Here is a 72,089-nt window from a genome sequence, read left to right on the forward strand (position 1 = left end):
TATAGCCCAAGACAAGGATTCCAGGAGGTGAGGAAGGTGGCTTTATTTGGGAAATGGAAGATAGAGTGGGGAGAACAGGAGAGGGAAGATGTTAGGAAAGGGCAGGCTATCATGCTGACCCACACCACAGGCTACTGAAGCCCCAACTCTGGAAAACAGTAAGATACAAACAATTCAGACTCATCTAATCTTGAGATGTAGGACTTTGGATGAAAAGCTATTCGAGGAGAATGAGTAATTCTTTAGTTCTTCCTGTAGACACAGCAGTCCTTACTGTCTTCTGAGTCAGGAAAAACCTGCAGGCACAGGTAACTGGGAATGGGTAGGCACACACTGAAGTGCTATGACACAAAGGACATGGGCAAGGTGCCTGCAGTACACACTAGATGGATTCACCCAAAATTCAACTCCAAGGAATTCCATTCACTTATGACACAGGTAGATAAAACCCTGTGGAGATATGTCCCAAGCTTTCTCTGTAGACCACACCATGACACAGGGAGAAGCTGTAAATATAGCACTAGGTTAAGATTCTGGTCCTCACTGTATAAATACAAGACATGTGATCCTATGAAGACTCCTAGTGGCTGAGTTTACTTTTCTGAAGACTTCCAATTTCTCATTTATAAATTAAGAAATTGAATGCCTATCTTGTGTCCCTTAGAATATTCTCTTACAGTGGAGAAAATAAGGATATGTAAGTACAAAAGCACATTAAAGTTGAAATTTCCCTTTGAAATGAAAAGAGGCTGTGTGATACCTAGCACAGGGACTTGTTCAACAAATAATGATTTGTGGAATCAGCAAAAGTGAAAGCATTTCTCAAAAATTTAAAATTGGAAATCTAAAATAGAGTGACTGATGGTGACAAATGAAAATTGGAAACTCTTAAAAGTCTTCTATAAGCTTTCACTGTAAATATACTTAAAACTATTTGTCAATTACAAAATTTAATAGCTTTCCTGTATACCAATAAAGAAATTATGAAAACCATGTCATTCACATTAACATAGGGAGAAAACAGAAAGAAGAAAAAGAAAACCCTAGGAATAAATCTAACCAAGGAGTTGAAAGAACTCTACAATGAAAAAAAAATGAATATTGAAAAAGATAGAAGATGAAAAGACCTCACATGTTCATGGATAACCAGAATTAACATGGATAAAATTGCCATACTATTAAAAGTAATTACAAATTCAATACAATCCCCATCAAAATACCAATGACATTGTTTAAAGAATTGGAAGGAACAGTCCTAACATTCATTTGAGAGAATTAAAGATTGAGAATAGCCAAAAAAATTCTAAGTCAAAAAAGCCATGCTGGAAGCTTCAGGATACCTGACTTCAAATTACACAACAGAGCTGCAGTAATAACTTCATGGTACCAGCACAAAAACAGACACATAGACCAAAGGTACAGAATAGAATACACAGAGACAAATCTACTTAAATGTAGTCATTTGACTTCTGACAGGTGCCAAACACAAACATTAGAGAAAAGACAGCCTTTTTCATTTACATGGTGTTGGAAAACTTCTTATCCATATGTAGAAGAATGATACTAGACTCTATATTCTCTTACACTAAATAAAAAAGAACTCAAAATGGATCAAATACCTAGGAATTAGACTAGACACTATGCAACTTCTAGAAGAAAACGTAAGGTCAACACTTCAAAATACATGCACAGGAAATGAATTTCTCAATAGGACTCTTTATTTTTAATTGATTTTATTTTTTAAATACATGGCAGCAGAATGCATTACAATTCTTATTATACATACAGAGCACAATTTTTCATATCTTTGTATAAAAGTATATTCATGCCAATTCATGTCTTTATACATGTACTTTGCTTTTTTGCATTACAATTCTTATTACACATATATACAACAATTTTTCATATCTCTGTTTGTATATAAAGTATGTTGACACCCAATTGGAATCTTCATACATGTACTTTGGATAATGATGTCCAACACATTCCACCATCCTTGCTAATCCCCTGTCCCCACCTTTACCCTCCCACCCCTCTTCCCTATCTAGAATTCATCTATTCCTCCCATGCTCCCCCTCCCTACCACACTATGAGTCAGCCTCCTTATATCAGAGAAAACATTTGGCATTTGTTTTGGGGTGGGATTGGCTAACTTCAATTAGCATTATCTTCTCCAATGCCATCCATTTACCTGCAAATGCCATGACTCTTGAAGCTCAGGAAATAATGCCAAGAGTTAATAAATAGGATGAGATAGAATTAAAAGCATCTGCACAGCAAAAGAAACAAGAATTTGAAGAGAGAAACTAGAGAAAAGAAGAAAAATCTTTGCTAGCTGCTCTTCTGATAGAGTATTAATGTCCATGATATTTAAAGCACTCAAAATCAACACCAGAAAAACAAATAACCTAATTAATAAATGGAGTAATGAACTGAATAGATCTCAAAAGAAGAAATAAAAATGTTAAGCAAATATATGGGAAAAAATGTCCAACATCATTAGCAATTAGAGAAATGAAAATAAAAAAGTTATACTGAGATGTCATCTGCAGTTAGAATGTCAATCATCAAAATTACAAACCATTGTAACTGTTTAGGAGAATATGGAGAAAAGGAACACTTTTACACTGCTTGTAGGATTGTCAACTAGTACAATCACTGTGGAAATAAGTGTGAAGGTTCCTCAAAAATCTAAGCACGGAATTGCCATCTAAGCCAGCTCTACCACACCCTTAATATTTATTCTAAAGGATTAAAGTCATCATATTATAGTGATACCTGCATACCCATGTTTATGGCAGAACAATTCACAATAGCCAGACTGAGGAACAAGCCTAGGTGTCCATTCACAGATGAATGGAATAAGAAAATGTGACATATATACACAATGGAGTTTTATTCAGCCATAAAGAAAAAATAAACTATGTCATTTACAGGAAAATGGTTGGAACTTGAGACCATTATTTTTAGTAAAATAAGCCAAACTCAGAAGATCAAGGGTTATATATTTTCTCTCACCTGTGGAAGCTAGAAAGGGCAAAGGAAAAGTAAGGTGGGAAGAATCTCAAAAAAATAAATGGGAGATCTGTAAAGGAAAGTGACTAGGGGGAGAGGGAAGGGTAAAAAGGGGACATACTGGGGAATGATATTAATCAAGCTATATTGTTATTTATGCATGCCCAAATATGTAACAACAGATCCCACCCTATTTACATTTAAAATGTACATAAAAATAGTGATGGAAAAAGTACTATTTCTACATTTTACTGCCTTTTCACCTCATATTAAACATGTCCTGAAATCCTGATTTTGTTATGGTGATAGAGTATATTACTATAAATTATTTTACATATTACATGGATATATATGTATATCTCTATATAAAATAATGTTATGAATTTATAATTTATACCAAATAACCAAAACATATTAACCCTATTCCTGCTATTGATGAACATTTATATTTTTTCCATTTTTTAATGATTTTCTATGAGACTATAACTAATATAACCTCTTTTTTATTATTTCTTTATAGAATTTTCACAAAAATTATGAGAATATAGTCTTGATGCAATTTTCCAAGCAATTCTTTAAGATGTTTGTACCAATTTATACAAAAGCCAAAATAATATGAGCCCATTTGCCTAACTGCAAACACATTTTTTTTAACAAATTATTTATTTTTAGTTGAATTGAAACAAAAATTTATTCATGAAATGGAATAAATTATTGAACCTCAAAGGTTGCCTCCAAAAGACAGGATTTCCTGAAACTTCCTCCAGAGATTAAAAGTAACACATTCAAAACGTTAAGATAAAGATTTCTCAGCAGGTGTAGGTTTGTTTCAAGAAAGTAAAACACACCCAAGATTTTTAATTGAAATCACAAGCCATCACTGATCTTGAAAAGAAAAAAAAAAACCTTTGACTGAAAAAAATATTAATTTTTGCTAACTGAATAAGTCAAAATGGCACCAATTTTACAATTTCTTAAGGTTTTATTTTTTCATTTTAATCATTTATGTTTTCATTGTATGATTCTTTTATTAGCTACAGGAAATATTTACTACTGTGGAGAAAAGGGTATGCCCAAGACATAATTAAAATGACTAATGGGCTCTTCCTATTTGACAAACTTCAGGCTGCATTACAAAGGCAAAGGCATCTCATTGAAAGGGTGGGATGAAGAAGAGGGGTGGAGAAATTGAATATTCAGCATATTTCAAAATGAACCTGTCAAACGGAAGAAATATTGGGTATATACAATCTCCCAAGAAAACAGAAGGATCATGGTAAGAGCTGTGTTGAAAAAATGAACTTTTTTATTTACCAGTGAAGGTTAAAGACTATCAAGTAGCCTGGAAAACAAAATGGCTTTGAAAAATGCAACATATATTAAACACTGGAGGCAGCCAGTGTTCCCTCAAATCCAAATGCACATGAACTTTACCTCTGGAAAGATTATAGGATGATTATGAAATAAATGCTATTAACACAAATTTTATTATTTATCCAGATCAATCTCTTAGTTTATCAAACAAATCTGAGCATATCATGAAATCCAATGTGCAGTTGCAAATATAGAAAAATTCTTAGGCTGTCTGTTTATCTGTGAGTCCAGACTTTGAACTCAAAATAAATAAATAAATGGCAGTAGAAGAGGAGACAGGAAAGGGGGAAAGGCCAATACACAATTATTTTAAAGTTGCCTCAGTAGGCAAAAGGCTGGATTCCTCCTCTGATAGCACAAAGGAATGCATCCCAAAATTTCCTGTCTGAAAAGCATCATGCTGGGACATTTCTCTTTGGCCCTGTCCCTGTTTGTTACAGGTGCTCATGGGATATTAGCCTTGGTCTTACCCACCACACTTGCACACAATCTAACTTTCTTGTAACTTAGAAACAGGCCTAAGAGCAGTCCTAAGTGAAGAGAGGTGTGGTGCAGGCTGGAGGAGGGACATTGTTGGAATGAGCTCAGCTCACAAGGAATTGTCCACCACAGCAGCAACCAAAAGTGGAGGTGCACAGAGGAGGTGTGATAGCACCAACAGCACCCAATTCAACCCACCCCTCCCACCATACAGATCCACTCATAAACATCTCAAGTTCACTCTGGACAGCTTGAGGGAGAGGCTAGTAGCAATATCTAGAAAACACAATACTGGAGGGTCAATGGAACTAGCTGGTCCCCATTGCTGCTATTTCCCACAGGCCACAAGCACCATTTTTTATTTCTCTCTTCTAGCGTCCTTTCTAGAACTTCCTTATTCTTGGCCATTACTTCAGCTGTACTATGCTGCTTGCCAGGTGACAGCCCAGCTCTTATGAGATCCATTGACAGCCTCCATCTCTGTCCCCTTGACAATTCTTTTCTAAAGCCCATTGGATATGCACTGGAGTAGGAAAAAGACATCTTACAAGTCAGTATTGTTACTGTTCAAATATGTATACGTGCAATAGATGTTAATGAAATTCAAATCCAAGGTTCAAGAGGATGGCTTCAAAGCCAGAGTAGAGATATGTACACTTCCTCTTTAATCTTTCTCTCCAAATTACCTGCTTTTTCTCCCCTTTCTTATTCCATCCCCAACATATCAGCCTTCTGTAGCACCATTCTTGCAGTTTTTGCCATCCAAAGAAGAGCAACTGGAGTATAATTATCAGATGATGCTTCATTTGCTCTTTGCTTTCTTTTATTTTAAACCAAATCAACCAGTCCCCTCCGTTATAGATTAGTTATGACATCCAAGGAAATAACAACAAATTACATGAGAGTACATACATGTTCTTAAATAAATTTATGCAAACAAATATTTTTCCAACTTAAAATGTTCCTCAAAAGGGGATTGTTGAAAGCCATCTCTGGGCTGTGTGTAGACTATATCATACATCACAGCCAGTGAATAGAAGAATCTGGTGTCTGGGAACTTCCAGTAGACATTTCCTCTGACAGACTTCCCATACACGCTGTGAGCCCTATTCAACATCTGCCAAAGGTCCCACACAGTACTGGAGTTGGGGTGACCTGCTGTAGCTGCACAGCCGCCCTGAGATGGGTGTGACCTGCCAAGACATGAATCAACCTGCTGACTGCAAGACATCAGGAAGAAAGACTCCTCCCCTCAAAGCTTATCCCTGCCTTTGATGTACCCCCTGAAATAAACCACAGGAGTTATTTTATAATTCTCTAGTTCCAGCTCCTGTGTAGACTAGACCTGTCAGGGGCTCCATATTTTGAAAATATCTTTCTGACTTTGTCTTTTGTTCTTCATTAATTATTGTAGACTTTAATTTCATAGGTGGCTTAAACCTTTCTGAGCAGGAAAAAGAACCCCCCTAACAAGGCACAGTATTTACCAGTACTGGCATACTTCCCTATTAGAGGTAAAGTTAGAATAAAGAGAGTATATAAAAATAAATGAGGTATACAAATGATGAGGCATCCTGTGAGGGGAAAGATAGAACAGCTATTAGACCATAAGTCTAAAATTTTTAGAGCTGAAAGGACCTTAGAAATGATGAAATCCAGCCCTGGAAAATTTCTTCTTGGAGGTGGCTCTATAGGTACTGCTGTGGTGGGACAGGAGGGCCAGACAATTATGTCTCCCCATAGTGGATAAGTTGATAAATTTTATTATGTGTTTCTTACCACAATAAAATATATAAAAAAGTGATTATAATACAAAAAGATAAACAAACTAGTGTTTATTTAAATTAGGAATAATCTAAAAAGAAGATATTTATAATTTTAGCTTTTTAAAAATATTTTTGGTCTATATTGTACATAAAGTATGGATAAATATTTTCATATGTGTAATGAAATGTACATGTAGGGAACTGTAAAGCACAGTTACAGAAAAAGCAGAATACTTCCAAAAATGAGAAAAACTCTTTGACTTTGATATTTACATAATAACCAGGTAAAGCAGATGTTAGGATATGATGTATTAATGAAATGTTGTAAAAAGAAATAAATGTTAAAGTTTAAAGATAAAAATTTAAAGTCATGTCTCTACTCTGATATTGCAGGAATATGGCAGGGCACCCACTGGTGGGTAAATGACATTCCAAGATGACCACATCAGGTCTACATCTGGTCATCCCCTGGACCCTTTAATTCCTGTAAGTATTTCTGTCTAAACAAGAGGAGCTATATGTGATGTCTTGAAACAGACCCCAAAACAATAAAAGAACTAGTCAAAAAGTGGTGGGATCAGAACTGGAGCTTGGTATGTAAAATGTAAATATTAAGGAAAGCTGGGCACAGGGAACATGGGAAATTTCCACACTACCTTTGCAGCTTTTTTTGTAAATATAAATTGTTTAAGTACTAAAAGCTTATTAAAAGTGGAAGAGGTACTTAAGCATGTACTTGTACACATAACCCCACAAACCTGAGCTGCAGTGATGATCTGATAAACAGGAACTGAGAGAAATATACATGTATCATTTCAAAAGCAACCCATGGAGAGAGGAAGAAGCAGTGATTGCAGAGGGCCTATGGGGCACCTGTGTGCTGGTCACATTCTACCTCTTGACCTGGAATGGTGGATGCAATATGTCTTAAATATATGATACTTCGCTTTACTGTGCTTTTTGTTACATTGCCAAAAGAGAAGTTTTGAAACACAGCACAGTACTGGTAAATACTTCCCTATTAGAGGTAAAGTTAGAATGAAGAGAGTATATAGAAATGAATGAGGTATACAAATGATGGGCATCCTGTGAGAGGAAAGATAGAACAGCTATTAGACCATGAGTCTGAATTTTTTAGAGCTGAAAGGACCTTAGAAATGATGAAATCCAGCCCTGGCAAATTTCTTCTTGGAGGTGGCTCTATAGGTACTGCTGTGGTGGGACAGGAGGGGTAGACAACTATGTCTTAGCAAAGCTCTCAGGAGAATCTGTTGCAACCAGATTATATACTACTGAGGCATCTGAGGAAGTGAAGTTACTTTGCAGAGCCAGAGTGTCCCAGATATTTCATTCCTAGAACCCAGGCCCTCAACTCTACATATAGCTCAAAGCTCCCAGCCAAGAATCTTGAGATATTACAAATCCTTTAAAGAACTATCAGTAAGTTCCACCAACCTCAATTAGCTTATCAAAGACATGAATTTCTATCTGAATTTTTTTTTTACTGTAGAAATGGCACTATGTTTCCAATATATTTTAGGTTTATTACTTCTAGTAGAACATTAACACATTTGTTATTTATTGAAGAATGGCAGATCAAGGATACAAAGGCTGTTAAAACTGTCCAGCTACTAATCTGCTTACTCATTTTGAGCATGAGAAATCTGATAGCACAAATATTAGCAACTTGTCAAGAGTGTCTATAGTTAAATTCTCCTTTGTTATATCAAGAAATTAGCTGGAATTTCTTCCTAATTCTGACTGTCCAATGAGATAAGTTAACATGCAATATGTAATAGAATTAGGTTTTGATGTGGATTATTTGATGAATAATTCAGTTATTTCTGTAATTTTTTATTAAAAATAATTATGGCTTACCTATGGTATAATGAAACTTAACAGAAGACAACAAATAATTTTCATTAGATATTTTTTAATGTGAGGGTAATTCATAGAAAATTAAAGCAGAATTTAAGAATGTTTTTGAAGAAATAAAATTCTTAGGTAGGCAATTATGAGTAAGATAATCATCAAAATAGCCAAAGTCACATGATTCTTCCACAAACCCCAAAGTGAGAGATCAATGTTCTGCAGTTCCAAGAATTCTTCACCAGAACATCTGAAATTAAACACAGAAAGAATGTAACTTCATTCCTAGAATCTATGAAATTTTAGTCAATACAGTTGCTGTTCCTTAAAGACATCTCTATGCATACAAAATCTTCAATAATTATCCCTTTATATATAATACCTATGAATCATTAAATAAATCAAAGGGGTATACATATCCTACATATTTAAAAGAAGAAGTGAAGTAGGCTTAATGAACTTGGCCAAGTTTATAGTCACATTAAGAACCAAATTTCTAGCTTGATCAAATTCATATGTTTTTAAGTCTCTAATGCTGCCCTCTTTAAAGGGCCAAAATAATTATCAAGTGACCTTTCACTTACTCCTGATGGGGAAAACTGTGGCCTAAGTTATGACACCTATGCCCCTTCCTAAGATGATCAAAGTTGTTTGTAGTTCTGCTTATCCTTAAGACAACCTTCCTAAAAACATAGGCTAAGAATTCTAAAATCAGGACCAGAGAAGAGCAAGGGCTTCCAACCAGAGTTGTTTGTCAGCTGTCATTCCAATATTATGAAGAGCATCACAGATGCTAGGGTACAGGATATTACCTGCAGGCCCAGAAAACAGACTCAGACCTGAAGTACCAGCTGGAACAGAGCAGAATGGAGCATTCCTGCCGCAGGTAGAAAAGCACCTAATACTAAGACAGTATCAACTGTGCAGCCACAGTTATGGCCTGTTGTCTTGCGCATCTTGGCATTTAGAAGTTCCTAAAATAGCCATGACCTCCCTCTGCTAAGAGGAGCTTCTTCCTTCCTCTTGTGAATATGAGCCCTATGTAAGTGTGAAGCCTGTGGTGGCTCCTCCTTATCTGGTCCCACATTTCCAACCACTGCATTCTCCCTTGAAGCCTGGTGGTGACTCTATGTTACAAAGACGTCACACCCAAATCAAACCAAGGAGAGTGGACAAAAATAGAAAATCTCTTTTCCTAGAGGCTTTTCCCATTAGTAATTCAAAATACAAAACTGTCTTTTTACTAAGAATTATTTCTAAGTTATTTGAACATCCAAAAGGGATTTAAAATACCAGTATTCTCTTTTCTTTCATTAATTTTATATTGATATCAAATGATTAAAAACAGTAATAGAAAAGTAAAATATAAAAAGTACAAAACAAGATCTTCTCATTTCACTAAAACCAGCATTTCTATTTTAAGAACTTGATGCAAAAATGAGAATTCCTTCTTGACTTGTTGAAATATGTGTTTATTCACTAAAGGACATAACCATTGATAGGGAGAATTCCAAGTCAGTCAGTGTCAGTCTCTCTCTCTCTCTCTCTCTCTCTCTCTCTCTCTCTCTCTCTCTCTTTCTCCCTCTCTTTCTCTCTCTCTGTCACACACAAACACAAACACACCGCCCCCCCACACACACACACTCACACACACACATAATGTGAGCAGAGGAAAGGACTAGATCCAGATCTTAATGTTACCCCCTTTATGTTACTGCAGCCCTTTTAGTGCCTACTGTGGTCCATGGGCTGGGCTGACAGCACAGAATCCATACATCCAGAGACTATAAGCTTTGCTAAACTATCAAACAGCCTGTTTCAAACTCAAATGCTCTAAAAACTAAAAATTACTCAAAAACTGAAACATTAATTTTTCCAACATGCCCCCAGTGAACATTTCTATACAAAGACAATTTGGACTGTAGCATAATACAAGTACAACATGTTCACATGCATTAGTGCACAATGACTCACTTTATGAGCGGGAAAATGTAGGCTCAGAAAGGTTTGTTGACCCTGAAAATTCTTGTTCCAGCTCTAATCCCAGGGGACTCTCTATATCTCATCATAGTAATAATAAAGCCTCTTAAGACATTGGACACAAACTTACATTACGTAGTTTAGACAGTTATTGCCATGTGTTATATTGAGAGCTTGACAGAAGTATCATCCCAAAAATTCATTATGCTGCAAAGCCTATGTGACACAAAGGACAATGCAAGGTGGTTTTAAATTTCAAAACATTTTCAAAGAATCATAACGATTAAATCTTCAAGTTCAATCTTTATTGTTATTTCCAAATATATACAAAGTTGCATATTCACAATATGTCACAAATTAACTAATTTCCCTGGAAATTAAGAGGCCTAAGGTTGGGATATTCCTTCCAATTGGCCAAGAAGGGAGATATCTTGGTAGATCACCCCAAAGCCCCTTCTTTCTTCTCTCTTTAACTGTATAACTCTATAATCTTTATAAGTAAAATGATATAGTATTGCTCAATGAATATTGCTGACTTATGGTAATGATCTTTTCTTGTTTTCATCAAAATCACTTGTAGGAGTTAAAATCTTGGTTACAATGTATTAAGACATGGTTTTCTTTGGAGTTGATTCCTTTGCTAGAGCCATAAGGCTAGGAGTGTTATTTAGCCTCTTTGTTTCTCATAATTTCTCTTTAATCATATGCTAAGTATCCCAGTCTCCCATCCTCTCATTTATTTCCTTATTGAATATAAACACAATGTTTTTCATCTGCCATTCTTTCCACTTTACTATAAGATTTATTCTCCTCACCTTTCCTCATCTGAAACAACAGGGTGACTGAGGAAAACCCCAGATGACTCCCTGACCTTGTGCTCCTGGAAGGTGTCCACAGGTCATGGCAGGGGAAGTGAGACTTATAGTCTTTATTTTCACTGTTCCCACCTTGGGCACCTATTCACAATGAAAGTCAAGGACAACTTACTGTAAAGCCATAATAAGGAATGCTGAAGTACTGAATCCACAAGATCTGAGGAGCTATGCTTCTAAGATATAATGGCAGAACCAAAATCATCTACAAAAAGCAAAAATCATGAATTAGAACTGGTCCAGGAATTTCATGAGGAATTCTAGAGAAGAGCATTTTCAAGAATGCTATAACCTTCTAAACATTTCTGGTAGGAACAACTCTTGAAATTCTTTGACCTTGCTCTAAATATTAATCTTCCTTTGTATGTGTAAACCTCACATGGCCAAGACTGTTTAGGGTTTTAATTAATGAAAATATACTCTAGTCTATATCATAGATTTCATTTATTTGGAAGATCCTTAATTGTTAATACTATATTTTCATGTTTTTCTGTACTTGCAAACAATGGAAGATTAAGAAATATATTCATCTCTTGGTATCCAAGGGAGACCAGCTCTAATACTCACATATATAGATACTCAAATCTGCAGATCTCAAATTCTATTATTTTAAAAGAGCATAGTATTTGCATGTAATCCCAAGCAAATGCTTTATACTTTAAATATACGTATCCTTTGCATTTCAAATCATCTTCATATTTTTTTACCTACTATAATATAAATGTTGTATATGTAGTTTATACTATATACATATAACCATATAAACTATATAGTTTAGGCAATAATAACTAAAAAAGAAAATGTACATATTCAGTACATACCTAATTTTTGTTCTGTATGTTTTCCATCTGTGGTTGTTTGAATTTTCTAATGCAGAACTCACTGACACAAAGAGCTGCCTACTGACTATCCTAAGTATAACACCAAGGTGTGTTGCTCCTAATGATTCTGAAAATCTAGGAACATATACAAGAATGTTCCTGAGCTTCACATACACCTCTCCATTTCCATACAATTGTAAGATTTGTTATTTACAACGATTTGCTTTTTGCATCAATGACATTAATAATAATTTGGGGTTCAGAATTGTAGGCTTCAGGTTTCCCAATGCTTAGAACTTATAAACTGTATAGCGTGGTGTAGTACAGCAGAAAACATGGATAATCCCTCTGTTTAAAGCTATGAAAAAGTGATATTGCAATGCAGATTCAGGAAGGAGCTCTGGAGATGAATGAGAGGCCCACATAACACTGGCCCCAACTGGGTTGAGGTGAGCTGGGATTTGCACAATGGTGGCAGTGCTGTGGTGAGCCTGTGTATATCAGACTTGACCTACCAGAAGTGCCTGGTGTATAACATGACATCTCCGAGTGAAATAAAATTTTACAACTGGCTTTTAAAATTCTACATGAAAACTTCCAAATCACAATCAATGTATCAAATAAATCAAACAAAACATCTTTATTTACTGAAGGACTTTTTTTATAGTAGATGAAATACAAATTACACATCACATTGTTTATGGTATATATTGGCAGTTGACAAATTCAGAAATTGACAAGAGTATGTGTAAGCCATGCTTTTATGTTTGCCTCAAAACGAATCCCCAAATTATGGATAACTATACCACATTAATAAAAAGAACTTTTTAAAGTGTTGTATATGTGTCATTCAAGGGCATCTCTTTCTACTGTACCAGAAAGGATGTCCATACCAATTGGCTGAGCATCCCTGTTTAGCTGATATTGTGTAGGAATATGTGGTAATAGGCTCTATTTATCTGTTGATTCATCTATGTGAGTGCAAATTTTAGGACCATGAAAGATTAAGACTTTGTAATCATTTTCTTAAAAGATGAAACAGAAACATATTGATATTGGCGATTCTCAGGAATCCAGACAACAAGTGACCTAATACTATGGACTTTAGAAATTTCCAGTAATTTTAAAACATTTTCAAAATGCAAAAGGCATCCAAGCTAGACCCCCTGTTACACTTCTCATGGAGTGTAACATGAGAAAGTGAAAGCTTTCACTTTCACCTTGGGGAATAGTGAATCCAACCAAACCAGCTCTGCTGCTTACACAGCTGGCAGTTCTCTAACACCAGCATGAAAGGCAGGTGGACAGTCTGGTTTTTTTTGCGAGGGAATCAATCATTATTCTTGTTTTTGAAGTCCTAATTTATAAACATTAATAATCACTAAAAAGTCTTTTTTTAAAAGATCATTAATAAGGACATGGCTAAGATAAGTAAGTACATGAGAACACTAGCAGAAAAGCCTATATAAGAGCAAGGAAGAAAGTGGTACATTCTTTAATATAAACTACAGTTCAGTCTATGGCTTCCTGAAACCATCAGATTCCCACATCCAGAATCCTCAAAACAGACTTTTTATGACAGGAAAGTGTCAGAGAAACAAGGGGAAAAAATTCTGTCCCCAGAGAAGCCCAATTCACACTCACCAACATAAAATAGATGTCCATGACCCATCTTGTTATAGTTACATCACTATGACTTATTCCTATGGCCAGTGACATGGAAATGGATGAAAAAGCCACCATCATGAGAGTAAAGATCATGATGAAGAAAGCCTCCACTGCTGGATTTGATCCTTAAAGAAAACAAGGGATTGGTTTAGCTGTGTAGCTCCCTGTGTATCTGGAACAGTTTATAGTGCCAATAAGATTACAATATCCTGAGAAAGTAAGATCAGAACAACAAAAAACACATGCAACTACCCTGTGTCACTAATTTCATTATTTCTCTTCATGCAACTGAAGGGTAGCCATCTTCATAAAGTAAATCCCCTTAGTATAATCACCATGTGGCTCTGTGATTGGGAATAGGGCTGCCAAGCTTCTTAAATTACTTTATAATTATCATGAGCTAATGCTCTGTATTAGTATGGTCTGAAGATTTTGGAACATCTGTAAGAACACTGATAAGAAGTCTACAGCTCTAAGATTCCATGCCTAATTCTCATAGCACACTTCTTATTTATAAAATTGAAGTTTCCAGCTCTATTAGTGGTTATAATCCTGTGGTGAGTTATCATAGAAAATTCTAGAGTGTGAGTGTGTGTGTGTGTATGTGTGTGTGCACGTGCGCACATACACACACATATTAGTGAAACTTATAGAAATGATAATTCAGTGAGCCTGGTGTGAAGCCAGAGCATAATGCACAACTGATTCTGTTCTACATAAACATAAAATAGATGTAATCTAACAAACAAGTAATTTTATCAAATCAGTAAATCCCAAAGTCACCGTCTTCCTCTCATTAGAGTAGGAGACAGGGACAAAAGATATTCATACATTGTTTTTTTCAATCTCTCTCTACATATCTCTGCAAACAGAGATATTATCTGCCTGTGTATATTTTTTTTCTACATAGAGATGCATGTAGTAAGATATAGAGAAAAAAAATACAGATAGGCAATAAATATCCCAGCTTCTCTAGCACAATCTAGTGTTTTAGTATGATTCATGGCATCCCTCAGAAAAATATAGTTCCATAAATACATTTTAAAGTTCAGTTGAGAAAAAGTCTAGAAAAAGTGTCCACATTAACCAGCTAATTTAGAGAATATACCATCAATGCATGATTCCTTATAGCTTGTTTTATGGTTTTGGGAACCAAAAGCATGTTTGCAATGAGAAGTTAACATCTCCACATATTCAAGGCTAGAGACACATCCCCTTTGTCTTGTTACTTACCCACCATGAAGTATACTATAAAAGCAAATGTAAAACTTGGCAAGAACCTCCTGGCTAGTAAGTCAGATAAATATTTCCAAAGAAATAAGACGACACTTTGTAGTATCCACTGATGTGCTCGTGTCTGCAGAACAAAAACACACACAACACACCCCAGATTAGTCCAAGAAGGCACAGCCCAGATGAGATGCTGCTGTGCATACTCCTGCTGCCACCAGGTCTGACACTGCAGCTGCCCACACGTTCCAGGCTGACCCTCCCCCCATCCTTCTATTTCTCAGATGCAGCCTCCCTGGGGCATTAGCCCCATGAGGCTCTTGCTGTGACCCCCTCATGACAGCACTCCTCCTGCTGCCACCCACTCTGGCCCATATCACCCCTCCAGGGGCAGATTCTGCATCTCCTCACTCTCCTCAGAGTCTCTGCTTCTGCTGTCAGGCTGGCTCTGCCTGAGGAGCAGCACTTCAGGGCTAACTTCAGTGGTAATGGAGGCTTTTCTTCTCTCCACTTCTGAGTGTGAAAGTAACATGGTTAATTTCCAAGGCCCTCTAGCAGATTCAGATCACTAAATTTGTTTACTTCTCTCTCTTTTGTTAAAAAAAAGAAAAAGACTTCTTCCTCCCATGATCCTGCCTCCAAGTGCAGCACTATCAGCAATCAAATTCTCATCTCCCCTCTTCCTGACACCTTTCTTCCCTAAATTCCAAACTCTTTCACCAGTGTCTTCATTCCTTTCCTCTCTGGTAATTCCTGTCCTGGGCATGAAGGCCTGAGTAAATTTCCTCCATCCTTGAAAAATACAGGGAAAAACCATCTTGCTCTTGCTCTTTCCTGTAAGGCTGCCCTCTGGGTCTCTTCACTTTTTCTTTGATCCACTCAGAGCTATGCTTGGCCACATACTTTGTCAACTTCATATCCCATTTCTAATTTGCTGCTTACACCTCTACTTAATCTCTACCGAAGACTCTGAAAAATTTCCTTGGGAGGGTCATTATGACCTATTTTTTTCCTAAAAACTAAAGATACTTATTAACCCCTTTATTCCTTGTTTTCTCAGCAGAATTGGGATTTGATGACCATACCCTAACCTTAAAATTTCTTTTTTCTTTGTAGCAGGTCCCACACACTCTTGACTTTCTATCTCAATTGGGACTGCTTTTGCTCACTTAATATTGGTAGTCCTTATATAGACTTTGTGTTTTACATGGTAAATATGTATAATTTAAATGTCAATTTGAAAACATAAAGAACACAAGGGAAAAGAAAAGAAAAATAAATACCAGTAATCCCCAGAATCACATTTTTGGTCTAATTCTGCATTTAACCATTTTCCCCCAGCCAGCAATGTCCCTTAACAGAATAGAGACCAACTCACAGAAATAGCTGCTTCTGGACCACAAAGAGTTTCACAGCTGACACGCTATTGAAACACTGGTGAGCCATCAAGAAGAAGAACACTGCTGCTCTGTCAGGACAGAGTGGGAACAAAAGCACCTCAGGTAACTCAGCACCCTTAGGTTGGTTTCTTCCCATAAAACTCCTTCCAGAAATAATGTAATATCAAATACATCTTAAAAAGAAAAGTAGAACTCTTTAAGTTTAAACAGATAGGAAAGCCTGGCCCCTTCTAGTGGCTCTCCCAACTCTGTGTCTCCTCATTGGTACCCCTGTCACTCCACACTATAGCAAAAATTGAAATTCTTGTTTTGGGTTGTTGTGCACTGACTTGTTTTCCCTAAAATTCATCTATTGAAGAGATAACCCCCAATGTGATAGTACCAGGAGGTAGGCTTAAGGAAGTAATAAGGTTTACATGAGGTCATGAGAGTGGAGCCCCATGATGGGATTAGTGAATTGGTGGAGAGGAAGAAACACCAGCTGTTCTCTGCCATGAGAGGATGTCCAGTGAATGTCCCATTTACAAGCCAGGGAGGGACCCTTATAGGAGCCTGACCTGCTGGAAGGGAATTCTAACCCCAGACTTCCAGACTCCATTTTTGAGAGAAAATAACATTCTGTTGTTTCAGCCACCAAGTACATGGGATTTTCCTATGACAGCCTGAGCTAACGTAAAAATACTCCCTCATCTTCAAATTAACTCACAAAAATGCTGTATGTCATTCCTAATGTACGAAAAGAGAAACATTAAACTAAATGAACCTAAATAAATCTCCCAAGAGTTAAAATATTTAATCATCCAGTTTGGTTTTAAAGTGAAGTAATAAGAAAGTAAGACATGTGGAAAGTAATGAGATAGGGGAGGAAACCCCTGCCCAGCTCCTTGCTGTAGTCACCCAGGACAGGGCCATCATTAGCCTTGACAGTTATCCTTGATGTGGGACAGCCACTTTCCTACAGGATTTTCTAGGATGCTCAAAATAAAAATCAATTTGATGCTTATTTATAATATAAAAAGTAATTTGATCATGTGTATGAAGCTTTGATACTTATTTCTTGGTTAAAATAATTGAGGTTCAGAAAGAAAATCCTTATACTCCAGTAGAAATAAGAATTTCATGAAAGCATGCCACCATCCCTGAAACAAAGAAAAGCTTCCCTTCCAAACCAAACAACTGAACTGAAAGTAAAAACCAGAAAGTGAGATAATGTGTGTATCATTTCAATGACTTAAAAAGAAGAGAACATTTTTATGCATATAAATCCAAGTAAATAATTCCAACTACTTAGAAAAATAAAAAGAAAAAGAAGAGCCCATAGGCAATTTTTTTTCACCTAAAGAATGAAGAACTAAGGGGTATAAGCTGTTTTTAGTATGAAAGTTCACATAATAATCAAAGTGAATGGAAAATAGCCAGGCCCAAGAGAAAAACTACTATATAACTTTTGCTATTGGAATAAACATAATATCAAGTTGAAAGGCAATTTTAGAAACATGGGACATGGCAAAAATTCACTTTAATTTGTTGTCTTGCATTTAATAATACAAATACATTTAATAATGTAAGTCAAAAATACAAATTAAAATGAGGTTAGTGTTCATTTTTTTCCAGAAAAAATCTGAAGAAACTGCTAAAGTTCTTCTTTATTTCTTTGGCTTTTTCTATTAAAATATTCATGATTCTAAGAAAAAAACAGCATAATTCCTTCTAATACATAAGATGATTTATTTTACATTAAACAGTTTTATTATTAAAAAATTTTAATGTTAAAATATTTAATGCTTTTCAAGAGGTAACCTTCATATAGATCTGATTTATTTTTATTCATAAATTGACAAATTGTAATAGTATATTTCTGGGGCAAAAAGTAATGTTATGCTTCAAGAATATAATGTGTGAAAGAATAGCAAAATGAAAATAATTATGGTGGTACCCATCAATTCAAGTATTCATCATTTTTTATGATGAGAATATTTGAAATTTATTCCTAGAAATTATGAATTGTACATTATTCTTTTATGGATTCACCATCCTGTGCAGTGTATCTCAAAAGAGAAGAAGAGGAGGAGGAGGAGGAGGAGGAGGAGGAGGAGGAGGAGGAGGAGGAGGAGGAGGAGGAGGAGGAGAAGTTGTTCAAAAGAAAAAACCTATACTTTCTGCCTTACTGAGATTAGTACTTTCAACCTTCATCACCTCATTTCCCCATATGTTAGCCTTTAGCAACCCCCATTCTACTCTCTGTTTTTTAGAGTCCAATAGTGTCAGAATTTACATATGAGAACATGTGACTTTTGTCTTTCTCTGTCTGGATTATTTTACTTAGCATAATGTTCTCCATTTCTATCCATGTTGTCACAAATGGTAAGATTTCTTTTCTTGAGGCTGAACAGCATTCCCTTGTGTATACACACACTTTCCTTATCCATTCATCAGCTGATGGACACTTAGACTGATTTCTGAATCAACTATTGTGCACAGTGCTGCAATGAACATGGGAGTGAGACTCCTCTTAACAAACTGACTTCAAATATTTTGTATAAATACACAGAAGTGGGGTTACTGGATCCAAATATTTTTAAACACCTTTTTTTTTTCAATTTGTTTAGTAATCATCACAACTCTTAAGGCTATTCAAATAAGCTCACACTCTACACAGGATTCTAACCCAGTTCCTTGGTTACACAGGGTAAGAGAGAGTGCAAAGACATTGCTTGGTCTCCCCAAAGAACTAAACTGTTAGCCTCTTCAAATGATGAGGCACTGATACTAAGCCCTGAAGAAAGGTCTAACAATCTGGTTTCAGAGATAAGGCTGAATTTTTTTTCATAAACAGAAGAATCAATTACATGAAGATGGATTTGATGAGCCACACACATTGGCCACTTTTACAATGCCCAAACTTATAAAAAGTTGTAGCAATTGTAAGTAAAAAGTACAAATTATAATGAGGTTAGTGTTCATTTTTTTCCAGAAAATATCTGAAGAAACTGCTAAAGTTCCTCTTTATTTCTTTGGCTTTTTCTATTAAACATTTAATAGTTAGCATTTCACTACTTTAAAATTGCAGCTGATGACAGATTTCTTAATATTTTTCCAAATGCTTCCTGCTACATGATATACACAGTACACAACTTTGAGAACCTGTGATTATGTTGAGCTTGGTTAAGAAATAGTATCTACACAGGGCATAAACCAAGTATTGGCAGAGTTGTAAAAAATTCCAGAGATCTCTGCCTTTAGAAGCTAAAAAGGAGACTTAACTCTGGAAAACAACTGTAATAATTGTCTCTTCATAGAGAAAAACAACCTAATTCAATAAAGAGGAAAATTCACTGTACTTGAATAAAGAATTAACTTTTATGGTTATTCTTCCATTCAAAGCAACCAGCCTATAACAGGGATCCATTTCAGGCATTTAGTATGAACTTTCCTACTCAAACACAGGAGGCTTATTTTAAAACTGATGTGTTTTATTCTCTTTTCTTCCTATTTTCCTTCTTCCCCTCCCTGTGTGTGTAGAAGTAAGATTCACATTTTTTTGTGTGTCCTAGTCTGGGCTATCATATGCAGGTCATTAACATGTTCAGATCATTAACAAGAATAAGGAAATTGGTATTAGTAAGATGTGAAAAGATAGAAACTGGTACCAACAGATCTGACCAATGGCTTCTTCAGGGCACCATGTGGACATTATATATACCTTTTAAAAAGTATACTTGGAGTCTAGTTCCGGAATTTCCCTTTAATAACACTTTGTTCCCCTTGTAGAGAGGAAAATAACTCTGGAAATGTTAGTCTGCTCTTTCTTTTTTGTATACTAGAGGAAATCAATAAAATTTATTTTTGTGTGTTTTGCAAAACCCTGTTCTCATGATTTGCACTGGCATCTGGGACAAGGACTGAGCTTTTGGAATCAAGTCTTTTCTACATATCAAAATAGATTCAACATCAAATTCCTTAAAGGTTATCAATATTAAAATGGGGATGAGACCATCCACTTCTCTGGCTATTGGTAGGTAACATGAGCCACAGCTGTCAATAATGGAGCTCAATGCCTAGCAAGGAGTGGTTCTCCTTATATGAATTGTGATGAGAGCCCTGTGGACTCTGATGTTGAGAATCTAGGTTCAGACTATGAAGCAACTGTTTAAAATGACATCCTGGTATGCAAGTTTTTGGGATACATTTTAACTGAAACTAGAAAGGATCATAACACTGACAAGTGCTTTCCAAATGAGAGGATAAATGCCATTCCATCCACGTGTCCTATACTCCCAAATAAAAAAACATTAGGAAAATTGGCTCACAAACCTCCAAAGAAAAATGATCACTAGGGCTATATCAAAATTAAAAATTCTGTGCAAAAATGGTACTATCAACAGAAATAAATAAATCCACAGAATAGGATAAAATATGCATAAATAATGTATCTGAAGAGGGATTAATAACTCATAAATATAAAGGACTGTACATTAGCAGCAACAATTACAAAAAATCCTGAGCAAAAAAATCTTATTTTAAAAATCGCAAAGGACTTAAAACAGACATATCTTCAAAGATCTAATGGAACTCTGTTATTTCAAAAAAGAAAAAATAATCAATTTTGATGAGAATATGGAGAGATTGGAACTCTATGTTCTGCTGCTAAGAAGGTAAAATGAAGTAGAAGAGAGTATGGCATTAGTTAAAAAATCAACAGAATTTCCAAATAATACAGAAGTTCTACTTCCGGTATCTTCTCCAAAGCTCTATTGAAAACAGAATTCAAATAGCTATGTGTATACCCATAGCAGCATCACACAAATAACCAAGATGTGTAAGCAATCCCTATTTTTAGCAATGGATGAATGGACAAATAAAATGTAGTATATACATATGATAGAATATTTTTCAACCTTAAAACAGAAAAAATTAGGATACCTTAATTTAGAAGAACCTTGAGGACATTATGCTGAGGTAAATAAGGCAGTCATAAAAAGATGAGTATAGTATGCCTGCACATTCATGAGCTTCCTAGAATAACCAAATGCAGAAACAGAAAATTGCAGATTGTTGCAGAGGTGGCAGAGGTCGCTGTGGGTGGTTTCTCTTAGGTGGATTGAAGATTTCCCCTGGGAAGATGAAGAAACGCTCTGGAGTTGGATGGTGGTGATAGCTGACAACTGACAACGTGAATATATTTGATGTCCCGGAACTGTGCACTTAGAAATGGTTAAGATGTGTATGACAATTCACAATAGTAAGACTGTGGAACCAACCTAGATGCCCTTCAAAAGACAAATGGATAAAAAAAAAATGTGGCCTTTATACACAATGGAGTATTACTCTGCATTAAAAAATGACAAAATCATAGAATTTGCAGGGAAATGGATGGCATTAGAGCAGATTATGCTAAGTGAAGCTAGCCAATCCCTAAAAAACAAATGCCAAATGTCTTCTTTGATATAAAGAGAGTAGCTAAGAACAGAGTAGGGAGGAAGAGCATGAGAAGAAGATTAACATTAAACAGGGATGAGAGGTGGGACAGAAAGGGAGAGAGAAGGGAAATTGCATGGAAATGGAAGGAGACCCTCAGGGTTATACAAAATTACATACAAGAGGAAGTGAGGGGAAAAGAAAATTTAAAAAAAAAGGGGAGAAATGAATTACAGTAGAGGGGGTAGAGAGAGAAGAGGGGAGGGAGGGGAGGGGAGGGGGGATAGTAGAGGATAGGAAAGGCAGCAGAATACAACAGACACTAGTATGGCAATATGTAAATCAGTGGATGTGTAACCGATGTGATTCTGCAAGCCGTATATGGGGTAAAAATGGGAGACCATAACCCACTTGAATCAAAGTGTGAAATATGATATATCAAGAAATATGTAATGTTTTGAACAACCAACAATAAAAATTTAAAAAAAGAGATGTGTATGAGATGTGTGTAACTTACCACCACACAAGTATATATATATGTGTGAAAAAATTAACTCTTCTATTCAGTTTTCAATACATTTACTGTCCCTACCCCATAATAAAACACCAACGTTTACCCTCTATTGTCATAAATTCAAATTATTTTTTAATTTTTATATATGGCAGTAGAATCTATTTTGATACAATAAGTTCAAATTCTTAATAGATGCCCCTGAGCTTGAACAAAGTGACAGGATTTTCTCAAAATCAAGAGCTAATTATACTTACCTATTTTGTATTTCAGTACAATCATTTTTTAGCGAAAGGAAAGTAGCACCTACAACAATTCCCAGAATGAATGTGGAAATTATCTTTTCAAAAAGAAAAAAAATGAAAACAGAAAGAAAAGAGTTTCAATTGCATGTAAAAATTTTATTATTAAAAAATATATATTTTAGCAATGGATGAGTGGACAAATAAAATGTAGTACATTTTATTTATATCATACTACCTAATCAAATTTCTCCACTAAAATACACACTTTAAATGACTTGGCCAGAGTCCTACCGCTTTCTAAATCAGTCATTAACTGGAACTGAACTCTCAACTATCATGCCAGTAAACATGCAGCTTTATACTTCAAGAAGATCAAGTAAAAACAGGATGTCTTTACTCTGATCATTGGAAATTAATGAAATTTCAAGGCTGAGGAGGTAGCTTACCAATAGAATGCTGTCATGGCATATGCCACATCCTAGGTTTTGATCCTCACTACTTCCAAATAAAGAGATAAACAAGAATATAATAACATATATACACACACTCATACAAATTCTAACAATGGGATTTTGAATGATAATGCAGTAGTAATAGATACCTTTCCAACTTGTGGGATATCCCCACCTGCACTGGAAAGTACATTGTCACTGTCACCAAAGCACTCAGCCAGTTGAGGACACCCAAAGGTTCCATGACCATCTCCAATGACATTGCTTATCTTCCAATCCCAGCCAGTGAGGTCTACATTTACTTGGCACACCTGAGCCTCAAATTCTTTCTTTGCCATTCTCATTCATCTTTACTTACACAGTCTGTATGAATGGCTCCCATAGAGAATGGACCAATGTAAAACTTGTTTGTAGAATAAAAAGTGGCTTAAGAGTGATTTAATTGTCAAAAAGTTAAGGGTTACATTGTGATATAGTCTATGTAAGGAATTCCTCTTATAATTATTCTTGCTTTAAATATAATAATAGAGAAAATTGTAATGCAAAGAAAACAAAATATGCTACCATATATCTTGGAAACATCAAAATAAAAAGAAACCTCAACATTATCGTGATATCAAGCCATGAGCTAATTTGTAAAGGACACTTATGGCAAGAAGTCAAACAAAAGGCAAAAACAGAATCATAGTCTGTAAACACTAGTTTGTAAAGACCAGATGCTGGAAACAATATTATTTAAATGTTTCGCCTATGAGATGTTCTTAAAATTCATTTCCTAATAAGAGAAATTTAGGAAGGAAAATCCTTTGCCCTGACATTTTTCAAATACCTTCAGGATATGCTCTATTTCATTACAACAGCTCAAACTTTCAAAACAAATGCAATTGGTTCTATTGACATGCAGCACACATATGTATACATGTATACTTTTATGCAGTATGACTTTTAAGACATTAAGACTTCATAATATACGCTCTGCATTCTTTGCTTCTTTTGCGTCCAAACTTGACATCTTACACTGACTGAATATTACCATTAGGATGTTTCCTAGATATTTTCAATTTTCAAACATATTGACAAAATGATGAATCCTGGATCATATCATGCTTTCACAAGGTTTATATGTGGTATTTCTTCTTCCATAAAGAAAAAGAAAGCCTTTGAGCAAACTGAAACGCTCACAACACAGCAAATGACACTATCTACAAGCTTTGTGCATCTGTCCACTAGTCTCTTTCAAAAGAGATTAAAAAAAAATTTCCAACCATCTTACTCTGCCTTTGTTCAGATGTATTTAAACAACATTTCATTTCTCAAGGTGTGTTTTGAGTGGTGTTTGTAGCTTTCTCTTAAAAAAGAAGTAGAAGGAGGAGGAGGAGGATCCATAGTCAAATGTTTGTTTTTTATGTGAATATAAACAATGAACTTCCAGGTGATTAGTGATAATGTTGTCCAAGTTGATTTGTTCAGAAAACTCGGCACATTAAAAGAACATTAAATCTTCTTTCTCCAATAATCTATTCATTCCTAGATCTTCTCAGTATTTTATCTGGTTAGATGTCAAATCTGAATCATGTAAAAAAATAACTAGTCCAGAACAAAGTACAACAATAAGACAATAAATACAAGATTATCAGCAGGAGTCATAAAACTTTTTAACAACTTCATTTTTACAAAATTAGAGAAATAAAAATAATATGAGAATAAGAACCCTATACAAGGGTCAGTAAACTACAACACACAGATCAAACAGGGCTAGTCTCCTATTTTTCTTAAGCATATAAGCTAAAAATGGTTAAATTTTTTTCCATTAATTGGGAGAAACAAATCAAGAATAATATTTCCTGCAATAGGGAACATCTAAAGAATTCAAAATTCAGTGTCCATGAATAGCATATGTATTAGTTGTGGCTACTTTGATGCTGAAGCGCCAGGGTTGACTACTCCAGACAAAGGCCATCTATAGCTCTCAAAGTCCAAAATATTTACTATCTGGGCCTTTATCAAAGAGTATTTGTCTGCTCCTGAGCTAATTTTCCAGCATTTACAAACAGGAACAATAGTTGTTCTGCTAAACTCAGGGAGCTACAAGATTCTACCCTTATTTTAGAGACTGAATCTTTTCTGAACACTGTTGGAATTCCTTCTGTGGAACTGAGTTTTCTGATGAGGCAAGTAGGCTGAATGTGCATCCTGGAGGCTTTGGGCTTGTTGTCTGCACCTTAAAGAAGCCTAGACCCAAAACATGCACAATCCTGGTATTTTATAGATAGGTATGTTCTAATAATGCCTGCCCATAACTACCACATATGTATTGGACAAGACATACTAGAGAGTCAAAAAAGAAAAACTTAATGCATAAATTACTCTAAAGAATCAAATCACTACATCATCTCACTACTGAACAAGGTTCGATGATGTAACTCACCTGACAATTTTCCAAATGAATTAACATCTATTATGAAGAATAAAATGTAACTTTTAGTTGACAAGACTCTAAAATGACTGTGTTCTGAGAGATATGCCAAAGCACAAGGATCAAAAATGTTTGCAGGATGGAAAGCATGATTGAGAAGGAGATGCTGGTTCTCAGGCACACTTACAAATCAATAATACTTAAAAATGAAAAGTACGGTGCTTGTGCAGGGAAGTCAGTTATTTGGAGCCAAAACCAGCCACATCTAAATATTCCACAGAAACTCAATGATTGATAATAAAAATAATGCCCCCCCAAAAAAACAAGCTAAATTGATTTTCTTATAAACTACCTGAGAGGAACTAGTTTTTTGTGTGACATAGGGCCATGAATAAATAAAAAAATGGGCTGGCTTTGTAGCTCAGGGATACAGCAATTGTTTAGTATGTATGAGGCTCTAAATTCAGTCCTAGCACTGCAGTGGGGGAAAAAAAAAAACTTAGAAGTGATCGTCAACAACTACTACAGAGCCAGTAAAAGGAAAAAAAGAACACCATCACATCTTATATAAAGGAGTTAAGCAGACGTGAATAGCCTTGTTTTGTCTGGTTATTTCCTGTGCATAAACTGCACAGTCTTTGAGACATCTATGGCTTTACCAGGATTAGAATCTCTTAACGAGGAGGGTCAATTACAAGAAACAGCATTCTGCCTACAGTCTCTTCCCTCACACAGTGCACAGAACAAACTACTGTCAGAAATAGTCAATAAGACTAGGTTCCTTAAACATCTAATATCAAGAGCAAACCAACCATAGTCCATCTATCTTCTTCCCTCTTCCTTCCCCTTTTGTATTTTCTTTCTCTTTAAAATCTCTTCATTGTCTCTTCTACCATATGGCACACCATGAATTTTCTGTTTTCAGATATCATGTCTCTGTCCTCATAAGAAAATAAAATCTATGCCAGTAGAGGTTTTAATTTTTACCCATTTCATTCACCAGTAGAGTATCAAAATGGAACACATACTCTTGAGTTGAACTTTTCAAATGAATCAATAAATGATTGTGGACAGCTACTAGAAAATACTATATTTAGTTGATATTTTCTTTTCTTGACACTTTTTAAAAAATAAAATTTTGTTGAAGATTTTCCATTAAAATTTGTCTACATCATCAAAATTTTGAGTTATATAGTCCAGGAAAACACTTTAAAAAGCATTGCAAAGGTAGAAATGTAATTGTGTCATACCTGATGTGTTATTCAGCTTTTTTATCATCGTGAAAAAAATATCTAAGAAAATCAACTTAAAGGAGATATTATAACTTTCATATGAGGTGTCCCCTGAAAACTTATTTGATAATGCAGCAATATTCAGAGGTGAAATGATTGAATTGTGAGAGCTGTAATCTGACCCGTCCATCCATTACTATGGAATGTCTGAGTAGTAACTGCAGACACATGGGGTGTGGTGGGAGAAGGTGGGTCACTAGGGAGCATGCCCAGAAAGTATTGTTCTTCCTGAAGCCCCTTCTCACTCTCACTCCTCTCTGCTTCTGAGCATTTAAACTTATTTGTATAAGTGCTACCTCCCCTTGGGCCCAGAACAATGGAGTCAGTCCTCTATGAACTGAGACTTTCTGAAACCATGAGACTCAAATTACCTTTTCCTCCGGAAGTTGTTTTCTGCTATTTTGGTCACAGAAAAAAGGACACTGACAGGAAATAAGATTTATTTTGGTTCACAGTTTCAGAGGTTTCAGTCCATGGTCTATTAGCTAAATTGTTTGGGGCCTGAGGTGAGGCAGAACATCATGGCAGGAGGGCATGATGAAGAAATGCTGCTTCCCTCACGGCAGCCAGGAAGCAGAGAGAGCAAAGGAGGAACCAGAGACAAGATAATCCCTTCCAGGGCAACCCCCCACCACCCCAGAGACCACTTATTCCAATTAGGCCTCACCTCCTACTTTCCCAACCTCCCAATACTGCCACCAAACTATGAATCCCTCCATCCTTTGATGAGGTCAGATGATCCAACCACTTTCCAAGAGCCTCACCTCTGAATACTGCTCTATGGGGACTATGCCTTCAACACATGAGTCCTTGGGGGAAGACTTACATCATTTCCAAACTATTACACTGGTTCAATTGACTCTTTCTATATCTCAAATAGAATAGGAATGACAAATAAATGGGAGGATGGGTAGAAGATAAAACAATCCTGGAGCAGTCCATATCAGAACAAATAGCTCTCAAATGATTATTTCAGAGCATAATTAGAAGAATCTGTCAGTTACCTGTGCTATCCAGGGCTGGGGACGACCCACCAAGTTTTGGAATGAACGCCAGGTGATGCCTATGAGCTGATGACCAAAAGAGGTAACATAGGAGATCTCCTCCCTGAATAAGCTCTTCTTGTTCTGATCATTTGAGAGTCGTTCTAGTTCAGATTTTGTTTCTCCACAGATGGGGGATTTTTCATAAAAATCAGCTAATGCTTCTATGATTGACTCTTCATTATCTAAAGGCATTTCAGTGTTGTTGGCTGGAATAAAAGTGGATAACAGGCCTCAGATTACTACCTCATTAGTAACAGATTACTACCAGTTTTACCAGGTTTTCTGTGAACTCTTATTTGTATAACTCCTAAATTCTGAAACTTGAGTACAAAAAACCAACATAATCACTTGTAAATTAGATAAAAATACTCACAGTATTCACTGACAACTAAATTTATTTGGTTACCACATAAATATGTAAATTCACTAGGTTATTTTTTAATGAGCTACTGCATTGCAAAACCTTAACTAACTTAATTTGGCAAAAATATGGAAATGTTAGATTCACATACCTTCTGACTTTTGCTTTATTATACCATTAATGACATCAAAGAAGACTTCAGCAGGATTGGCGTAGTGCTCACAGCTGTAACCTAGAAAAGATACCAGCAAGAACTCCACATAGGTTTTGGAAAATAGAGCAGACTCAGTAAGTCTGATGGAGGTAAGGCTAGGGAAGATTGACTCAATAACTTCTTTCTCCTTGCTCTCTTTTCATCTCACTATTTTATCCTTTCCTCTTATACATTTAGTCCTACAATATTTCATATTCTCTGTCCCCAACTTAAAAAGAAATATTCCAAAACATTTTCGAAATCTATAGACCATCTTATATTAATCCTTACTTCTCATAAATCTTTGAACCCCAAGTAGCTTTCAATATGTCTTGGTGTTTATTAGTACTTCTTCAAAAATCTAAATATAGGTCCAAGAAAAAATATTAAGTTTCTTGTGAACTTTCAGTTAATGTAAAGAATGCTGAAACATCAATATGCATATCAGCAAGGACTGCGTGGCTACCTATTAAATCCAGAGACCCAAAAAATCACCTCTCAAGCTGCCATAATCCCAGATAGATAAGAAATTCCCATAAGAAGCACTATCAACAGAATGTGACCAGCACAGCACATATGAGCTCTCACCTCAACTTCCTGTGGCACAATCATCTAAACTTGGCCTGAGCTCTGACTTTTCAGTTCATTTTCCCTGGATTCCCCAGATTCACATGTGTTTGATTATTTTTAAACAACAAAGATTTAATAAAAACAAATTGAGAAAGATAATATTAACAATTTTATTTCGGGTCATGGAGAAATATCTATAATAATACCCAAAAACTTCTAAAAAGAAGAAGATGGATAAGCCATTAAAGAAATCATAATATTTAATCTGAAATAGAACCAAGCAGCCTGGAATGCTGGTCCATTAATGTCAGATTCAGGGCCAGCCATTCCACTCAAGACCACATCACTCAAGACCTTCAAACTAAAGTTACTAGAAAATGCAGCAGCATCTCATGAACCCTCAGGAAGGCAGAGCAAGATCATGTGTCAGGGGAAATATTGGACAACAACAATCTGTTACATGGTCCAAAAGGCAATGATTTGGGACTTTTAAAAAATGTTCAACCAACAAAATAACTAACTGTAAATTCAACATGTTAATTACTTAACTGTAAGGGAAAGGTCACCACAACTGGGAATAGAACAGGCAATGAATTGCCCATGAGAAATACACGTGTATTCCCCCCCACCACCACAGTATGCACACTCACATAGGAGAACAGAAAGAGCCCTGAACAATAAGCAAGTGCTGCAAAATGAGGGAAAACTCTGGCACCAAACTGATCAAAAATGTTTTAGGGTGGTGAAAATCCAGTTAGGTCTATGCAAAGATCAAGCAGCACTGTTGCTACCCCCTCTGCTCTCCCCAGGAGTCTATGAATGAAGGATCATGCATGAGAAGGTCAACTACACCTCCTGATTTGAAGTACTCCAAAGCCATCTTGGCAGGACCATGGTACACTAGTTTTCCTGAGGCCAATATGGTGAGGCTGTCAAATAGCTGGACGATGGAATACTGAGGCTGATAAATAGAGAAGATGATTGTTCGTCCTTGCTCTGAAAGCCTAAGTGAAAAAGGGAAAATAATGAATTATTAAACTTCCAAACCTTGCACTTCTTGGTAAAATACTTTATTCCTGTCAGTAGAGCATTTTCTCTCAGTTCAACTTGATCTCGTCCCACAAACTTCTCATTTCAATTCATATTATATACTTGGTGTTAGCACAAAAGGACAGGGCTGGGTGCAAACTTCATGGATCATTTCAGCCTTTTATTCCAGAAGGGGACTACATTCAGAGGAATGGACCCACTCTTCTAGTGGAATTTGAGCCCTGGACAAAGGAGGCTTCTGGGCTTATATAAGCTATACTGAGAGGTGACTTAATTAATGATCTTATTAGTTTGGGGCACTTAGGAATTTAGGGTATAACATACTGGGTGAAATGGGAGAGATCTAGGGTCAGTGATCAGTTTGGGCACTCAGGAAATAGGTTTGTGAGAATTTGAAAATTTGTTTTTACTGGGAAATATTTTTACTTGGGGAAGAGTGGAGGGTCTGGGTCAGCGTACAGTGCTTGTCTCTTTCCCTTCAGGGTCCTACTATACTGTCACTGGGAAAGGGTTTATTTGGGGAAAGATTAATGCTTTGGCTTCCTTTCTAGGGATTGTTCTGTCACTGGGAAGAATGAACTGGGAAAGGATCAATGCCGTTAATGTGCTAATTTTCTTTTTACATCCTCTGTCCAAGCCATACTATTTTAGGGTGTGTCATATTCCATATCTCATACTTAGAAACTGGGGAACCTAAATTTAATGCTTTTTTAAAAAAGATAAAGATTCTTAAAATTTGATGCATCAACAGTCTAGAATTGGCTAGAATTTTAGTGAAAATGCAGGTTCCTATATAGTCTTCCCAGTGAATTACAATATCTGGATTTATGTATAGGGAATCTGTATTATTAATAAGCATCACAGATAATCTCTAAGTACACTCATTTTGAGGAGTAGTTATGGACCAATGATTAAAAGAATATCATATAACTAATTCTCTTTGATCATTTAACCATTCTGGCTCATTAGGAATTGGTTTTCACTTCTATCCTCATGATCTATTATTACTAAGCACTCAGAATATCTTCACTAAATGCTTTAGAGTTAAACTCATCTCCATTTACAAAATGTTGTTATAAGGCAGTTCTAATATTTTCATTTCCCTCCATTTTACAGATAAGGCTTAAAGGTCAAGCAACTGAACAGGGACTCACAGTTACTAAGGGGCAAGTTTGGGATCTGAGCTCTGAACTAATGCTAAGCTAGGAACACTGCTAAACTATCTTTTATAGAAGTTATTACTTATGGGAAGAAGAAACAAAGGCCACAATCACTATTCAAAGCAGTTATTTAAATTATTTTAAGAGAAGAATCATTTTAATTTAAAAATTTGATAAGCACCTTGTGCATCTAGCAATGTATCCAAGAATGTTCTGATTCAATGAGAAACACAAGATAGGAATCTGTAATTTCAATATGATGATTAGAAGTAGCTAATGGTTCTTTATAAACAAACAGAGGTTTGCAACCCAGTCTTAAAATAATATAAGTAGAATATTGAAAGCACTAACAGGAGTGAGTTAAGAAAAGAGATACTCACAGTTAAAGAACAAGGTGAACAAAGAGTAAACTGAACAGGTCTATTTTGAAAGTACCAGAAGCTGTTCTGTGTCACACAATAAGCAGTGCTTATGTGTGTGCTTGTCTTGGTGTTGTGTTGGGTGAAAAAAATAACTAAAGTGAGGAGCAAAACAAACTCATGATGAACCCTTCACTTAGAAACTGGAACTTTAAAGGACATAATGAGTTGGGAAATGTCTGGAAGATGGAAATGGGATTGCCTGGGAGCCATGTCATTCAATGAGTGCTTACTGTAAATAGACGGTATGAAGAAGCGGTGAAATCTGAATAGCCCTGGATTAAATCCTGGCAAGCCATGCTTATTGACTGGGGAGTGCAGGCAGTGGTGTGGCCTCCCTCATTGGAGTCTGGAGTAGGTAGTATTTGGAGTGGAAGGGCATGATGGCAGAAAAAAAAAAAACTATGTAGGGAGCACCAGAGAGAGCAGGAGGGGCTATAGACGCAGTGAAGTATGACAGTGAGGAATCCAGGTGAGAAGAGTAGGATTTCATCTGTATTATATTTGCATCCTTTCTGTCAGTATGAAATATTTTTCTATATTTTTAAAGATGATGTTTAAATCTCAGCTATTGAAAATTTTCTTATACGTGATCCCTAATATTTTACTTTCTTGTAAAAGGAAAGTCATTTCTTTCATTTCATTCTTCCACATCTTCAAGTCCCAAATCTCAGCAGTTTGTCTCCATCCTCCAATCCCAAGTCTAATCCTGAGCTGATTCTGTTGAGTCCCTTGAAAACAGACCCAGAAACTGCCCAATTCTCACCACGATTAGCATAGTCAAAGCTCCATCATCCCTCAGCAACTCCTTCAAGAGGTCCTCCCTCACCCTTGCCCAACTGCACAGTATTCTCCACAGTCATTGCTCTGCTTTAAACTCTCAAACCATCCCCATGTCCCCTAGTGACAGGAAAAGCACACATCTGATATGGCCTATGAGATCTATGCAATCTGCCAAGAGCCCAGCTCCACCTCATATCCTAATCCACCTGTGATGGTCTAAACTGGGTCCTCCCCAAACTCAGGTGTTGAAGCCATATCCCCTAGTGCCACAAAATGTGGCCACATTGGACACAGCACCTTTGAAGATGTTATTAAAGTTAAATGTGGTCTTTGAAAGTTGTCATCTGCCTTTCTAATTAGGAGCAAATTAGGACAAAGACACACAATGAAGTTGATGGCCATCTACAAGCCAAGGAGAGAGGCTAAGGAAGAAACAACCCCGAGGATGCATCAATGTCAAATTTCTACCTCCAGAGCCATAAGAAAAATATTTTTGTTGTTAAGCCTCCAGCCAACCTCCACTATCTTTAGTCCATGGGTCTGTCCCTCTGGCCTCTCTAATATCCACATACCAGATATGACCTGCCTCAGGGCCACTGTTTCTTACAACCAGAACTCTCTTCTGAATTTACAGCACCTCTCTCTCTCTCTCTCTCTCTCTCTCTCTCTCTCCTCATGTGTCACATGCTTGTGGTCTTACCTGACCTTTCTGCTATTTTAAAAGCTTCCCAACTTCACATGAACTTCCTTCCCTATGCTCGTTTCATCTTTCTTGAACTGCTTCTTGTTTATTGACTGTATTCCACTAACCAAGAGGAGCACTTTTTTAGATTCTGAATCCTCTGCACCAAAAATACCAGGTGAACAGATAGTAAATAAATTAAAAAACAATGTTGCCATAGCATTTACCTTTTCAGGAGTTTAATGACCTTATATGCTGTGTTCCAGTCTAAACAAGTTGTGGGCTCATCCAGGAACAAGATGGAAGGATCAAGGATCAGCTCCATTCCTGTACTAATCATTTTTCTTTCTCCTTTAGATTTCACCTAAAACACAAATTATTATCATCATCCACATGAATGAATATAGTCACTGTCATTTGATGAGTTAAACTGTACCATTCTTGATAGAGACATGTTATCTCATTATGTTAATTATTCTGTATGTTAAGTAAATGACACCTGGGAGAAGGAGAGGTTTCTCTTATCATATGCATAAGGTGAGGCCCAGGGCAAAGTTATCAAGTGACTATACCTGATATGATATAAAATTAACTAGAGTGATAGTAGTGGTAAAATCATGTATTATTAAAGCTCAGTCTCTAATAGTCCTGTGTGTTCCTCACCAAGTCAAGTATTTAGTTTTAAGAGAGTAAGTTACAACACTAAAAAAATATGACTCTGACGTAAAAAAAAAAAAATCCCTACTAAGATAGGAGAGGAAACTATCCATAGCGATCTTTCAGTGTTTTCTAACCACCTCCCACTGACACACTGCCTCCACAAAACAATCCCAAGGGGATTAATAAAGAGAGTCAAGTTGGAGCCAGGAATGTACACTTTTACCATACCATTTCAGCCTCTTTTCAATTTCATAATTTTTCCCCAAAATGTTGTTTTCTATACCTTAACTTACCTTGGAATTCCTGATTCATCTTTTCAGAAAAATCCAGAAAAGGGAACATTCCACAGGGCAACTGGCCCAGTCTTTGCAATGAGTAAATATATATGCAGGAGAGAAAGAAGGTTTTGGGGAGGAAGGAAGTAGAAAACACATCTGGAATTTGGAGTCTCCAAACAGATGATATCCAAATGCTACTCATGGCCCTTGATTGGGTATTATTAACAAATGAACTATAAAAGACATTTGGGTACCTTTATCAAAATGTCATATGCTTGTTTAAATATGCCACAATGGAATCTATTATTCTGTATAATTATTATAAACTAATAAAAACACTTGAATATAAATCTAGAGTTGATGCTTAATATTAAAAGTGCTACACATGATATTACCACTACTATCACTCTAGTTAATTTTATATATCTCCCTAAATAGATAAAAACATTTAAAAGAAAAGTATACTAAAATGTAATTGCTTGGAGTTTTAGGAAACCTTTCCCTACAGGAGATTTTTCTTAAATTTTTTCTCTACTTTAAGTAACAAATTACGACCAATGTCGTGGAGTGGAATCTTATGGAATTCAACTTTTGACAAGCTAATCAGTATTGAAGAGGGGAATACAATGAATAATTTACAAAGGAAAAAGTCAACAAGATACTGAATGTCAAATGTCTGTCCTATTTTTTCATCCTCCCTTTATATCCATGTTGATCTACTTACCGGTAAAACAAAACAAAGCAAAAAGGATTTTTAAAATTAAGAAAATCTTAAAAATTGGAAACTTAAAAAAATGATTTGTATTAAATCTTCATCAATCACGAGTCTAAAGCAATTGTATATTGTATACCATGATTGTGACAAAAACATATGAACTTAAAACAGCTGATTATACAGAGACATTTTTTAGAGACATTTTGTTGATTGATAATGTGTTGATACGGTAAGTAAATGTACTTATTTCCTTTTGCAATTATGTGAGAAGAGGTAAACAAACGAGAAATCAAAGAGAAAGATGTAAGAGTCTGGAAATAAAAACAACAACAACAAAGACTGGAGAGAATGAGAAAAGAAAACTGTGAAAGAAAGAAGAAAGGCTTTACAAAATAACTTTATCACTCCACAAATTAGAAGTAACTCCAGAGGTAAACAAATATCATTTGGAAGCCCAATTACAACAAAGTGAATCACAGCATAAGAATTAGTGAGTCCCAATCAGCTCACACAGAAGGAGGTAGTGAAGGAAAAGCAGAATTAAGAATTGGGTGACAAAACAAATGCTTTAAGATGCAATATTACAAAGTTTGAGACCTGGAGAGACTTGATGATTGGTTACTGAAGTAGAAAAAGAGCACAGAGTCCCCTAACCCTAAAACTGAACCAGATAGGTAAAGTGGGATGGGGCAACAAAGAGAAAGGAGGGAGCAGAAAAACTCTTAAGCTCACCCACTTAAAAACAAGTAGAAAGGCAGACAAAATTTGAAGTGTGACAGGAACAGCAGGATTCTTAGAACAAATAGCTTAAAACCAAATCTGAAAAGAAAACTGAACTGGAGTCCACAGTCCTTCCACCCCTTAAAGTTATCCCTTAAATCACCATGGGCATTTTCCATACCTAGACAGCTGCATCAAAGAACACAGAGTTCCTGTGCTCATAGAGTTGCTGCACTCAGTCAGTCACCAGGATCCTCACCACCACTAAAAGGATCTGATAGAGGGTAAGAGGTACACAGTGACCCATGACACTTATAGGGACACTCCAGATTCTGCATCCTGAACTCCTATGCACAATAAAAACAACCAATATACAACACTGCACCCTCCAAGCAGACAACTTCAAGCCCCTGAGCTGACAAACTGGAACTGCCTGGAGGAGGTTCACAGCAACTTGCTAATTGGCTCCTATGCCCCTGTAATATGAACAGATCCACAGCCAAAGAATGATGGTAATTTCCTAAATGTCCAAACTCCACTGAAATCTAAATCAAAATTCAACAAGGTTTTTCTTTGCCTAAGCATGGTTTACTATAAACAACTCTAACATCAACTTAGATAATATATATAACTCTTTAACTTGAATGATAGTTGTTACCCAATAACTAACATTGTACCCTCAACCCATTTGAAAATATTTCATCCAATGGTTTAAAGCATTAATTGGAATCAATCCTATCTTTGCTTTTCTAGATCTAGCTGATAAATGTTCCTCTTACCCCTAATTCATCTTCTTACCTTATCTGCTACTATTTCAAATATACAACATCTATTTCTCTATATATCTGGGTCTGAATTACCCTTTTATAACTTTACTCTCTTTTTCTTATTTTCAGTATCTCTTTTCCCTCTCCGTTTGCCCAATCTTTCTCCTTTCCCCCATTTAGCCCTCATTTAAGTATAGTAATCTTACTAAATTAATTACCCATTTTTTTGCCTATTACAGAAGTTTATTCCAAGTTTACACTGGATTTGAGGAACCATAAAAAACAAAAAGCAAGAAGTTTTAGTTTCTCATAAGGTTGAACAGCATGAGACTTGGCACAGAAGCAAATATAATAAAGAGGGTGGCACCTCCGAAAGTAGTGCTGATATTGGGATAAGTAGAAGTCAAACATAGTATAAAAAATTAAAAATCAATATGTGGATATTCAACCTACCCAGGACTCTTAAGAGAAAGAAACTCACAAAATAGTCCCTCCCTTAAAAGAAGAAGTGAGAATTATACCCATACAAAGGTAGACATACAAACAGTATGAAAAGGCAAGAGAATAAACTACCCCAAATTTCCTATAATGCTTCGACTGACTTCATCAACACTATAGTAGAGGAAATATCAGAGAAATAATTTAGAAAGTTCATAGTTAAAATGTTCTATGACCTAAAGGAAGATTTAAGAAGTGAAACTGAAAGAAAATACAAGAAGTAAAGATTATTTCAATAAAGATTAAAAAAATTCTGAAAAGGCATCAAATGGAAATGTTAGAAATGAAAGACTCAAGAAACCAAATTAAAAACTTAAATAAAAGCACCATCAATAGATTAAACTATTTCAAAGATAGATTTTTCAGGCCTCAAAGACAAAGTATATAATCTTGAAAATAAAGCTGATGATAAAGAAAAGAGGTTAAGAGACCATAAACAAAATATTTTTAAAAATGTGATAATATTAAATGACCAAATTTAAGATTCATTTGGATACATGAAGGCTCTGAAATTTGAGCTAAAGGGATGCACAGTCTTTTGAATAAAATAATACTAGATAAATTTTCAAACCTTAAGAATGAGATAGAAATCCAAATAAAAGAGGCATAAGAATTCCAATTATAGAAAAATCACAATAGATCCACTCTAAGACACATTATAATGAAAATGCCTAACATAGAAAATAAGGATAGAATTATAAAAGCTGCAAGAGAAAAATGATTGGTCACATTTAGAGCTAAACCAATCCAAATTTCAATTCATTTCTCAACCCATACCCTGAAAGTCAGGAGGACTTGGAATAATATATACCAAGCTCTGAAATAAAATTGATGCCAACCAATAATTCCATAGCAAGCAAAATTAAGCTTCAGAATTGAAATTTAATTAAAAACCTTCCATGATAAATAGAGCCAATAGAATTTATAATTAGAAAGCCTGACTTACAAGATACACTCACAGGAAAATTTTGTGAAAGGAAATGAAGAATAAATGATAAGCAGATAATCATGCTCCTGGAAAGCCGGGAGATAGAAAAAAATGATAAGCAGCATAGGAATGAAGTGTACTAGTAGAATAGTCAAAGGAGAATCAAGTCCAGTTTAAACATTAAAAATAAAAGAAAATGAGCATGAAAATCATCTCTAAATAACAAATTTGAAGGTAAATGGTTGAAAATCTTTAATCAAAAAACACAGGTTGGCAGATTGAATTAAAAACAGGACCCAACATTATGCTGTCTCCAAGAGACTCACCTTACAGGCAAAAACATCCACAGACTGAAGACGAAAAAATGAAAAAGACATATCGTTCAAATTTTACTCATGAACAATCAGGGGCAGCTCTTCTCATATCAGATAATGTGGACATTAAGACATAATAAATCAGAAGAGACAAAGAAGGTCACTTCATGCTGCTTAAGGGAGCATATCAAAAACATAATGATTGTAACTATTAGTCCCCCAAACAAAAGAGCATCTACATACATCCAACAAACAAAATTTTTGATTTAAAAAATAAAATCAATATTATAAATCAACAAAACACTAATACTAGGTGATTTTAACACACCTTTATCATCACTGTATAGATCCTTCAAACATAAACTAAATAAGGATTTTACAGAATTAAAAAAATAAAATTAATAAGTGGAACTAATAGTCATCCATGAAATAAGTGGAACTAATAGTCATCCATGAAATATTTCATCAATCAATGACTGGTTTCACTTTCTTCTTCTCAATAGCACGTGGAAATTTTTCTAAAATAGACCATGTTTTAGATCATAAAGCAAATCTTTGCAAAATAGAGAAAATACCTTGCATTGTATCAGATCATAAAGGAATGAAGTTAGAAATCAATGATAATATTTTTTAAAAAAACCACTTTAACACCAGGAAATTAAATACTACACATTTGAATGATGAATGTATAGTAGAAGAAATCAGAGGAGAAATAAAAAGAATTATAAGTAAATGAGAATAGTAATACAACAAAATCTCTAAGTTCATAGCAATGAGCTCATATATTATAATAATAGAAAGATACCAAATAAATAATTGATCATTACATCTCAAGGCCATAGAAAAACAAGAACAAATACACCAACACCAAATCAGTAGAAGATAGGAAATAATGAAAACCAGAGCAGAAATCAATGAAATTGAGAATAAAAAAATGATCAGAGAGATCAACATAAGAAAGAATTGGTTTTTTGAAAGGATAAACAAGATTGATAAACACTAACAAAAAGAAAGAAGGTAAAAAAGAACAAAATTCAGGATGAAAAAGAAAAAATCACCACAGAATCTATTTTGAAAATTTATATCCCAATAAGCTAGAAAATCTTGACAATGTTGACAAAAACATATTAAAAAGTGCATCAAGATCAAGTTGGTATTATCCCAGATACTCAAGTTTGGCTCAACATACAGAAACTGATAAGTGTAATTTGCTATATAAATAGACTTAAGGACAAGAATCACATGATAATATCAATAGCTGCAGATAAACCATTTGACAAAGTACAGCACCCAGTCATTTTGAAAAACTACAGACAGAAGAAATTTAACTGAACATTAAAATGCTATATATGACAAACCCAATGCCAACATTATACTGAATGGAGTAAAACTGAAATCACTTCCTCTAAAAACAGAAACAAGGCAAGTATGCCCACTTTCACAAGTCCTTTTCAAAATAGTCCTTGAAATTCTAGCCAGAGCACTCAGGCAAGAGAAGGAATGTGTAGAAATGCAAATGTGAAAAGAAGAATTCAAATTATCTCTGTATGTTGGTGATACGATACTACTATATTTAGAAGACTCAAATAACTCCAGCAGGAGATTTTGAGAACTCATAAGTGAATTCAGTAATGTAACAGGATATAATATCAACACTCGTAAATCAATCATAATCCTATACTCTAATGATGAATCAATTAAAAATAAATTAGAAAGACTATTCTATTCACAATAGTCTCAAAATACTTGGGAATAAATCTAACAAAAGTGGTGAAGGATCTCTAAAAAAAAAATATAGAACTCTTAAGAAAATAGCTGGGTTCGGTGGTGCATGCCTGTAATCCCGGTGGCTTGGGAGGCTGAGGCAGGAGAATTGTGAGTTCAAAGCCAGTCTCAGCAAAAGGGAGGCAGTAAGCAATTCAGTAAGACCCTTTCTTTAAATAAAATACAAAATAGGGCTGGGGATGTGGCTAAGTTCTTGAGTTCTCCTGAGTTCAATCCCTGGTACCACCCTCCCCCCTCAAAAAATAAAGAAAATAATTGAGGAAAACCTTAGAAGATGGAAAAATCTCTCATATTCTTATATAGGCAGAATTAATATTATCAAAATGGCATTCTACCAGAAGCATGTACAGATTCAATGCAAATCCCATCAAAATTCCAATGACAATCTTCACAGAACTATAAAAAGCACTTATAATATTTATTTGGAAAAATAAAAGACCCAGAATAGTCAAAGCAATCCTAGGCTAGAAAAGCAAAGCAGGAGGCATCACAATATCAGATCTCAAATTATAGTACAAAGCTATTGTAATAAAAACAGCTAGCACCAAAACAGGTATGAAGACCACAGAATAGAATAGAAGACACAGAGACAAACCCACATAATACAATTATCTTATACTAGACAAAGGTGCCAAAAACATATGTTGGAGAAAAGATAGCCTTTTTAACCAATGGTCCTGGAAAAACTGGAAATCTATACGGAATAGAATAAAATTTAACTCCAACCTCTCACCCTGCAAAAATGTCAACTCAAACTGTATTGGAGACCTAGGAATTAGACCAGAAACCCTGCACCTGCTAAAAGGAAATGTAGGCCCAACACTCCAACAAATCAGCAAAGGAACTGACTATTTAAATAAGACTCCTAAAGTGCAAGAAATAAAATAAATTCAGTAAGTGGGATGGCATCAAGATAAAGTTTATGAATGGCAGAGGAAAGAATTAAGAGCATGAAGAGAAAACCTACAGAATGGGAGAAAATGTTTTCTATCTGCTTCTCAGAGCATTGATATCCAGAATATACAAGAATTAAAAAAAAATTAACACTAAATAAATAAATGAACAAATTAGTAAGTGGGCAAAGAAGTTAAACAGATACTTTTCAAAAGGAGAAATACAAACTATCGATCAATACATGAAAAGTGTTTAATATCTGCTAATCAAGGAAATGCAAATTAAAACTACATTGAGATTTCTTCTTGATCTAGTTAGAGTGGCAATTATCAAGAATACAAGTAAGGGGCTGGGGATGTGGCTCAAGCGGTAGCGTGCTTGCCTGCTATGCATGTGGCCCAGGTTTGATCCTCAGCACCACATACAAAGATGTTGTGTCCACAAAAAACTAAAAAATAAATGTTGAAAGTTCTCTCTCTCTTCCCCCCCATCCCGCCGCCCTTCTCTCACTCTCTTAAAAAAAAAAAAAAAAAAGAATACAAGTAACCATAAATGTTGATTAGGATGTGGAGAAAGGTACATTCATACATTGTTGGTGGGACTAAAAATTAGTGCAACCACTCTGGAAAGCAGTGTGGAGATCCTTTTAAATACTAGAAATGAAAGTATCCTTTCACCCAGTTAGCCCACTCATTGATATGTCCAAAACATTAAAATCATATACTATAGTGATAAAGTCACATCAGTGTTTATAACAGCACAATTCACAATAGCCAAGTTATGGAATCAAACTAGGTGCCCATCAAGAGATAATTGGGCAGGAAAAAATAATGTGGTACAAATATGAAATGGAGTTTTACTAAACCATAAAGAATGACATTATGCCATTTGCCAGTAAATGGATGGAACAGAAGTCTATCATGCTAAATGAAAGTAACCTGTCCCACGAAGCTTAGGTTCAAATGTTTTCTCTGATATGTGGAAGCTAATCCAAAATAAGAAAATGAGAAGAAAGTTCAGTGAGATAGACAAAGGAGGATGAAGAGGAGAAGGAGGGGTGAGATAAGGAGAGACAGTGGAATGAGTCTGACCAAACTTTCCTATGTGCCTATATGAATAAACAACAGTAAATCCTCCCATCATGTAAATCCAAAAGACATTAATTTTAAAAAACTATAAGTAAATAGCTGAAGTCTCAGTAGAGTAGAGGGAAGGATACAGGGCAGGGAGGTTAGAAGGGGAAGCGAAAGCACTGGGGACTGAACCAGAACAAACTATATTCCATGCTTTTCTAATTATGTCAAAATGAATTGTAGTGTCATGTGCAACTAAAAAGAACCCATTTAAAAAAATCCTTGAATTCTTGTCATTTATGAAACACAGAAGTGATTTCAGAAAACAATACAACAATGTCCCCCAGAAGAAGAAAGGGGAAGAAAAGTAAAAAAGGAAAGAAATAAACAACAACAAGAAAAGTGCAAAGACATCAAATGATCTGTGTTTTTGAGCAATGAGGGTGGGCTCTCTCCACATAGACCAATTCCACCCCAGGATTAGACCACGGTTAAGATTATTTCTTCACTTAATTTACCCCTTTAAAGATGGAATCTGGACACTTCTTTTTATCACTACAGAAAGCAGCCAGTTTTGACCACACACATTTTAGGAAACTTCTGATTAAGGTCATATTGCCCACACAGGGAAGTCCTCTTTCCTGGTTATGAATCTGTCAGTAATTTTCACATTACTTTGGAATCTGCCACTTCACAGAGACCTAACTTTTCAATGACCTTTTTGATTCGCTTATTTTTTCTCTTCTTTGACATAGTTGTTGGAAGTCGAAGAGAAGCTGAGAACCACATGTTTTCTCTCACTGTCAGGGTGCTCATTACGATATCATCCTGAAGGAAAATGTACTTTCAATGAGTCATACTGAGTCTTTTCTAAGACCATCACTCCAGTGAATGTTTAAGTTTGTTCACAGAAATAACAAACCCATGGAAAATTTCTAGGTAATGGTGAACTTTCAACTCTAAACATTTCAGTGACTCCACAAAGCTTCAGAGCCCAGGGAATAATTTTCCTTCCCTACCTTCACACCCAGATGGAGCACAGGTGATTATGGTGACTACTAAGCACTTCCAGAATACTTTATATGAGGATTTGACAGGGGCATCTTTTAGGAGAAAAAGAGAAGTGAAGGAAGGGCAAAAGGGCAACAGTAGACCCTTTGGAAATGATTCAAAGTTAGAATTGTTACCATTGCCTACAGGTTCATATTCCAGATCCTTTCTTCCTCTCCTTAACCTCTTTGTCAGTCTTAAGGGAGATGATGTAAATTTGGTGTAAATAAGATTGGTTCCTTAAGCATGTTCAATTGGAAGCATGGTATACTACAAGCCAAGGCTCTTGCCCATATAGAAACAGGGGAAACCTAAAAGGAAAACCTACTCATACTTACCTGTACCACATATCCTGAATTGCATTGGAAATTGTCAGGGTGAGGTACTTCATGTACCCAAACATTTTCATATAATACTCTTGGTTCTTTCCTTGCAGCTAAGATATCTAATAACCTATAAAAGGACACACATGTTGTGAGATTTTTCCTCACTACAAAGGTCACATCTCTCACCTATTCTGAATCCAAATTCTGTTCAGGTTAGAAAGTGAACTAGCCAAAATATTCTGTGGTTTAACATATGTGTGTACATGTACGCAAATACACAAATTCTTACTTTCCTTTATCATGTGGTATAAGAAAGCCAAAAAACATTAAAGCAGGATATCATTGGCTTATCCCGTACAGATCTTCCAAGTGACCCTCACCTTTATGGATCCAACCCAAGCAATAGGAGCCTTTACCTCTGAGGTAAGTCCCACTGAGACCTTCAGCTCCTTATCTACACTTTTAATATTATTCCCTTATTTTCCTTTCTCATTATCTCATAATGAGGTCAACTGCTTTGTGCTAATTGCTTTATCATGCTGTGTTTGTAATGCTGAACTTAATAAGAATTTCTGGTCCTAGGATCAAAACCATAAGAGTCCAAATGCACATTATCCACAAGACAAAAGCAGACATGAAAAGAAAATGCATGTGATTTGTAAAAGCACACAGAAACAGCACCAAAAGACTTATTTGTGCTTTCTGTTATACTCACAATGATTTGCCTCCACCTTGGTGTCCCACGATGGCATTAAGGCCAGGTTTCATGATCACACTGTAAACACAAAAACATACTGATTTATTATTTTACTTTTTAAAGAGTTCTATAGCTTTAGGGGCTACATTAGATATATTATTGAAGGCTAATGAAATTGCAGACATATAACAAGAATCAAATTTTAAGGAAAAAAATAATTGGTTAAAAATAGTCTAGTATACATAGGATATGAATCACTAGTCAAGACCTATGAAAGAAAAGCCTCAGATCCTTGAAAATCCCTTTCATTTATTTATGAAGCCACTAATCCCTAAATAGAAATGACACATTCTATATCAACAATCTGTGAAATTCTTGTAAATAATCTCCATTCCTCTTACTCCTCTTAAACAGCTTCTGAATAATGCTTGATGATCAGCCTCTTCAAATTCCCTGGCCTGTTTCCCAGTCAAGAAACACACAATTAATTAATCAATGATTTGTAGACTATCAGGAGTAGTGTTCTCACTTTTAAAATCTAATCAGAACAAAAGAATCAATACATCTTAAATAAAAATAAAAGACTGGAATGAAGCACTCTAGAGTATAAGAAACTATCACCTGTTCTTCACATTTGAGAAAAACACCTTACCAATTAAAAAAGCAAAACATGCCCTAGGATAGATGATTTACTGCTTTGTTCAGGATCTGATAAATGGACTGGAAAATGATCTGTGTAGAATTAGGAGACATCCCTCTAGCATGGATGTCATTTGGGGATGTGCAGGCACAAAACAGACACAATTGTGCTTCAATCTAATTAAGTGTGTATGTGAGGGTAGTGAGTATTCAGATAGAGAAGAAGGGGGTGATGATGGCAGTGTTGACTGTGCTAAGACCCAAAATGAAGTCAAAGAGGCTGAATTTTTTCCTAAATATAAGAGGTAAAACTACTAAGAAAATTAACTGGAGGAAGAAGAACTAAGGGCAGGGACATTGCAGATGCACAGGAATGATCAAAGAGCAGTCTGACTTAGCCCATTCAGAACACTGGTGTCTATGCCAGTCTCTCTTTAGAACTGTTAGGTACCTCAAAATGTGTGCTCCAGTGCCCCACAGCACTCACACCACTAGGACTTTGGCATTCATGGCTGGTGCCACCTAATTTGTCTCACAATGATACTAGGGCAGCTGGGGGCTGAGGTTAAATGTACCTTTCACTTTGCTTTTTAACTAGGAACAACTCACTCAATGACTGAACTAATATAATGAGAGTGTGATAAACCAGGAACAAGATGTGACACAGAAAATTCTTATTCTTTTGGAAACCTTCCTCCCCCAGTGTAAAGATACACAAATGACTGGGTACATCTGGGGGTCAACATCAATGCTAGCATGTATAAAGTCTTGGGTTCAATCATTAGCAAACTCCCAAATTAAAAATGCTTGGGTACACTCTCAAAGTGCATTTGTATATAGTTCCTAATGATCTTCTTTATTCATATCTACCTAGAAACTGCTTCTAAAATTAGTAGGAAAAGCCTTCTCATTCCCTAAGTCTTCATTTAGTGCCTGGAAAACTTCCCAGGTTTTTAAGATATATACTCAAGGAAAGATCAAGCCATCCTCAATGATTCAACCAAAACCAAATGTAAATATGTAAAGGCAAAGTATTTCACAGATACCACTGTTTGGTTTTCTTTGACACTAAACCCAGTGTTTCAGAAAATGGTAGTAGTGTAGTTTCCCAAATGCCACAGTTCCAGTGTGGAGCAGTAGCTAATTCCATATCCATTGAGGTAGCTGGAAAGGATAAGCAAGGTAAATGAACCCTCACACAGAGTGTATTTTATATCTATTCAACCTGCACATATTCAAAGCATGGTACAATCACTTCTTTCATCACAAAATCTGTAGGGACAAACATATTTTAATTACTATATTCACAAAGGCTCGTTAGCTTTTCATATGTCAAGTCTATCTAATGTAGTAAAAGATCAAAGCCCGTTATCCACCATTTCTCTCCTTATTCTCCTAGTCAGGATTTCCTAAACCAACACGACAGAGACAAGAAGTAGGCAAGATAGCAGGTGTTGCTGCATGGACAGAGATCCCATCCTAATACAGTCAAGGCCTCAGCCCAACCAGCCCTCAGATCCTCACCATTTCTTTTCCACCCATGCCTCAACATTTTCTATGCTACCTTATCACTTCCTTGATCTGAAGGGAGTTGCTGGCATTAACAAAGAAGTATAAAGTCACATAAAAATATCTAGAAAACAGAATGAATGTCTAATTCCATATAGATCTGCAGCCACATTGAGTCAAAGTACTCTTTTATAACCACTCTCCAGCCTTGGGGAGCCAGGAAAAAGTTTTTGCTTTGTTTAGGAAAAATTTTTCCCTTAGGACACAAACAGAACTTATAGTGATGGTATCTATGCAAAGCCAAATTCACATACTAACATCATATATGGGAATCAGAGACTCACAAATATCAGAAAAAAGTTGATACCCATAAAGGTCAGTATCTGAACTCACAGAGGTACATGTGGTAGTGATAGGTTACATAGAAATACTCATTGCCCTCCTACTCTAGATCCCATTTCAACATTGCACTTTGAGTTCTGAATTTGTTGTGAGATGAAAAGAATAAAAATCATAATTGCCATGTACTTTAAAAATATAATTATTTATTCCCAAATGAATTAAAATCATCATACTACAGTAACACAACCACATCAACATTTATAGCAGCCCAATTCACAATAGCTAAACTATGGAACCAACGTAGGTGCCCTTCAACAGATGAATGGATAAAAAAATATGGTATATATATACAATGGTATATTACTCAGCCTTAACGAAGAATGAAATTGTGGCACTTGCTGGTAAATGGGTGGAGCTAGAGAATATCATGTTAAGCAAAATAAGCCAATCCCAGAAAAAACAAAGGCTGAATGTTTTCTTAGGTATGTGAATGCTAATTTACAATAAGGAAGTGGGGGCTAGGGAAAAATAGAGTGGACTAGGCAGAGGGGAGTGAAGGGAAGGGAGAAGATACAGGGGTCAGAAGGTTAGTAAAATGAATTGGACATTATTACCCTGCCCTATGTGCATTTATGATTCCATGACTGGTGTTATTCCACATCATATACACCCAGAAGAATGAGAGGATATACTCTATTTCCATATGATGTGTCAAAATGCAAAATTCTACTGTCACGTAAAATTGTTCTAATTAGAACAAATAAAAAATAGTTGATTTAAGATTATAAATTCTTATTACTCTGTACTTTAACTATATAACTTCAATTAACTTACATCTTATATTTAAATATGTTCTACCTGTCTTTATTATAATAAGTGATAAGTAAATTATTATAGAACAATTATAACTATCATAAAGAGACAATTTTAACGCAACCATTCATTTAACCCAGGTATGTTTGAAAAGAAAAGTACTTTCACAATATACTAGCATTTTAACCTTCTTGCTTCTACACTATAAAGAATATAAAGTGCACAGGTACCTAAAATGCATCTGTTTCAGACAGCACATTGTACTTCATAGTTTGGAAAGTTCAGAGTTACAATTATATACCCAAGATTAAAAAACAATGATACAGGCATCCTTCCACCCAAACACAAGGCTTACCCATGAAAAACTAAAGACCTATTAATTGTTCAGTTTCTTAAATAAATATTGATATACGTTTTACAATCATTTTTAGAAATGGTGTGTCAGTTCAGTTCTTTTCAAACTAAACATACACTTAAAGATGATTCAATCATTTCAGTCCTAGTTTAGCCAAAATATGTGAAAGCATATCTTAATATGTCTGTACACAGTCTTGAACACAATATCCAAGACCTGTATTCATTGTTGGTCAATATAGTTGTCTTTTAAAAAGTTCATGCACATACTTGATATTCCATAGTTCTTTTTCCTCAGTTGTTTTCTGATCAAATGGAAAGCCTTTCTTCTCTTTTACATGATAAGAGACATTGTGAAAACTCAACACAGGCCCTTTCTTATCACTGGAAGTTGTCTCAGGGAGGTCATCAGAGTTTCTTTGGGACATGGAAATTGAACACAGTTCATTACTGGAAGACATCTGGATAGTTCTGTCTTTCTGTAGAAAGAAAAGCATTTGTAAGTTGATAGTCCATGTAAATCAAATTTTAAACACTAGATAACAACATATGAACACATTTAAATGAGGATCCTTTAAATTGTGCTGCAGTGAGTAGGTTCCTTTGTAAAGAAGACCCCACATCACTGTGATAAAAAGAACTTTAGAACCTATAATGGGAGGCAGATCCGAACTAGATTACCTGCACTCCAATTAGATGTCACATTCCCAAATTAAGGTGTCCTAATAATTAAACAGTATGAAAATTATTCAAAACCCAGGAAGGCAGAAAAATGTAAATAATTATTAGTTTTGTCTGGCTTGAAAATCATAATATGATACAACCTCAATTCAGGAAGAGCCTAGAGGAGCATCATTCAGTGGTTGTATTTGTTTAATGTTAGTGTTTATAATATTTTTACTACCAAAAGGAACTTATTCTAGCATTCTGGGGGGGGAGAGATTTCTCTGAATTTATAGTTGTACAACTTTGGTTGTTGTGCACCTTCAATCAGCAAAGTAGGTAAACGCCAACATTCTTTTGCAATGACATTATTATTTCCTTCATGCACAAACATATAAAAATTATGAACTAAATCAAACCAATAGTTAAGCAGTTCAAAGCTTTAGAGCAAAAGCAAATATTAAGTTAAAAATATTTCATTACAGAAATTACAAAAGTTCCCTTAAAGTATTTAATCAGAATTCGACCTGTGGCTGAACTAAGCTTGTTAAATTGGTTTTAAGTGCTAACTGCAATAATCCTAGCCCTCATTTTTAAAAGCCAAAGACATTCATGAAGAACTTTATCTTTGCCTATGGTGGACTAGCTGCTCCAAACTAATCATCCTCTCGAGAACAACCATAGAAGCAGAGAGAACATGAGAAGGAGTGTGTGAAGAGTTCTCTGATGAGAGCAAGAAAGCCAATGGAACTGGAGGAACCAAAATTGTGTGGGCTCTCTCTCATCCAGCGAGTAGATCCACAGAACAGGGTAGAGGAGAGTGTGACTGCAGAATTGCTAATCACGACCTCTGGAGACCAAGCAGGAAACAGATCTGATTTTATTGCACAGTTACCATGTATATATACTCAGGCAGTAGCTAAGCAGATTACAGGCAGCTACCAATGCAATTTCTGCTACCTGTCCTTGCAGTGACCAATTGAGGAGTGGACCATGGAGGAAGCACGGGGATTGCAACACATGACCTCATGCCCAGGGCTATGCCTACAGGGTAAAAGTTCTGTTGCTCACATGCCTAGCACAAGAGAAGTTGCCTGCCACTCAGAAATCCTTGGTGTATGCCAGGTATGTAGGCCTCCATGCAGAAAATCCTAGCAAGCAAGGAACAGCAATGGGAAATCCCAGAAACCTGTGCCTTTTCCTCTTTGGGGTTTGCAAATTCAAACTTTTACACACAGGGCACCACTCAGGAGCCAAGCAGAAATAAGCTGCTAGAGGCATTGTCCAGGAAGCCCCTAGTATATCTGAGCAAATATCTCAACAGTCTTTCATCCAGGGAGACAAAATTTGGAATGGTGAGCCAGTAAAGGTGAGGATTCCTAGAAAACCAAGCTTTCGAGATCTCAGAAAATTATGTCCTGAGAATACAGGAAAACCCAAAAGAGACCATTCTCTGCTCAATCTAGGTCATCACTCTTAAAAAGATATCATCACCCAGATGGAGTGGCACATATTTTTGATCTTAGCAACTTAATAGACTAAGGAAGGAAGGTAGGCGGACCTGCGACCAACGGGCAGGTCAGGCCCAGCAACCTGCGGAGTGACAGAGCTGCCCCACGTGCCTGCAGGGTAGGCAGACCTGAGACCCACCAGCAGGACAGGTCCAGCGGCCTGCTGAGGGGCAGGTCCGCCCCCTCCCCCAGTGCCTGCAAGGTAGGCAGGACTGTGACCACCAGCAGATCAGGCCCAGCAGCCTGCTGAGGGGCGGAGCCGCCCCCTCCCCCCGCACCTGCAAGGTAGGCGGACCTGCGACTCACCGGAAGGTTAGGCCCAGCAACCTGCGGAGTGACAGAGCTGCCCCACGTGCCTGCTGGGTAGGCGGACCTTCGACCGACCGGGAGAGCAGACCTAGCGGCCCGCCAGCGTGGTAGACAGATCACCCCAATTGGAGGAGGATCACAGCCACTACCTGCCCTGCAAGGGAGATTTTTCAACTATACAAGAGCAATATAAATAAATAGAGAGAAAATTTCAAAAACACAACAGTTTCACCAAGCAGAAAGAAACATGAGCAGTATGAAAAGACAAGGAAAGAAAGGACCACAAGCAATGCAGGTCAAGTCAACTTTAGAAGAGGTAATAGCTGCAACAGATGGAATGTCAGATAAAGAGTTCAGGATATACATGCTTCAGATGATCTGGAGTCTCAAGGAAGACATGAGACAGCAAAATCAGACAATGAAAGATCACATTGACAAGGAACTACATAAACAAATCCAGGAAGTAAAAGATCAATTTCACAGGGAGATAGAGGAAATAAAAAACAAACAAATAGAAATCCTAGAAATGCAGGAAGCAATAAACCAACTTAAAAACTCAATTGAGAATACTACCAGCAGAGTAGATGACTTAGAAGATAGAACATCAGACAATGAAGACAAAGTATTTCAACTTGAAAAGAACAAAGACAGCTCAGCAAGTCTGCTAAGAAACCATGAGCAGAACATCCAAGAATTATGGGATAATATTAAAAGACCAAACTTAAGAGTCATTGGGATACAGGAAGGCACAGAGCTCCAAACCAAAGGAATAAACAATCTATTCAGTGAAATAATATGAGAAAACTTCCCAGACTTGAAGAATGAGACAGAATCCCAAATCCTAGAAGCCTAGAGGACACCGAATGTGCAAAATCATAAGAGATCCACACCTAGACACATTATAATGAAGATGTCCAACATACAGAATAAGGAGAGAATTTTAAAAGCTACAAGAGAAAGGAAGCAGATTACATTTAGGGGTAAACCAATCAGGATAACAGCTGATCTCTCAACACAGACTCTGAAAGCTAGAAGATCCTGGAATAACATATTTCAAACACTAAAAGAAAATGGATTCCAACCAAGAATCGTGTATCCGGCGAAATTAAGCTTCAGGATGGAAGATGAAATTAAAACCTTCCATGATAAACAAAAGTTAAAAGAATTTGCAGCTAGAAAACCATCTCTTCAAAAAATCCTTGGCAAAACATTACAGGAAGAGGAAATGGAAAACAACAATGAAAACCAACAGTGGAAGGTAGGACAGTAAAGGGGGGAAATAATCAAAGAGGAAAACAAATCAGGTTTAGTAGCATTAATAAACAAATATGGCTGGAAGAACAAACCATATCTCAATAATAACCCTAAATGTTAATGGCTTAAACTCACCAATTAAGAGACACAGGCTAGTTGAATGGATCACAAAACAAGACCCAACAATATGCTGCCTACAGGAGATGCATTTGATAGGAAAAGATATACATAGACTGAAGGTGAAAGGTTGGGAAAAATCATATCACTCATATGGACTGCAGAAACAAGTAGAAGTGTCCATACTCATATCAAATAAAATAGATTTCAAGCCACAGTTAATCAAAAGGGATAAAGAGGGACACTACATACTGCTCAAGGGAATCATACACCAACAAGACATAACAATCATAAATATATATGCTCCAAACAATGGTGCTGCTATTTTCATCAAGCAAACTCTTCTCAAGTTCAAGAGTCTAATAGACCACCATACAATAATCATGGGAGTCTTCAACACACCTCTCTCACCACTGGACAGTTCTAACAAACAAAAGTTGAATAAGGAAACTATAGAACTCAATAACACAATTAACAAACTAGACTTAATTGACATATATAGAATATGCCACCCAACATCAAGCAGTTACACTTTTTTCTCAGCAGCACATGGATCCTTCTCAAAAATAGATCATATATTATGTCACAGGGCAACTCTTAGACAATATAAATGAGTAGAGAAAATACCATGCATCTTATCTGATCATAATGGAATGAAACTGAAAATCAACAAAAAAAAAACAAGGAAGGAAAAATCATGGATCACTTGGAGAATGAACAATAGGTTACTGAATGATCAATGGGTTTTATAAGACATCAAGGAGGAAATTAAAAAATTCTTAGAGTTAAATAAAAACACAGACACAACATATCGGAATCTATGGGACACATTGAAAGCAGTTCTAAGAGGAAAATTCATTGCTTGGAGTTCATTCCTTAAAAAAAGAAAAAAACCAACAAATAAATGATCTCATACTTCATCTCAAAATCCTGGAAAAAAAAAGCAAAACAACAGCAAAAAAAGTAGAAGGCAAGAAATAATTAAAATCAGAGCTGAAATTAATGAAATCGAAACAAAAGAAACAATTGAAAAAATTGACAAAACTAAAAGTTGGTTCTTTGAAAAAATAAATAAAATTGACAGACCCTTAGCCATGCTAGTGAAGAGAAGAAGAGAGAGAACTCAAATTAATAGCATACAGGATGAAAAAGGCAATATCACAACAGACACTTTAGAAATACAGAAGATAATCAGAAATTATTTTGAATCCCTATACTCCAATAAAATAGAAGATAGTGAAGGCATGGATAAATTTCGTAAGTCATATAATCTGCCCAGATTGAGTCAGGAGGATATAGACAACCTAAACAGACCAATATCAACTGAGGAAATAGAAGAAACCATCAAAAGATTACCATCTAAGAAAAGCCCAGGACCGGATGGGTATACAGCAGAGTTCTACAAAACCTTTAAAGAGGAACTAATACCAATACTTTTCAAGCTATTTCAGGAAATAGAAAAAGAGGGAGAACTTTCAAATTCATTCTACGAGGCCAACATCACCCTAATTCCGAAACCAGACAAAGACACTTCAAAGAAAGAAAACTACTTACCAATATCTCTAATGAACCGAGATGCAAAAATCCTCAATAAAATTCTGGTGAATCTGATACAAAAGCATATCAAAAAAATTGTGCACCATGATCAAGTAGGATTCATCCCTGTGATGCAAGGCTGGTTCAATATACGGAAATCAATAAATGTTATTCACCACATCAATAGACTTAAAAATAAGAACCATATGATCATCTCAATAGATGCGGAAAAAGCATTCGACAAAGTACAGCATCCCTTTATGTTCAAAACTCTTGAAAAACTAGGGATAACAGGAATATACCTCAACATTGTAAAAGCAATCTATGCTAAGCCTCAGGCTAGCATCATTCTGAATGGATTAAAGTTGAAGGCATTCCCTCTAAAATCTGGAACAAGACAGGGATGCCCTCTCTCACCACTTCTATTTAATTTAGTCCTTGAAATACTAGCCAGAGCAATTAGACATACAAAAGAAATTAAAGGCATAAAAATAGGAAAAGAAGAACTTAAATTATCACTATTTGCGGATGACATGATTCTATACCTAGCAGACCCAAAAGGGTCTACAAAGAAACTATTAGAGCTAATAAATGAATTCAGCAAAGTGGCAGGATATAAAATCAACACACATAAATCAAAGGCATTCCTGTATATCAGCAACAAATCCTCTGAAATGAAAATGAGGACAACCACTCCGTTCACAATATCCTCAAAAAGAATAAAATACTTGGGAATCAACCTAACAAAAGAGGTGAAAGACTTATACAATGAAAACTACAGAACCCTAAAGAGAGAAATTGAAGAAGATCTTAGAAGATGAAAAAATATACCCTGTTCAAGGATAGGCAGAACTAACATCATCAAAATGGCGATATTACCAAAAGTTCTCTATAGGTTTAATGCAATGCCAATCAAAATCCCAATGGCATTTCTTGTAGAAATAGAGAAAGCAATCATGAAATTCATATGGAAGAATAAAAGACCAAGAAAAGCAAAAACAATGCTAAGCAAGAAGTGTGAATCAGGTGGTATGACAATACCAGATTTCAAACTATACTACAGAGCAATAGTAACAAAAACAGCATGGTACTGGTACCAAAACAGGCGCGTGGACCAATGGTACAGAATAGAGGACACAGAAACCAACCCACAAAACTAAAACTTTCTTATATTTGATAAAGGGGCTAAAAGCATGCAATGGAGGAAGGATAGCATCTTCAACAAATGATGCTGGGAAAACTGGAAATCCATATGCAACAAAATGAAACTGAATCTCTTTCTCTCGCCATGCACAAAAGTTAACTCAAAATGGATCAAGGAGCTTGATATCAAATCAGAGACATGGCATCTGATAAAAGAAAAAGTTGGCTACGACCTACATACTGTGGGGTCGGGCTCCAAATTCCTCAATAGGACACCCATAGCACAAGAGTTAACATCTAGAATCAACAAATGGGACTTACTCAAACTAAAAAGTTTCTTTGCAGCAAAATAAACAATAAGAGAGGTAAATAGGGAGCCTACATCATGGGAACAAATCTTTACTCCTCACACTTCAGATAGAGCCCTAATATCCAGAGTACACAAAGAACTCAAAAAATTAGACAATAAGATAACAAATAACCCAATCAACAAATGGGCCAAGAACCTGAACAGACACTTCTCAGAGGAGGACATACAATCAATCAACAAGTACATGGAAAAATGCTCACCATCTCTAGCAGTCAGAGAAATGCAAATCAAAACCACCCTAAGATACCATCTCACTCCAGTAAGATTGGCAGCCATTAGGAAGTCAAACAACAACAAGTGCTGGAGAGGATGTGGAGAAAAGGGTCATCTTGTACACTGCTGGTGGGACTGCCAATGGGTGCAGCCAATTTGGAAAGCAGTATGGAGATTCCTGGGAAAGCTGGGAATGGAACCACCATTTGACCCAGCTATTCCCCTTCTGGGTCTATTCCCTAAAGACCTAAAAAGAGCATGCTACAGGGACACTGCTACATCAATGTTCATAGCAGCACAATTCACAATAGCAAGACTGTGGAACCAACCTAGATGCCCTTCAATAGACGAATGGATAAAAACAATGTGGCATTTATACACAATGGAGTATTACTCTGCATTAAAAAATGGCAAAATCATAGAATTTGGAGGGAAATGGATGGCATTAGAGCAGATTATGCTAAGTGAAGGTAGCCAAGCCCTAAAAAACAAATGCCAAATGTCTTCTTTGATATAAAGAGAGTAACTAAGAACAGACTAGGGAAGAAGAGCATGAGAAGAAGACCAACATTAAACAAGGATGAGAGGTGGGAGGGAAAGGGAGAGAGAAGGGAAATTGTATGGAAATGGAAGGAGACCCTCAGGGTTATACAAAATTACATACAAGAGGAAGTGAGGGGAAAGGGAAAAAATAATACAAGGGGGAGGAATGAATTACAGTAGAGGGGGTAGAGAAAGAAGATGGGAGGGGAGGGGAGTGGAGGGGGGATAGTATAGGATAGGAAAGGTAGCAGAATACAACAGACATGAGTATTTCAATATGTAAATCAATGGATGTGTAACTGATGTGATTCTACAAGCTGTATACAGGGTAAAAATGGGAGTTCATAACCCACTTGAATCAAAATGTGAAATATGATATATCAAGAACTATGTAATGTTTTGAACAACCAACAATTAAAAAATAAAGAGAGACTAAGGAAGGAGAATTTTAAGTTCAAAGCCAGCTTAGGAATTTAGTGAGGCCCTAAGTAGCACAGCAAGAACATCGTCTCAAAATAAAAAAAATAAAATAAAATGGAATGTGGATGTGGCTCACTGGTTAAGGGCCCCAGATTAACAATACAAAGAAAAACAAAAGATATCCTCATTCAAATTTTCAAGTATGTCAGATATAGTAGCTAAAGTTCCAAAAATGAGAACATAAAAGAAGACCCACAGGTAATCCAGACTGGAGTTATTAAACATTGACATTAAAAGGTAGTTTTAATTACAGTAGTAATATGTTAAGGAAAACAGATTATCACCTAATAACCACATCTTTAAAAAAAAGATTAAAATAAAGAATTCAAGCTAGACATGGTGGTGCAAACCTCTAAATCCCAGCTACATAAGAGACTGATGTAGGACAGGGGGTTAGGAAAGTACTCTCTAATGATGCTATTGAGAAGTCACTGAGGGTGGTTTTCTGGAGGAACAGTGCTCTTCTAAGCACTAGTGTAAGGAACCAGCAAAAAGGCCAGAGGGCCTGAAGAGTGAAGGAGGGCAAGAAGACAGGTGATAAGGTCAAAGGAAGGAGAGCTCAGGCAGATATCATTACCGACCACCATGAGGAATTTGACTTGGACTGGGAATGACATTGAGGGTAGCACAAAATTCTGAGTGAAGGAATGCCATGATTTAACTATATTTAAAAGGACCACTCTTACTTTTATCAGGGTAAGGATGAAGTAAGGAGATCATATAAATGACTACTCTAACAACCAAAAAGCCAGCATGGGGACACTGTTCTCAATCCCTCCTCTGTTGCCTATGAGAGAACTTGGAAGACTTCTTTATCTCTGTATGTGCTGCCCCTGTGTAACACCACTTAGAAACTCCAAGAACAGAAATAGCGCCAGATTTATCAGACACAACACACCAAGAACACACCACCTGTAGCACTCTCTCCTGGCCCACAAGAAAATGAGGGTACAGGTGGGGAAGGCACAAAACTTCAAGAGGAGGAGAATATCATTCCCAAAGCAAGGACTCTGTGGTCCAAACAGAGGATTTGTGAGGGTCCTATATGATCTTAACTTGTTCCAAAAATACGTCAATACCCTGCCTCACACATCCCATTATCACTTTAGGAAACAGAATAAGTATAATACATAATAACAGTTGACTTTATGTCCTATGGAAACTAGAGAAAAACTCATGCAAATTTAAAAGGAATCCAATGGAGAGGCTCCTATGAATCCAAACAAGAGGAGTAGGTATCAAGACATGGGGGAGTGTGTGTCTGTGGGAGTCAGGAGGACAACACTGGCAGATGCCCTGGGGAGTCCTCACCCTTTGTCTCCTCTCTTCACCAAGCTGACCCCACTGTACTGTTTAGACCTTCTGTGAGAGGGTAGATAAACCTCTCAGTCTGTCCTTCCTCTTTCTTTGTAAGACTCTCACCTCCAGTGGCTTCAGTGGGACATGGCATCATGTATTTATCTTCAAATAAAATCCAGCTATAAAACAGTAGCATATGGACCACAGGGTCTTAGTGTCCAAGTGTGTACTGTCACATTTAGTGTAAGGACAGCTACAGCTACAAGATCTTCAGATTTATTACCTTCTAGAAACTTCTGTTTCACCTCCTGGATAAAATGAAGTGTATTATCTAGTGCCAGCTGAGCCTAAGAACTAAATTCAAGCCAGACCCTGCTTAAACATAAGCAAGATCTTTCCAGTCACAAACCCAAGACATTGAGGTGTTGATCAATAAAATGGTTAAGGAGGGTTTCTGACCAAGTACAGACTTCATTCCCTTCTTGTAAAGAACAAACTTATTCATAGACACCAGGATTTGAGCAGAAGGTTGAATAGCAATTTCTCCCTGTACTTATCACCCATCCCAGGCTTAAACAACTACTACACTACTAACTTTGAATATGATCCACCAAATATTTCCTCTCTGTATATAAATTAAATGTGTAGCTCAAAATCAGATATTCACTCTTGTCAGTCTCCTATTGAGTGTTAGAAATGGACAGATCTAGTGGCATAAAATCAGCAACAAACTAGATCAACTCACCAACGGGATCAATCAAGTGTGTGTAATTGAATATAAAAACTACAGCCATAGACATCTTGTTCAACAATAGACTGCTTCCGTGATGTTCCCATAAGATTATAACAGAGCTGGAAAATCCCTGTTGCCCAGTGACATGAAAGCTGTCATCTGTTGTCAACATCATGGCAGCTGTTCTAGCAAGTGCACTACTCATTAAATTTTGGGTGTTGCTGGTATAAATAACTTACAATACTTCTGTCATAAAAGTATAGCATGGAAAGTTATGTACCATACATAATACTCAATGGTAAATGATGATGTTACTGGTTACATGTTTACTATTCTATAGGTTTTCTTTCTTTCTTTTTTGTGGTACTGGGGATTGAACCCAGGGTCTTGTACATGCAAGGCAAGCACTCTACCAACTGAGGTATATCTCCAGCCTACTCCTACTATATCTCCAGTCTACTCCTACTTAAAAATAAGAGTAAAAAAAAAAGAAGGAAGGAAGGAAGGAAGGATGGAAGGGGAGGCCCACTTATTCCTCTATAAAATTTAGATTTATCTACAAATAAAACCCAGCCATCAAGTGGTAACATATGGACCACAGGGTCTTAGTGTCCAAGTGTATACTGTCACTCTTAGTATAAAGACAGTTACAACTACAATAAGCCATCTCAGAAAGTGCACTTAGAATATGCACTACTCCATGCGTTATGGACAGAACTGAGAGTGCTGTCCATTGTCATTTCTAAGTCCCCTCTGCATCCTCAGGCAACACACACAGACACTTTCCTCAAAAATAATTGCCCTAAGAACAGACATATAGACCAATAGTACAGACTTGAAGACACAGATACAAACTTACTCAGATGCAGTAACCTGATCTTTTTTTGACAAAGGTGCCAAAAACATACATGGGAGAAAAGACAGCTTTTTTAGCAAACAGTGCTAGGAAAACGGGTAGCCCATATATAGAAGAAAAAATTAGACTCTTATCTCTTGTCCCACATGAAAATCAATTAAACATGAATAAAACAATATAAAAATTAGACCAGGAACGATGCAATTTCTAGAAGAAAATGTAAGGTCAACACTCTAGCAATATAGACACTAACAATGAATTCCTCAATAGGACTTTAAAGCTTAGAAAATAATGTCAAGAGTTAATAAATGGGATAGCATCATTTAAAAAGATCCTGCACAGCAAAGGAAACAAGTATATGAAGATAGAACCTAGAAAATGGGGAAAAATCTTTGCTAGCTATGCTTCTGACAGAGGAATAATGTATAAAGAACTCGCTAAACTTAACACAAAAACAACAACAAAAACCAAAATAATCCAGTCAATAAATGGGCAAATGAGCTACAGAGACACTTCTAAAAAGAAGAAAAAAAAATGGCCAACAACAACAAAAAAAAGGTGCAAAATCATTAGCAATTAGGGAATGTAAATTCAAACTACCTTGAGATTTCACCCAAGTCTAATCAAAATGATAGTCATTTTGAGTACAAACAATAATAAATGTTGGAGAGGATGCAGAGAAAATGGAACACTTTTGCACTGTTGGTGAGATTGTAAATAAGTACAATCATTATGGAAATCAGTCTGAAACTTCCTCAAAAGCCTGGGAATGGAATCCTCATACTTCTAAGCTGTATAACTCCTTGGTATTTATCCTAAAGAATTAAAGTCAGCATAATATAGTGATATACACGTACCCTTGTTTACAGCAGCCCAGTTCACAATAGCCAAACTAGGGAACCAGCCTAGGTATCTATCAACAGATTAATGAATTTTAAAAAATGTGATACATACACAAAATGGAGTTTTATTCAGCTATAAAGAAAAATGAAATCATGCCATTTGCAGGAAAATGGATGAAATTTGAAACCATTAAGTTAAGCAAAATAAGCCAAACTCAGAAGGTCAAGGGTCACATGTTTTCTCTCATCTACAGAAGGTAGACAGGAAAATGAAAACAAAAGGTAGGGGTGGAATAGTCTTATGAAAATAGAAGGGAGATCAGTTAGAGTAGAGGAAAGGGAACAGTGGGAGGGAAGAGGGGAGGGAAAGGGGAAATGCTAGACAAAATATATTGGCCAAATTATATTACTTTGGATAATGATGTCCATCACATTCCACCATCCTTGCTAACCCCCCACATTTTTCTGTGTACTAATATACTCCTTATTTTTTGATTTGCCCAGCCACTACTTCCCTTCTCTAAAACATTTAAATATTTATTTAATCCTTTAGCCTCTATGTAAACTTCAAATCCTCTGCATCTGTCATAAATCAAGAGATAGAAATCAGATATTAATTTGAAAAAAATATATTTAACATAAAATGTTATTAACTATAGTAAATTTGGATGATGTAGCAATAGCTAATACATAATAACTCTAAAGAATACAGGCATAAGAAGATGTAAGGAGAAGACACTAGTCCTAGGACTGAAAAAAAGCAACCATAGAGGAGTCCACCCTCTCCAAGGCTAAACTCTACACCATGCTGAAGAGAATACAACTGTGGCTGACTGAATGGCAGAGGAGTCACTGCTGGCTAAGATCTGTCTATCCTTCACACTGCTGAGGAATGCTGTGAAAGGGGATGTCTTGGTAGATGCACTCTTCCACAAGACTATATAAACTCATTCCTGTGGGAGATATCTGGCCAGTGAGTTCAGCTGGCAGTCATACTGCAGCAGCTGGACAGTGAGGAGCCAGATGCTCCAGAAGCCTAGTGCTGGAGAAACTGGTCATATTGCCTGAGCCTGTTGAGAGAGCACCTCAGAAGTAGGAAGAAAAACTCCTTCCTGTATTCAGGTCTCTATTCTTCTTTTTCCTTAAACGTTTTAACATCCTGCTACTTTGTTACCTGGCAAAGAAAAAATATCCAATGCTTCTAGCTAATTGTTTGCAGAACAGGAAATGAAGCATTAATTTGAAGTTGTTTTATGGTTTGGATATGAGGTGTCCCCCAAAAGCTCACATATGAAACAGAGCAAGAAGGTTCCAAGGATCAATGATTAGGGTGTGAAAGTCTTGACCTAATCAGTGAACTGATCCCTGATGGGATTAGCTGAGTGGTGACTGGAGGCAGGTGGGGTGTGGCTGGAGGAAGTGGTTCACTGGGGACGTGGCTTTGGGATATATATTTTGTATGTGGAAAGTGGATTCTCTTTCTGCTTACTGATGAACATGTGAGTTGTTTCCCTCTGCCATACTCTTCCATTATGATGTCCTGCCTCACCTTGAGCCTGGAGGAATGGAGTCAGCCTTTTGTGGACTAAGACCTCTTAAACTGTGAACCCTCAAATAAACTTTTCCTCTTTTAAAATTGTTCTGTTCAGATCCTTTAGCCACAACAACAAAAAAGCTGACTAACCCAAGTTGAAAGAAAATTAATTGACACAAAATCCTGTTACAGACTTTCAGAACCAAATAAATGCAATTGCACTGTGGTTTAGGAAGGCTTTAGGAAGAATCAAGAGATAAAGTATGAAATAAAAAAGTCCATGGTTTCCACCTGAACAGAATCAGCCACAATAGCAACAGAAATAAACACATAATAGCCTGTGGTTCCTTCCTTGCCTCTGTGCCTATCCTACTAATTCACTGGCTGCTTCTTCTCTGTAACCTTTCTGGGACAGATGTAGCCAAGAATGGAAGTGTGTGCATAGAATGGGTGATTTTCTTAGGATACTTTTTTTCTTGGAGGTTCTTATGGTTTTAATGTGAGCTGTCTCCTAAAAGCTCACATGTGAGACAATGCCAGAGGTTTCAGAGAGTTAATGATTGGGTTGTGAGAGCCTTAACCAAATCAGTGAATTTAACCCCCTGATGGGATTAACACAGTGTAACTGGAGGAGGAGGGGCTGAAGGAAGTGGGTCCTTGGGGGTGTGGCTTTGGAGTGTATTTGTATTTGGCCAGTGGAGCACCCTCTCTGCTTTCTGATGACTTTGTGAGTGCTTCCCTCTGCCACATTCTTCTACCATGTTGTTTTGCTTCGCTTCCAGCTCTGAGGAGCAGAGCAGGCTATCTATGGACTAGAACTTCTGAAACCGTGAGCCCCAAATAAACTTTTCCTTTACAATTGTTCTGGATAGGTCTTTTAGTCACAGAAGAGAAAAAGTTGTCTAAAACAGAGGTACTCTCCCCACCCCCCAACATAACCTTCATTTAAAAGAATTTAAAACTAACAAAATCTTAGGGATTAAAAAAAAAACTCAATTAACGAGAGCATTACTGCTATAATTTGTTTTACTAATTAATAAAAGTACAAGAAAAGTGAGACAGTATGTAGGTATAAATAAAATTCTAATTAAAATTGCAATTTAACATTTAAGCTAAGGATGCATTATTATTTCTGATCAATGTCATTAATCCATTTCAAGTAAGGTTTTTCTAGGCTTTTGTTTTCACCTTTATAAATAAAAAATACCTTTCTAGCTATATAAGCCAATACATTTAATCATATATAGTTGAATAAAAATTTATTAATGAAAATTAAAAAGCTGGGAAATGAACATGTTGGTTTAAACTAAAAGACTAAAGCAAGCCTATATATTTTTTTGAAAGTTCTGAGCAAAAATGCATAGTGTTTCTGATCACTTGTTTTACATCACATTTCATAAACAGCAATGTCTTTTAGTACTACTTTTATGGTTGTCATTGCAGTTAATTCAGGTTGTTTTACTCATGAAATTCAAAGAAATTTGTACCAACAACAACAATAACAACAAAAACTATTGGAAGAAAGTTTGCAGTCCACTTAGTCTACAAGTAAATGCATTCATTTATTGTTTATCTTTAGCACTTACTTTCTACTTTGTCAAGAACTAAGAAAAATATATAATATGGCTTTTGACTGAACTCATCAAATTTAATTATGATTTATTTCAGCTTAACAAATACATATTGGATTCTTGATGTATTCTAATAACTCTTCAAGGAGCTTAAAGATAAAAAAAAGTAAAAATGACCTGGTCCAAAATTGTACAGAAATATTGGTTGATTTTTTTCCCTAATGTGATGGTGATGAAATATTTCATGGCTATGTTGGCATCTATTTTGGATGTTGAAGAGAAGATCATCTGTAGTTACATAATTAGAAGAGCCAGATGGAGTTAATAATGTTAACTGGCACAAGGGTTCAAAAGGATGTTCAGGAAACTTGGAATGAACCAATTTGGCTGGTGTGCAAATCCTGAATAAGGGCATTGGAAAGAAAATAAGAGCTGGAAAGATGCATCTTCCATGTGGAAATTAGGGGACAAACAATTGCTTCACTTACATTCTAAAAGGGGACATTTCAAGTGGTTGTTGCTTTCTTACCATTCAGATCATGTTTAAAAGCAATTATCCAATTAATACCTAAGGTCTTTATTTACACTGTTATTTTATTTTAGAAACTCATGTGCTATCTACTGCCAAGAAAATATAATGAGATTTTTTTTTCTTTTTCAGTCTAATACACAGTGTTTCAGCCCAGGACATGTCCCTAAGTTCTTTTTGATAACATATGACCCAGGAGTTCAGCTTGCCTTTTCATCCTCTCTGTTCTCTATATCATGAGATGCTTCATTTTTCACACTTAATTGTGCAGGTATATGAGGATGTAGCCTTCTTATTTTACCATTTTCCAGCCTGAAAAGGAGCATTAAGCTTTGAATTCAGAATTTAAATAAGCTCTAGGCCAAAAGATGACTAATCTGAGTTCAAATGGGTGATGTCTTTCTCTGTGATTCATGCAATACTAGTTGGCTTTACCCACTGCTATTCCTAGCTCAACCATTAGTGAAGTCTAAGAATTTTAAAAAGTAGAATTTGGGAGTCCCACTATTATCTGTTTAATCTATATTTTTGAGCTGTTATTTTTGGAATAAGTATAGATTTGGAGGTAAATATGGAATTATTGAGCATAAGAGTTAAGTCATTTTTATTGAAATTATTAGAAAAATCATTCTTTTTTTTCCTTGTAGATACATGATATTTATAACTAGCACCCTTATGTTCTGGCTTGACAATAAATTAGATGTCTATTGATTATATCTAGTTCTTAATTATTATCAGAAAGAATTATTTGAGAACACTTTATACAAATGGAAAGATAATATCTTTGTCAAATTCCAATTCTCATTAACAGTGTTATCGAAAATGGTTGACTCCTATTTGCTTCATTGTCTTCATCTGTTACATGTAATTAGTAACATGGTCACATGCTAGTCATTTACCATTTCTTCAGCAACTAGTTTACTTAGGGATTGAGTTCAGCAGTAGCCAATTCAGAGAAAAGACAAAAATTGGTCAATATATTTAAGGTATTTACATTGCTGCCCCTCAAATTGCATGACTATGCAAAATATTCAGTACGTGTTCAACTCAATTTGGTTACTTCCCATTTTTCTTTCCTGTCTTTCTTCAATGCTAATTTCAAATTATAGCCTCCTTCAATACAGGTAGCTTCCTTGTCAATTTTTTTTGTGTGTGTGTGTGTGCATGAGCTAATGTCTATTATGGACTTCTGAATTCAAAAGCACTCAGTTTACTTGGAAGATGTCCTTCTACAATATTTTACAAGACTGTTTCATTAGACAACTTAATATCATGGAAATGGCATAAATATTAATTTTAAAATTCTAAAGTTAATTTTAATATCTTTAAATTTAAAAATATTTACTTTATATCCATTGTAAGTTTGGCAATTAAGAAGGGTTTCACAGAGAATGAAGTGTCTGATTAGTTTATATATTCCACTGGGGTAACATGCCATGTTTTGTAACATGGTATAATTATGGAAATTACTATCTTCCCAGATGTAAATGTACTGTGGTATAGTAACAATTCTGCACTAGGAACAGTGTTAAGACCAATTCCCATTTATAACTCATTATCAGATTCTTAGCTTGTGACACTAGGACTTTCCTTATCTCTTTTTCCTCAATATTCATCTGTAAAATGGTAATAATGGTATCTTCAAATGCTTTAAGGGGTTATACCAATCAAATGAAACAATATGCAAAAATGTACATTTCTATGTATAGACTACCATGAGAGTGGGTCAATAGCAGACTTGGCATCTTATATTGAGGAAGCTAAGTGACAATTCAGTTGGAGCTTGAATCTAAGGATTCATATACAGTTTGATTTTATTTTTTAAAACCATGATGGTTTGGGTCTTACAAACTAGTTTTTGTTGTTTTCTCTTGTTTGTGTCAATTTGGGGATTGGTTTAAAAAATACCATGATGAGAATGCGCATTTTTACTTAGGTTTTAATTTTTTTTTTTATTTTGAGGTTAGAGTGGAGACAGAATTCTGAGGCACAGGTTGTATTAGTTATGTCTATCTTTGTTTTTAAAAATTACTCGGAATTTATTGGTTTAAAACAATAACACTTGGTTTCCTTGTTGCTGTGGATCAGGAATCTAAAAGTGACTTAGCAGAATCCTCTGACTCAGGGTCTCAGAAAAACTATAATCAAGTGAGGCCTACAATTATCTCCAGGTTTGATTGGGGAATGAACCATTTCCATGCCCAGGCATGTGGCTTGTCAAAGGATTTATGTTCTTCTTGGTTATTGCATTGAGACCACAGTCCCTCACTAGTTCTTACCTCTTTGGCACATTGGCTTCTCCATAGGACATCTCTCAACATGCAGCTTGTTTTCTCTTAAGTAGCACATGAATAGAACTTACAGTTATGAGCAAGACAGGAATGACAGTATTTCATGACCCACTTTCAGAAGTGGCACTCCATCACTTTGGATGTATTCTATACACTGTTTGTTATAACAAACTCACTAAATTCATTGCATTCAGAGGAAAGGCAGATCATATAATGGGCATAAATATCAGGGAGCCCCTAAGAGGACATAGTTCTCCACATTATGATTTGAGCAAAGCTTCACAAGTGACTTAATTAAAAATGGATGCCCCAAATGGCAGAACCTACAAGTCTTTCTCCATTTCACAGACACAAAGATAGATAATTGATATTCAGATCAAATAATACAATTTGTACATATAGGACCTAAACCCCAGTGGTAATGGATAAAAGTTATAAGCATTTTAAATTTGTTTTCTACAAAATAAAATTCTTTATTTTAAAGATGCTACATGATTTTTATTTGGAAATATATACCATAGAAATATTTTATCATGGCATTTAAACTATTCACATGGTCTGCAGAGTTGATATAACTGATACATTTTACCTAGGAAATGATTCAGTCCCAAATATTTGCTTATCGTCTCTTCCTGCTGTGAAAGAGACAGAAAGACAAACATTGCATGTGCTACAAGAAATAATGACTTATCAGATTGTGAATAAAAAGCAACAATACAGCTCTTGAGAAATAACAGAGATCAAAAGATATTTTGAAGTGTGTTTATGGTTCTCACAAAATTATGGCACCTACTTGACATTGTGTCTTAAATTTAAAAGAGAAAGATAAAAATGAAAAGTGAATGTGTAATTTTATCAGTCTAATATTCAAAGTGACAGAAATGACTGGTGACCAGGAAGAATTCATATATGGAACAAAGAAATCACTTCTAGTCTTATTTCTGACACACAGTTTTTTGATAATTCAGTGGAATTCATTTAATTTCTCCTTTACTTCATTTCACTTGTAATTTTATTCTCAAGGAAAAATATCTGGCAATTTTAGTTACTATAAAGCTTATACATTTCACAGTGGATGTGAAGAAAATATTATTGTCTACTGGATATAAGTGCAAATTTTCAAGGTGTCTTGATAATGTATTTAACAAATTAAAAATTACAATATAATTTAAAACTACAGTTATAACTTTATCCATGAGAGAAAAGCTCTTTGCCCTATGAAGGTTGGTTTATGTTTATGAAGACATTGTGATCATCTGATATTTATTCCCATGCTCTTAAAAAATAATGGAATATTCTTCACAAAATCTAAAATTAAATTATATTAATTTAGTTATATGGATCACTCTGCTATTGTAATTCACATAAGTACTTGTTCTTTAAAACAGGTCTGAAATTATTGTTTTAATTTACCTCACTGTACATTATAAATATTAATATTCAACATTCATTTATAAGTTAAGGGTACAGAGCCACATGTTTCTATTAAAAACATTGCTTTTTAAAATTTGAATGTATTAGAATCATAAGCTTATTATCAGATGAAAAATAAAATGGAATCATTTTGGCTATTTTTCTTATTGAAGAATAAATTCATGTTTTTTTTAAAAAACATTTTATTTCATATGTATAGTATAATCCTTAAGGAGGTAATATTTTATTAAGACAGTGGTATTTAAAAATGTGATATATTTGTAGTCAAATAAGTTTGAATTTAAGCAATAAATACTAGTAGACTGAGGAAAGAAAATATAAAACTTTGCATCAAAATTAAAAAGTTTTGGGTATTAAAGTAACTATCAAGAAAGAGAAGAAAACACAATGGTAGAAGAATTTTTGCAAGCCATGAATCTAAGGGATTTGTATGCAGAATATATAAAACACTGTTAAAATATGACAATAAAGGTAACTCAGTTTAAAAATGAGCAAAGAATTGGAATAAACATTTCTCCAAAGAAGATCTACAAATGACCAATAAGCACATGAAAAAGATGATCAACATCATTAGTCATTAGAAAAATGCAAATCAAAAACCACAGTGAGCTACCATTTGGTATTAAGAAGTCTTTAATCAAAAAGACAGAAATAACAAATGTTGACATGAATAATTAGATCACTCATACTTTGATGTTCATGATGAAAAATGGTCCAACTGCTTTGGAAATAGTTTTGTAGTTCTTCCATATGTTAAATATAGAGCCTATAAGTAATGCAATATATATTTCTATGAATATACTCAAAATAATTAAAATATGTCCATCAAAAAGATGTACATGATGTTTATAGCAATGATATTTATAATAGCCTGAAGTAAAAGTATAAAAATGCCAATTAGTTGATTAATGACTAAACAAAATGTGGAATATTCCTACTCATTGATTAATGACTAAACAAAATGTGGAATATTCCTATTCATACATAGAATGTTATATAGCCATGAAAAGTATTAAATACAGATACATAGATGAAACTTGAAAATATAGTAAATGAATAAAGGCAGAGAATAAAGATCATACATTGTATTACCCCACTTACATGAAATGTCCAGAATAGATAAGTATTTAGAGACAGTAGATTAGGGCATGCCAAGGTTTGGGGGAAAGGAGGATGGGAAATAGTTGTTAGTGGGAATGGAGTTTCCTTCTTAAGGTGCAGAAAATGTTGTGGAATTACGTAATAAAGATGATGTACCATTCCGTGATTATTCGGATAAGCACTCAGTTGGATAGTTTGATAGAATGAATTTTATGATATATGAATCATAGTTCAAAAACTATTATAAAATAATAAAAATCATCAAATAAGTATTTTTAAATTGAGATGAGTTATTCATGAAACAAATTTAATACAAATATAGTAATAAGCAGGGATCTATTTTAGAGAATAAAGATTTAGAGATAAGTCTTTATCTGAAAATAAAGATTTTCAGAAGGATAAAAGCAGACCTTTGAGTTTTCAGATTTAGAATTAAATGCAGAGTATTCGACTCAGGATACAAGAAATTAAAAAATGAACTAAATCAAAAAGTCAGTAATATGCTTTGGGGGATGTAATGTATATTTAAATCAGTTTCTGAAGGGTTTGTGTTTATGATTCTAATAAATAGATTTCAAAAGCATTCATATGCTACTATGTATAATTATTAATGTTCTAGTGATATAGGCATGCAGCTATGGAATTATATTCATTCGACTCATTTAAATAACTGAGGATATATTTTAGAATAAATAATCAATCTGTAAGTACACATTTAAGCAGCTTTGGAATTGGCACATTTTAGAAAGCTGCCGTTGTAAAAGGATAGGCTATGGAATGCTTGTTTCTAATGAATTAGTTATTGTTTCTTGATGAAGTTGGAGAAGGTACCAACAATACCATTTAATTAAGCAAGTGACAATAAGAAAAGAGATACAAATAGTTTTAGAGTTCTAAGAGTTTAGAATCTCCAGTAATGTCACCTTAAATTTGAATGTCATTGAACTTCTTCATGTACCTTCTGAGCACTATGCCTCATTTGACTCTCACAAACTCTGTGAGATAGATCATACAGCTATCATTCCTCCATATTTACAGATAAGGAAAGACAACATGAAATTAAATGTGATATTTCATAGTTGGAGGCTTTCTAAGACAAAACCCACAGATATCAGATTTAGCACTCCATCTCTTCTGTTAGAATAGCATGGGCCTAGCAGTGGTATTGGTGGGGGTGAGAGGAGTGAGGTGGAGATGATGAAAGACTATGAGGAATCATGTTTATTGGCATACTGACATCTGTTTTTCACAGTCTATCAGCAGGTAGTTCAGAATCTAACAGGTGAAAAACTAAAAAGACAAATAACTTATTAGACACATTTCTGAGTACATTTTATGTATTTACTCAACCAATTCTTACAAGAATTTTGTCAAGGAAGATTTACATATTAAGAGACTCAAGACTTTCTGTGTAAAATATGTTAGCAATTAGATCACGTAATCATATGAATTTAAAATAATGTCTGAACTGCTACTCTATCCCTAAGACTAGTAAATAATTATGTAAAACCTAGATATAACATAAGATCTGGTACTTCTTTTCAAATGAATTTCAATTATTTTTAAATGAAATATTTCACTAATTTGATTTACTTGCTTCCCAAGTAAATCAAAAGTTATCACTTCTCTTTTAGAAATGACATGTTATCTAAGGGTATCCCTAGCTTTTCATGGTGCCTCTCATGCCTCATCTATCTGTAAATCTAAACTTTTCTGTAAGGACAACAGAATGTCATAATACAGTATTCTATTTAATAAAGTGCTCTTAGCTCCTTCTAGCAGGTATGAGGCAACTCTTAGCATATCATGGTGACTTTACATTACTCCAACAAAGACCTTTTTCCAGATCTCATCCTGCCTTAAGGTGGAAACAGGACAATATATTGTGAGCACCCTGAAGCTGTTGATTCACAATTGAAGTTGCAGGACAGACATGAGAATTGATTCTGTATTACGATACTGGACTCCAAGAAAATACCATTTCTACTCAACTTATTATGCACTCAACAAAATAAGCTTATTTTGGAAATGAGACTACCATTTGGACTCTCTGTGTTTTTGCTCCTTTTAATTAATAAATTATAAATGTAGAACATAGGAACATGGTGGCATCTAACTCCCAACCCTTAATACAGGAGCACAATATTTCCTGCCTGTTAAGGCAATACATGATGTACTAATTTCCCTTTTTTATTTTTCTTAAAAATTACTATTTTAACCTATTATTCTTGAAAGATACCAGTGAATACTTAAAATAATTAACACAAATCCTTAGAAATTATTTTATTAGTATATTATTCTTATGAATATTAAGTTCCTGACATGTTTTAAATATGCCTTATTCACAGAAATCATTATTTTCTTCTGCCTCACTGGTTCAATAACCATTTTCTTTTCCAGCCAGATGATAGATTCTTTTACACATCACATCTCATTAACTGCTAATACAGGAATAAATGCGATCATATATATCCCTATTATGTGCCCCTTTTCCTTTCCTTAACTCTCATTTTCTTTATATTTCTTTTTTTAAAGCAAAATAATTTATTTAGTCACCTTTAACAACTTAGCAAAACTATAACTTTGGTTGTAATTATCCTAAATACTGCTATACATCTGAAGGTTATAACTTTCCCAATTAGAAAAAATAATAACGAATAAAGAATGAAAGGGAGGAACAGGAGGAAAATTGACTTGGTAAACTTTCATTTTGTTAAACTTGATACACACGTTGTACTTAGCCTGAGTAGCAGAATTACAGTTCATGTGACAAGGCTTCATGATTAAAGCACCAGGGAAATGTTCTAGGACTTAGATAGCTACAAGAATCCTTTTGGGATCATGCCGCCTCCTCTGTATTTAATACAGACCCTCCCCTTTAGTGAACTTTCTCGACCACAATGATCTGTGCTGGGACAGCCCTGTCTTGGATTAGAATTCTGTGTCTTTTTTTCCCCTATAAACTTCTCAGAGTATGGTTCTCTCCCCCTGATGTCTTCACACTTTTGCATCCTCCCCTATTTTCTACAAGCTATTGGTTGCTTACTTCCACATACTTAAAGCTGTTCTTCTTTTTCTAATCTAAGCTCTCTGCCCTTGCTTTTTCTATCCCTCTGTAATAAAGATATTTTTTTTTCTGATTCCTCTATGTCGGGGCCGGGGCGGGGGGCGGGGAGAGAAGTTTATTTGGATCCCAAGTGAAAAGTAGATATATGGATACAGTAACAACATTCCCTGAAAACCTAAGAGAACACTGATTATTTCTTTCCAATCTCTGGGCCAAGAAATGTTTGGGCCTCATCTATAGCGAATCAGATACGATAACCTTTAAAATATGCTATGTTCAATATTCTTTGAGGCTACTGACATCACCAATGTGGTCACATCAGGTTACCAAAGAGTTTCATTTATGACATTTCTGTGACTGCTGTTATGTGTCCTCTGTTCTCTAGAGGCTCTGACTATTAAATATTGAGAGATTACTTTTTACACATGTCCACACGTTTCAAAATTATTTTTTAAAAAAACTCTGAGGTTTTGGTTTTCTAAAAATTTTAATCTAAATGGCAACTTTTCATTTTGATTAATAGATTCTTTCTTTAGCAGTTTATTTTTTACCTTCAAGAAACTTTGATATCATATAAATGGATTCTCCTTTATAGATAAAGTAATTGTTAATACAGACTAACTGGTTACCCAGGGATATAGAAGCATCCAGGTAGGAAAAATATGTCTTCTGTCACTCACTCAAAATCACATGCCTTTGCTATAGGCATAAATGTGAATAGAAAATGAAGAACATAAGAGCAAAAATTCTCTTTGAATTTCCTTTAAGGTTACTTCATTTCCACTTAGTATAGTTTTACCTAGTCAGAGGTGACCTCTTAAGCAGTGAAAAGATGATTTTTATCTTCAACTGAAAATTAATTCATACTAACTAGAATTTAGGAGTTCATATGACAACAACACCTGAGCAAATATAATATCTATGGAGATTTTAAAATGCTAATACAGGAATAAATGCGATCATATATATCCCTATTATATGATCGCATTTATATAACCTTCAGACTGTAATATCTCAGAACATTGCCTTCTTCCTTGATGATTTGCTGTTGGAATGGAAACAACACTCTTAAGACTTAGCATCTCTTACACTAATTTAGGCAGCCAGTAGACACATATGACACCAATAGACTGATGCATATTATCTTTCTAACATCATACTCTATTTTTTACCTATATATACAACTCTAATAATCACTTTAGTATGAAAAACATTATAATTCATGTATTTTAATTAAATTCCTAGGGTACAATTAATG

General features: G+C 35.5%; 1 protein-coding gene across 1 annotated transcript; it reads right to left on the bottom strand.

Moving 5' to 3' along the window:
* Nucleotides 1-5,975: 5,975 nt before the first annotated feature.
* On the bottom strand, nucleotides 5,976-47,896 carry LOC101960085 (broad substrate specificity ATP-binding cassette transporter ABCG2). The gene is given in 15 exon segments (XM_078020730.1): nucleotides 5,976-6,062; nucleotides 11,472-11,561; nucleotides 13,822-13,970; nucleotides 15,079-15,147; nucleotides 15,150-15,202; nucleotides 16,454-16,543; nucleotides 22,662-22,744; nucleotides 27,814-28,061; nucleotides 28,368-28,448; nucleotides 29,832-29,983; nucleotides 33,301-33,437; nucleotides 42,381-42,533; nucleotides 43,094-43,208; nucleotides 43,797-43,856; nucleotides 47,706-47,896. Coding segments are annotated over 15 exon segments (1,758 nt in total).
* Nucleotides 47,897-72,089: the final 24,193 nt, after the last annotated feature.

This window comes from Ictidomys tridecemlineatus, chromosome 9, assembly GCF_052094955.1.
Source record: "Ictidomys tridecemlineatus isolate mIctTri1 chromosome 9, mIctTri1.hap1, whole genome shotgun sequence".
In the NCBI taxonomy this organism is placed as follows: Eukaryota; Metazoa; Chordata; class Mammalia; order Rodentia; family Sciuridae; genus Ictidomys; species Ictidomys tridecemlineatus.